The sequence below is a fragment of the Mesocricetus auratus genome, unplaced genomic scaffold, assembly GCF_017639785.1.
Source record: "Mesocricetus auratus isolate SY011 unplaced genomic scaffold, BCM_Maur_2.0 Super-Scaffold_100007, whole genome shotgun sequence".
Taxonomy (NCBI): domain Eukaryota; kingdom Metazoa; phylum Chordata; class Mammalia; order Rodentia; family Cricetidae; genus Mesocricetus; species Mesocricetus auratus.
This window is the reverse complement of record NW_024429191.1, coordinates 85,212,817-85,284,323: the sequence shown is the minus strand read 5'-3', so window position 1 is coordinate 85,284,323 and position 71,507 is coordinate 85,212,817. Positions and strand designations below refer to the sequence as shown.

The 71,507-nt window shown below is 48.4% G+C and overlaps 1 protein-coding gene across 3 annotated transcripts; it reads left to right on the top strand.

Moving 5' to 3' along the window:
* The first annotated feature begins 14,727 nt into the window (after positions 1-14,727).
* Positions 14,728-62,356, top strand: Cacng5 (calcium voltage-gated channel auxiliary subunit gamma 5). Of its 3 annotated transcripts, XM_040749985.1 has the most exons (7): positions 14,746-14,875; positions 18,634-18,673; positions 49,688-49,936; positions 51,300-51,386; positions 52,436-52,576; positions 55,639-55,784; positions 56,088-62,356. In XM_040749985.1, exons 3-7 carry the CDS (start codon positions 49,741-49,743, stop codon positions 56,343-56,345), a joined length of 828 nt encoding a protein of 275 aa, XP_040605919.1. In that variant the 5' UTR covers positions 14,746-14,875; positions 18,634-18,673; positions 49,688-49,740; the 3' UTR covers positions 56,346-62,356. The 3 variants fall into 3 exon arrangements, with proteins under 3 accessions (XP_005070046.1, XP_012968937.1, XP_040605919.1); XM_005069989.4 differs by lacking the exon at positions 18,634-18,673 and having other exon boundaries at positions 14,728-14,875; XM_013113483.3 differs by lacking the exons at positions 18,634-18,673; positions 51,300-51,386 and having other exon boundaries at positions 14,728-14,875.
* The last annotated feature ends 9,151 nt before the right edge of the window (positions 62,357-71,507 follow it).

Sequence of the window (71,507 nt, the reverse complement as noted above, 5' to 3'; positions counted from 1 at the left end):
CAGGGTTCCTGGCACATGTGCCCCTGTACCCAGCCTTCTTATGTGAATTTTGGGGATATAAACTCAGGTCCTCATGCTTGCATGGCAAACACTGTAGCAACTAAGCCATCCCCAGGCCATACATTAAACATCTTACACATCCAGAAACTCATAAACAAAGAGAGAGGAGGCCAAAGAATCTACTAAAATTTCTAATTCAGGCTTCTTGGAGGAAAAGCACCACTGGAAGCTAACTAGGCATAGCCCTTGACTTTTACAATATTCCTGCTCTTTCTTAGCTGGACTCAGTGAATTTTTTAAACTTCTGTTTTCAGTCTTCGATGTCACCCCATCAGAAGTTGAGAACTTGCATATAGTGAGCACCAAACGTTTGATAAATGGGGACTGGGGAGATGGCTCAGTGGTTGAGAGCACTTGAGATATTCATGTCAGTTATATATGATTGAAAATGTGTCCGGAACCTAGAGAACAATGAATTCTGCTTTTTAGCAGATGAGCCATTTCAAGACTCACTTGGATGTACACACGGAGAACATACCCACCCTACAGCCCAGCGCACCACGTTACTGCTTACCATGTACTTTAGCTGTGGGTTGTTGTGTAATTATCCTGCCACTTGCCAACTTAAATATTTGCTGCCCCCCATTTTTTATGGGGTGGGAGTTTGTGACAGCCTAGCAGAGAGTACTGTCCCCAACTCGTCATGAAATGGCACTGATGGCATCCCTGTCCTCAGACTCAGGGAGTCTGCCTGTTGGCTTCTATCTTTTCTCTTTTAATTAAGAATGACCTACTCTGCTATACTACAGAGTGTTGGTTAAAAATCTTAAAAAGGGAGCTGGAGAGATGGCTCAGTGGTTAAGAGTGCTGGCTGCTCTTCCAGAGGACCCAGGCTCCTTCCCAACACCCATATGGTTCTCTGTAATCATTAACTCCAGTTCCATGGGTTCTTCTGGCCTCTGAGGGCTCTGCACACAGTGATACATAGATATACACTCAGGTAAACACACTCATTTGCACAAAATCAAATTTTAATAAACCTTGTTTTGAAATCTTGAGAAATGTGGAAAAATCGAGATAAAATAATCAATTTCATTCATCATCACAGAATCTAAAAAGAACATGGATGACATCTGAGCTTGTCTTTTTTCTTCTTGTATATTATCTTACCCTGTTGGGCACGTGGTGAGCAACCATGTGCCTACCCTGCTTTTCCATGTATGTGGATTTCCATGAATACATAATATTGCACACCTTCCTCAAGTCATTAAGGACTCTACTGCTTTGTTTGTTTGTTGAAACAAAGTCTTGCTGCATAGCCCAGGCTGGCCAGAAAGAAAGTCCCTTTGGAGCCCAGGCTGAGTGTGGTGGTTGGAAAGAGCAATGTCTCCAATAAGCTCACTTGGTGTCCAGTGAGTGGTGCTGTTTGGAGAGGGGAGCTGTGCTGAAGAACAGATGAGGTTTTTAGGCTCACCCCACTTCCAGTTCTCACTCTGCTTAGTGCTTTTGGCTAGAGGTGTAATCACTTACTTGCCTGACCCTGCCACCATGCCTCCTCTCCATCCTGATGGACACGCATCCCATCCCTCCAAACAATAAGCCAAAGTGAAATTTCTCCTCCTGAAGTTGTCTTGGCCATGGCGCTTTATCACAGCACCAGACAGGTAACTAATACACTGGCTTTGAATTCCAGAAGCCTCCTGCCTCAGGCTGCCAGGTCCTGGAATTACGGGCATGTGCCGCCACATCTGGATCTTCACTGATTATCTTCAGCGACTATTGCTTTCCATTGTACAAGCTGACAACTTCTGTTACTAAGTCTACTATCGTTAAATTTTCAGAGGCTTCCATTTATTATTAAGAACAATTCAATGGTGGACAACTTTGTTATGTCATTTACTTAGTTGGATGCCAGAAACATAATTGAATGTTGTTTTTTTCCTTTAAAAACCTATTAGTATTTTGTCTATGGTTTATCATGGTTTGTTGGTTTGAGACAAGGTCTCGTGTAACCCAGGCTGGTCTCAAACTTATAGCTGAGGCTGGACTTGAACTCTGAATCCTTGTGAATTCTGAGTTTACAGGCTCGTGCCCGTAATTACCACTGTGCCTGGCTTGAAACCTTGTTATGGTGACATTTTCTTGCTCCAGGATCAACTAAAAACTAGTGGGGTTTTCTTTTTTTTATTTTAATGCCATACTGTCTCTACATGGCTTGCTGTATAGTCATCACCAAGAGTCAATTCATTCACTTCTTCATTCAACAGACATTTATGTGTACCTTGTAGAATGCACCAGGACCAGGCTACACACTGGGGGTGCAATGGCTGTTAGTCAAGAGGATGTTTGCCTCTTTCCACAGGGTTTGAAGCAGCTTGAAGCAAAACACTTCAAGCAAATAATTAAATAGAAATAGACCCACAGGCCCAAAGAGAATAAAAACATATATTTCCCACAGAATCAATAAAATCCCTGTCACTGAGCTTAAAGTTATCTGTGCATTTCCTAGAACCCAAATAAAGTGGGAGTCGTGATGGGCAGTCGCATGGTTCTCATTCCTGGAACCTTGTGCCTCTGGGAGAGACACCTCTCCTAGCCCTGAATCCCAAAAAGGGTTTTATTGCATCAAAGAGACGCTGTCTACGTCAGCATTTTGCCTTTAGTGGCATTTGAGTGGTTTTTGTTTGGTTTCTTTTTGAGACAGGGTCCGATGTGAAACAAGGTGGCCTCAAACTCTGTAGCTGAGACTGGCCTTCAACTCCTGATCCTCCTGCCTCTGCCTCCCTGATCCTGAGATGACGCCTGCGCCAATGACAATGACAGATTGCAGAGTTTTGTTCTTTCTTTTTTTTAAAGACAATCAATTCAGTGGCCTATCTTCCCCAGTCTGTCTTCAGTGATCTGCATCAACTCCTGAGCATAATATAAAAATGAAATTTCATGAGGGTGACCGATGGGGCTGTTCAGGCCAGTGTCTGGAAAAGTAGCCAATGACATGATCCGCCTCGGTCCAAGAAAAGAATTTAGAATTCCTGGAGGAAAAAGAACAATGAGATGCCATGTTTCATCTGTCAACTTGGCAAAAGTTAAAAGCCTGTTTTAAAGATTAAAACCCAGTTTTGGCAGGAGTTGGGGAAGCCAACCCTCGACTACCCCGTGGGTGGGAACAGAAATTGGTGTAATAACTTTGGAGGGCAATTTGGCACTCTGTAACAACAGTCTTAAAAATTGTGCTTACACACAGCTATTGTACTTTAGGGTTTTATTTTCCAGAGTGGGAGCACACTAAGTCTTAGGTGGGGAGACTTCGTTCTCCCAGGCTGTTAAGGTTGAGGTCAACCAGCTGCAGAGCTGAGGACCCAGCTGGGCTTTGCAGTCACTCACTTAAGAGTCTCAGTTCTTATATATTCATTTATTCATTTGCTCATTCATTTATTCATTTTGTGTGCATGTTGGCATGGGCATGGGCTCATTTATGCAGCTGCACAGACATGTGCATGTGTGTGGAAGCCAGAGGACAACCTCAGAGGTCATTCCTCCTCAGGGTTTTCCACCTGGCTTTTTTGAGATAGGGTCTCTCACTGAGACCTGAGGCTTATCAGTTAGGTTGGTTAGCCAGCCAGCCTGGGCATCTGCCCGTCTCTACCTCCCCAGGGCTGGGATTATAAATGTGTGCCACCATGACTGGATTTTTCACTCAGCTGCCGGAGATCAAGCTGAATCCTCATGTTTGCGTGGCAAGCCCTTTACTGAGCCATCCCGGCACACCCCTTGCAATGCTCTTTTTAAAACCTGTACTTTTGAGATAATTTAAGACTCAAAACAGTGTGGACTCTTCCTGTGTGTTCTTCAGTCACTTTCTGCTTCGATGTTTATCTCCATGGGCAAGTGCATGCGCGGAGCTAGGGAATGGCTGCCCCACTAAAGACCTCGCCCGGAACTCACCGGTGTACGCACACATGGTGTGGGAGATCCGCTGCTGAGAGTCTACCACTTGGGTAGGATCATGTTGGCCACCGCCACCATCAGGGTTTTGAACTTGTTCTATACTGTAAGAAACTCACTTTCCAGTCAGACTCCTGCCTCACCGGGTCCCCTGGCAACCACCATTGTGCCCTGCCTCCCTATCATTTGTCATTTTTATTGTCGTAGAAATGAAAGCATGAGCTGGAGAGATGGCTCAGTGGTTAAGAGCACTGACTACTCTTCCAGAGGTCCAGAATTCAATTCCCAGCAACCACATGGTGGCTCACAACCATCTAGGTGAGATCTGGTGCCCTCTTCTGGCAGGCAGGCAAGCATACATGCAGGCAGAACATGGTACACATAATAAATAAATATTTGAGGGGGAGATTCCTGTACTTCAAAAAGAAAACAAGGAAAGGAAAGGAAAGGAAAGGGAAGGGAAGGGAAGGGAAGGGAAGGGAAGGGAAGGGAAGGGAAGGGAAGGGAAGGGAAGGGAAGGGAAGGGAAGGGAAGGGAAGGGAAGGGAAGGGAAGGAAGCACATAGGCCTGGAGAGATGGCTCAGTTAGTGGAGTGTTTGTTTGATACACAAGCATGAGGACCTGAATTCATGTCCCCAGCGCACGTGGAACAGTTGAATGTGATGTCACATGCCTGCAGTCTCAGCTCCAGGGAGAGAAGACAAGCAGAGCCCTGGTGCTTTCTGATCAGCCAGTCTAGCAGAATATGCGAGCTCCAGGTTCAGTGAGAGGCTTTGTCCCAAAAATAAGGTGGAGAGCAATAGAGGAACCCATTCAGTGTTGACCCTGACTGCCAAAAATATGAGTGCATACATGTCCGCACACACAAAGAGAGAGACAGAGACAGAGAGACAGAGAGAGAGAGAGAGAGAGAGAGAGAGAGAGAGAGAGCCTATGCATATTTTATCTTCCGTGGCTTCTCTCTCTTTCAATGCTTCAGCCAACTATGCCTTCCCCTCGCCCCTCCTGAGCCTCTGGACATTCTTTCAGCTTCTTCATTCATGGACCAATCCTAACAGACAGAAAGGTGACCCGGTGAGCTTTTGGATGGAGCGACAGCACTGTGCACAAATAGGTCCATGAACACTGTCCATGCCAGGCTCCCACTTCCGGTCCCTGCACCTGTGGCTGAGGGGAACATGCTGCTTAGTACAGAACATGACCAGCTCAGCACACCACTCCACTGAGGAGAGCACGGGGAAGTCCCATCTTAGAGGGGCAGGGGCACACAGGGTAACCACTCACTATGTCCAGCTGGTTGAAAACAGCCTCAACATCCATGGCTTCTGCACGTCCTTGCTCATAGAACCCTGAGCAATTCAAGGTTGATAGGCAATAGCCATGTGTTCCCCAAGTCCTCGAGGACCCCAGGAGTAAGCCCATCCTAGGCATTCCATTTGCTTTGCCTAAGGGGGTTAAGTGAGAGTCCACGTGACATGAGGCCACAGCTAAGAGGCCTATGGCCTGATTTTGGTCCACGAACGTTTTGTAGTTTGGGGCCATGTCCAGAGCAAGCAAGTTAACACAGAAGAACTCCTGAAGGTTTCTTCAGTATGAGAACATGGTTTCCTGTGCAGTTTCCTTGTTTTTAAAATTGAGTATGTGCGTGTAATGTGCCAAAGTATGAGACCATGACTGTTTGCAGGAACAAGAACACATCATTGCTAATGCACATGGAGGCCAAAAGTTGACCCTAGATAATGTCTCCAAACATTCCTCACTTTATTTGTAGAGATCAGGTCTCTTACTGAACCTAGAATGTACTGGTTTGGATTATTTAGCTAACCAGTCTGTCCCAGGGGATTCCCCTGTCCCTACCTCTGGTGTGCTCCTACCTCTGGTGTGCTAGGATGGCAGGAATCTGAACCTGCCCAGTGTTTATGTGACTGCCAGGGATCTGAACCCTGGTCCTCACACTTGGGCACAAAGTGTTCTATCCACTAAATCACCTCTCTAGCCCCTGTGTGGTTTCTCCAGACATCCCTACCCAGGGAACATTGCCCAGAAGACTATAGCTATGGCAAGAGCAATTTATAACTAAACAAAACAGAAGCCAAAACAATAAACTAAGGGAGGGAAAACAGTTAAAGGTCAGAGAGGAGACACTGGAAATTTTATTAGACTGAAAAAAAATGCAGTGTAAAGATTTTCATGAACTAGGTGGATCGCACCTTCCTGGATGCCGTGTGTCATTCCTGCGACTGGGGAATTATTGCCCGCTTCCTCAACCACCAAACATGCTGTCTCCAGACTCCCTGTAGAGCATAACTGAGCAGGTCAGGAAGGTTTCTCTCCCCACTAATGAGAAACAATAGGACCACTGTGTAATTAACTGTCCAGATGAGGGCACATGCAGGTAACTAAATGTCCGTCCAAACCAGGACAGATGTGAGGGTGCTACATGCAGGAAGCTGTTCTTTGGTGTCTGTGCTGTTTGTCAGTTTGACACAAATTGGAATCACCTGGAAATGGGAAACTTCAAACGAGGACCTGTCTCCATCAGATTTGCCTGTGGATGTCCGTGGGACCTTTTCTTGGTTAAAGATTGATGCTGGGGTGCTCAGCTCACTGTAAGTGGAGCCACCTCTGAGCACGTGGCCCTGAGTTGTAGTAAGAAAGCAAGCTGGCCGGGCAGTGGTGGCGCACACCTTTAATCCCAGCACTCGGGAGGCAGAGGCAGGCGGATCTCTGTGAGTTCGAGGCCAGCCTGGTCTACAGAGTGAATTCCAGGACAGCTCCAAAGCTACACAGAGAAACCCTGTCTCAAAAAAAAAAAAAGGCAAGAAAGCTGGGCAAAACCACAAAGGGTAAGCCAGTAAACAACTTTCCTCCAGGTCCGGTCCCTGCCTCAGTTCCCTCAGTGCCATTGGTCCCTCAGTGATGGACCTGTAAACCAAGTTAACCCCTTCCTCCTCAGGTTGTTTTTTGGCCATGATACCTATCACAGCAACAGAAACCAAGGTAAGACAGTGTCCTTGGGGTATCGTGCTGATGTGCCATATATGAAATGGAGGGGGGCGGGGCGTGATGAAGTCTGCAATGGAGGCTGCTGGCAGGCCCCTTAGACCTAGGGGTGGAAGGCTGCTGTGACAGAAGGGATTCACCAGGCTCCTCTGCTCATTCGTCTTCTAGCAAGCTCCTTCACTCATTTACTCCCAAGCTTTTTCATTAACTTCAAAGCTAGGAAATGGCTACTTAAGATCCTATTTCCTGTCATTCTGAGAGCCAGGTAATTGGGAGGTGGCATGAGCCCAGCCCGGCTTTCTTTCTTCTGAAATGAATAGAGATGCTCTCATTTTCCGGCCCCTCTTTTCTCTGCATTTCCTTGCCCCTTCCCAGGCTGACCAGGTCTGCTGTGTGCAGCACACCTTGTCTGAACCTGTATCAGATGAGCTGAGCTGCCTCCCCTTGACAAGCTTCCAGAGCTGGTGGCCATGAAGTCACCCTTCTCGGGGGATTTCTCTAAGGCCCTGTTCTGTAAGGCCCTCCACACCTATTACCAGGTCTGTTTAAACTCTTACGGTTTGTAGGTGTGGTGCTGTTGGACTTTCTTTTAGTCTAGCCCCATTTTAGAATGCCAAAATGCTGTTGTTGGCTTCTTTGACTCTTTGGACTCTTTAGTCGTTTGGGGGGACCAGCCACCTAGCTTCCAAATAAATCACAAGGAGGTTTATTCTTAATTATGGATGCCCAGCCTTAGCTTGGATTATTTCTAGCCAGCTTTTCTTAGCTTAGCCCCCATCACCTTTTTCCTCTATGCCTTTTCTCTTTCTCTCACTTCTGTATGTCTTGCTTTCGCTCTTACTCCGCGCCTTGCCGTGTAGCTGGGTGACCGGCCCACGACGTCCACCGCTCCTTCTTCTCTCCTGTTTCTTCTTCTCCCTCCTTTTCTTGTTTCTTCTTCTCTTCCCTGATCTCTCCTCCTATTGATCCTCTCTGCCTGCCAGCCCCGCCTCTCCTTTCTCCTGTCTCGCTATTGGCCGTTCAGCTCTTTATTAGACCGCCAGGTGTTTTAGACCGGCAAAGGAGCTTCACAGAGTTCAACAAGTGCAACACATCTTTGTATCGTTAAAAAAAAGTGTTCTATAGCATAAACAAATGTAACACACCTTAAAATAGTTTTCCACAGCAGTGTGGGTCCATGATGACGTCTTTTTGGGGTTTTTTCATTGCTTGGTGACAGGGTTTTTCTGTGCAGCCTTGACTATCCTGGAACTTGCTCTGTATACCAGGCTGACCTTGAGTGCACAGAGATCCTCCCACCTCTGCCTTCCAAGCGCTGGGACTCAAGGTGCTCACCACAATGCCTAGCTATGAAGTCTTTATCTTTGTGGGGGGGTTGGGGCATTGTATAGGTGTATGTATCTATGTGGGGGGGACAGAGGTTGGTACCAGGTGTCTTTAATTGACACCCACCCCCCACCTTTGATACAAGGTTTTTCACTGACCCTGGAGGTGTGGGTCTCAGCTTGGCTAGCTGGCAGAAAGCCCCAGGGATGCCCCTGCCCTCCCAGTTCTGGGATTCCAGGCACTCCCACCACACACAGAACTTTAGTGGGTGCAGGAGATCTGAACCCTTGTGTTTGCATGCCAAGTACTTTGCTGCCTAAGCCATTGCTCCAGATCAGTATCTTTATCTTATTGGGGGAGGGGGTTGAAGACAGAATTTCACTGTATAACAGCCTTGGCTGTCCTAGAGCTAGTTCTGGCCTCAAACCCAGAGATCTGCCTGCCTCTGCCTCCTGAGTGCTGGATTAAAGGCGTGTGCCACCACCCCCCATCAGTATCTTTTGTCTTATCAGATGAAGTTGGTGTCTCCCTGAGGCCCAAGGTTTGAGTCACCAGAGAAGCTCTACAGGGTTCAGGTGATTACAAGGAATAGTCTGGAACAGTGCTTCTCAACCTGTGGTTCGCCACTCCCTTGGCAGTCAAATATCAGATATCCTGCAAATAGTATGTTTACATTATGATTTATAACAGTGGAAAAATTACAGTTATGAAGTAGCAAGGAAAATAACTTTATGATTGGGGGTCCCCACCACATGAGGAAGTGTTTTAAAGGGTCGCAGCATTGGAAAGGTTGAGAACCACTACTCTGGAGTTTGTGATGCCCTGCAGAGATTTAGGAGTTCCCTGGCTCCTTAGCCTAGAGAGGAGCTGTCCAGGTGCTGACGGCGACTTTGCTCCTTCCCAGCCTCTAGCTGAAGTTTCTTCCTCCTCGACGCCCTCCCTCCTCCCTCCAGCGTATTCTGCTCCACCCACGGCTTGTATTCGAAACTACTCCTTGTAACTCTCTCCTTAATCAAAATCGAAAGCCATCTTCATTTTGCAGATGGGCTCCCTGACCCTGGAACGGTTTTAGAGGCAATCAACTAGTTACCAAGGGGACGGCACAGGAGAGCAGAGGCTGAACAGCTGGCCTTTGAGCGAGCAGGGAGCACAGCGCTGAGAACAGGGAGAACAGCCATGCTGGGAACAAGAGCTGCCGTGGCAGTCACCAGGTGGGAAAGCAGGCGGCGATGTCATCACTCCGCTTCCACAGGATGCTGCTTTGAGAATAAGGGAGAGCGTGTGCCCATGCAAGGAAGGAAGCCACTTGTTCTCCTGCTGGGCCTGGACCCCCAGCAAGGCGCTTACTGGGCTGAGGGAAGGAGGGGGTGGGTGGCTGGGAGGGAGCGTGGCAAACAGCTCAGACTGGCTGATAGAAACGTGGAGGGACGTGGCTGGGTCTGAAAGAGACAAATATACCAGTGGCTTTGTAGAGCACATGTCATGCCCAGCCCCCCAAAGTTAAATGCAAGAGCTGCTTGCAGAGAAGGCAACATAGGCCAAAATGAGGGCTGGGGAGCAACATAGCACAGCCTTACCGTCCAGGTCCCCACCTGCCAGCCTTCTCCCCTTTCCCATCTCCTTCCTCCCCCACTCCTCCTCCTCCTCTTCCTCCTCCTCCTCCTCCTCATCATCATCATCCTTCATGAGTCTCCTATAGTTTAGGATGGCCTCAAATTTACTATGTGCCAGAGGATGACCTCGAACTCCTGAACTGCTCTTCCTACTTCCACTCCCTAAGCGGCTGGATTATTGATATTCACCACTATACCTGATTTGAATGATTCTAGAAATCAAGCCCAGCACTGTGCATGCCAGGCAAGCACTGTGCTAACTGGGCCCAACAGCAGCCCTGGACTTCCGTTTCTTGCAGACTACTGTTCCTTGAGCTCTGTGGCCAACCATCCTGTCACCCTGGCCTTCCCTGCTTGCCCAGCCTGAGCTGTGTGGCTCAGAAAAGCTCCCTGACTCTCTGTAATGATCAGCTCTTGGGACCTGGGGCCTTGTCTCTGAGAGCAGCCTGAAGATTCTGGTTTTTGCTGTCACTTCAGCATGGGTGAAGCCCAGGTAAACAGAGCAGGAACTCTGTCTGCTGTTTTCCTTTGGGCGCTGGAATCTGACTGCCCCTGGGGAAATTTACCTGGTTAAGCATCCAGTCCCCCACAGGCAGCGATGGTGTCTGAGCTGGTAGCCTTGCTTTAAGAACCAGCTAAGCTAACACACAGAGCACATTTAGTGTGTGGTTGTCTTGAGTAATGATGGGGATTAATAGTGTTATCAATCAACCCTCCATGGGGACAGCTAGATATCACGCTCACCTCCTGCCTGAGCTATAGCTCCCACCTCCCCTGGGCCATTTTTCTTCTCCTCAGCTCCACAGACATAGACATACCCGTGTGTCCTCAAGTCACACATACACAGCCTGGCCTGCATCTGCAGAGAAACGCTGATGCCCTGTGTCCTTGACACCAAAAGGAACGCTGCCGCCTGTCCATCACCGATGGGTTCACATCTGTAGGGACCACCACTGTGACCTAGGGTCTGGGTCCCAGCCTGGCTCCTCACTGTCACTGTGTAGCAATCAGCTCACAAGGCAAGGTGGAGACACCAGGGAACCCTCTGTGGAAGTAACAGTCAGCTTTCTCCCGCCCATGGCATGTGTCTGTCAAAAGCCATCCAGGAAGGTCTACTGCTCATTATCACATACAGGAACTCGGGTGACGGAAGACATCATGTCTCCTGTCTCCATGATCCCAAAGGCAGAGAGAAGCGGCTGACAATGCAGACACCTAAAAGTGCCACCGGTCACAATCTCCCCCTCCCTAGGGTCAGGAGGAGGCTGTCAGGAAGACACCTCCCCCCAGACACAACTCTTGTACTCAGAGCTCACTGGGTAGAGCCTACATGCACGTGTGGAGAGTGGCAGGGTGTTCCTAATTAAGACTTAACGTGTGGAAGCTCAGACTAGCTCAACCCAGCTGTGGATTCAGAGAAAGCTTGTGTTTCACGAAACGCCTCGCCCACCAGGGAATGCATGTATTATTGAAAGGATCGGAAAAGGAGAGCCAGGGAAGGAGATCTGCTCCATTATTCATCAGGCCCGGAGTCCCCAAGTCTCCAAGCACAGCTGCTGGCTTTCACACCTACAGCATTTTCCCATTATGTCGACAAGAGCGTTTCCAGCCCGCTGTATTGGCAGCCTCTGAGCAGGCTTCCTCTCCTGTCATTCAAGGCCCGTCCACATCTGCAGCCAGCCCTGCAGAGCTGTAGCTAGGCATGGAGGCCCTGGTTAGAGCTACCTCCCTCCCTTTGCCTTCCCAACTCAGGGGTTCTCCAGCCTGAGGGTGGAGCTTAAAGAACCAGAAGGGCTTCTCCACAGTCCCTGTGCCTGTCTGCAGCAGAGGCTTCTGTCCTAGCCACGCCCACCAGACCCCAGCTCATTTGCATCTCAAAGAAGAGTGAAATTGCCAACTCTCAGACCTTGGTCCACACTGGCCATCCACTCTGCTCCGAATTCCCTCTCAGCCCTTACCACTGAAATGGTCTTCATGCCTACACGCCCAGATCTCAGGACCAGGATGTAACTCTCATGTCGGGTGTCATGCCTCTGGAAAAGCCCTTCTGGGAGTGCAAAATTCTCACCAGCTCTGGCTGCACCGAGGGTGCCTGTGCAAAAAAATGGCCAAGCCTCTCTGCCAAATGATTAAGAATTACAAGGTGGGAAAGCTTATCAGTAAACACACCAAACAGCCTTCCTAAGAAGGGCTGTGCAACCACCCAGGCCATACCCTAACTACACAGAAGTAATAAGTAATAAATCTTAGGTCACACAACTAGTTAGATGGCAGAGCCAGGTTGAGGACCCCATTCCAATGAACCCACATCCTTTCTCTCTCAAACACCTAAATATTGGGGGGCACTGCCTTGGGATAGACTCCACAGGGAGGCCATCAGCATTCCTGGATAAGCCCCTTGTAAAGAGTTTGAGCCCTTAATCCCAGCTTGGAAGCAGAGTCAGGCAGATTTCTGTGACTTTGAGGTGAGCCTGGTCTCACTATGTATCCTGGCTGTCCTGACACTCACTCTGTAGACCAGGCTGGCTTTGAGCTCAGAACTTCTTTATCTTTTCATGGCACAGGTTACCTCTTGGGCAGTTTTAGTCTCTGGAAAATTTATCCAACTTCTAGTCATGCATTCAACACCTCCCTGGAACCTGTTAGGTGCAAGCTTTCTGCCGAAGCTCACAGTATAACCAAGGAGACTGCCAATCAACTCATCGCGACACTGATGAGTCCTGGGCCCAGAGGAGAAGGAGAACTAAATCCTTAGACCACTGGGAGCACCAATAGTATGTGGTGGGGTTTATATATGGCAGTGTCCACCCATGGTGTCGCACCTGCAGTGCGGCCTGCATCCGAGAATGTAGCGAGGTGGTCGGGATAGATGACACAGAGACCGGTCGGTTGCTTTAAGAAAACTTTATCTTCCCAAGTCAGCTTAGGAGAGAGCTCTCAGAAGCAATCTCAGGAGAAGTCTCTCTAAGAAAAAGGAGCTTCCCTTTTTAAGGACTTTTGCCATCCATTTACATACCATTCTTTCCACTTCTCACCCTCCTGGCTGGTGGTTTAATCTCCGGCCCCAGAATCGGGGAGACACCACAGGGGGCAGGAAGAGGCATCTAGCCATAGGAGGTGTGGAAGGCATGGTATTTCAGTGAGCCAGCCCTATCTGAGCCTTATCAAGCTTTAAAGCACTGAATTGTTTTCAGTAAACAATACATAGATGCCTGCTCCCAGGCCAAAGGGGAAGTGGGTTTCTGCTCAAGGTCTGGTGTCCCCACAATTCACCCCTTTTTATTTTTAAATGAGGCACTTCTGTCTTAGGTCAAGTAGGGTCACCCTCCCTGGCCCGTCTTTGGGGGACCTTGAACCCCTGTTAGGTGGGAGTGGGTCTTCCCCACAAGTTGCCCGTCATAAAAGTGCCCCAACTTTAAAATCATTTGTAATAAGGCTTTATGGCTATCGGGATTGCCATGGGCTAAGGCACTTTGAACTCAGCATGAAGCCAAAACGCCTACTGCCATTGTTACCATTCCTAGGACCCCCACTGACATAGCGCCTCTCTGTCACCTGCCCATCCCCCGATCTGGGCCTTAGCATTCTACCACCAGCCTTTCTTTGCTACAAGGGTGATTTATAGTTACAATTTGACGGTCAAAACAGTGATAAAGTTTACAATCATTTTAAGATCTACTTAGGAAAGCATTAGAGAGTGCACTTGCACAGATACATTAGGTACAATCATTGATGTTACACATGTAGCATTATAAAAAATATGAACAAGAGGCTTGTTGCACTATTTACAGGGTACCAATTTGTTCCTGTGGTGATGTAGTCTGTTGATTTAATGTCAGTAGTATCAGCCGAACATGCAACCCGAGTCAAAGTCTTTTTGTCGCACCAGGACAAACCACATTTCTCCAGAAAAACACACTGTGATTCCAGAAACAGGAACTACCGAGTCTGATATTTCAAGTGACCATGTCCTGTTCAAATACTGAAAAAAGGCTTTTGCCATTCATCACAGTCCATACCAATGTCTAAATGTTAAATGGGTCCTTTTTCCCCCAAAGGGAAAAGCTGGCAAAATGAATTCTGTTGTTTTAAGGTGTATCAAAGGCTAGCTGCTAATCTTCCAGTTTTGTTGGCTTTGGGATGAAAACTCACGGGTCCAGGAGGTTGATGTAGCAAGCCTGATGAGAAACTGGAAATCTCGAACTGACTGTTTTATTTCTTTCTCGGGCTGTGGCTCCAATTGCAAATTGTCCAGGGCCAAATAAGCCTGTGAAATTAAGTTTGATGGTGCTAGGCGTAACCATGGAAGCCCTGTATTCCGCTTAACAATTTAGAGAGGGAGAGAGAGCACTTAATGTCAGACAGGAAGCTGCGAGCTGCAGACCTGGTTATGTGACTTGCCTTCAGGCACACACCTTGGGTCCAAGCCTCGTCGTTAGCATCAGTGAAATGGGACTGTTGTGAGAGTCAAGTGGCTGAAGATCTGAAATGCGCTTTGACTAGTTCCCGGTCCTTAGGACTCAATAAACAACTGACTGGTGCTGAAATGTTCTCTTCCCCATCAGTCGCAGCAGCTGGCACCGGAAGGTGGGTCTGACTCAAGGCAGGTGTTCTTGATCGGGAAAGCTTCCCCTGTTCCACGACAGCCTCCTCCGCGCCCACGCCCCGCGCCCAGCTCTTCACCTAAAATCTCCCCGAGGGTGCTTCCCTATCCCAAGGGTTCTCCCCTCGGTGGAAGACAACATCCTTCAGCCCCAAACCCACCCGCAGCGGACAGCATAGGGCGGGCAGGCCCCGCCCAAGCCCCGCCCCTGACCCCGCCCTCTCCAAGTCCCGGGCTCAGCAGCGGCCACTGCCACGGTCGCTGGCGCAGAGCAGCTCAGGGGGACCGGACGGACGGGGCGGGCGCCCGGCAGGCAGCGCAGTACCTTTCACCGCGCGCAGCCCGCTAGGGACCTTCTACGCGAGTCTGGGGTCGTGGCCGCGAGGTAAGAGCCAGGATGAGCGGGAGGGATAGGTTCTCGCCTTGTCGGGTGTCCGGGAAGAGACGATCTCCAGTGGTGCCACCGCCACTGCGTTGGGCTGGCCTGGTTACTGAGTAGCCAGGGTAAGGGTGGGGCGTGCACTCTGTATGTGTGTGTGTGTGTGTGCGTGTGCGTGTGTGTGCGTGTGTGTGTGTGTAAGGTTTGGGGATCATAATGCCCCCTCTTTTCAGTTGCTTCTAAGCAATTCGCCCATTCCAAAACCACACTTTCCCACCAGACTTGAGTCGAACTGGAAAAAATGACCTGGCTGCAGGGAGGGGGGGGCGGAGAGGGAGAGAAAACCCACTGCCACCTGTTGAGCTGGGCTGCGGGTCCCTAAGGGCCAAACTCCCCAGGCTGCCGGTCTGTGATTGGACTCACTTCCCAGAAGGCTAAACCAGCTGCAAGTTACCTGTTCACCTCAGGACTTCTGGTCTGCCTATATTATTGCACTCATCCTGCCTGCTCTAGGTGTCAGAGGGATGCCTGGAGAGCATTGCAGCTGGAAGGGCTTTGCCAAAAGTCCCAGAGCTGATAAGGACCTCCGGTGGAAGAGCTTAAGACATGGGGATCCTCTCTATGCTTTGATGAGACATCAACGCCCAGGAGCACCCCTTATTTCCCACCAGACCCCAAAGTGCCCTTTTTAATAACTTCTCTTTACTGGGATCCTATCTTGTCAATTGATGAAACAGCAACATGTTAACAGTTTTAAAGTGAAATCAAATCCTAGGACTGAAAGGGATTAAAAACTCCGAGTGCCTGGCTGAGAAGCCATTCGGTTGCCGGGGGAGTCCCCACTCAGGGCTGGCTCCCAGGGTGCTTAGCCATGGTCGGCTTTGTGTTTGGGCTTCCCATATTCCCACCCCAGATACCCACTTGCCACACAGAAAGCAAGAATCCCAACCATTCCCAGGCTGGAGGCATTAGGGTTTTGTAACCCAGGAGAGGTCTTGGAGACTGGGTAGCTGCGCTGTTCACATACAGCTGGGAGAGGCTGGCCTTAATTTGTGATAGGAAACATGGACTCGAAGCCCAGTTGCTCACCCCCTGACAGTGTGGCCTTAGGTCAGTCACAGAGCCTCTTGGAGGCTTCGTTTCCTCCTCAAGTAAAGCCAGGCTGTCAGTTGTGAGAGCCAAGCAAGGTCACTAATGACAATATCCATTGACAGAAATGTGCAGGGTTACCTCAGCTGCCTCACACACTGGACTTGAGGATGGTGACCACGCAGTGACACGGCCCCATTAGTCCTCGGAGAGGGAGAGTGTGGTGGGAGAGCTCAGCTTGAGTTTAGATTCCCAGAGAGCCAGGATAAAGGAGCTGTAACTATGGAGCCCTGCCTCTAGGGGGAGCTATCACTGCCTCCCAGACTTCTGGTTCATTTATTGCAGACTCCTGGGTAATTGCCAGCTGCTCCTTTACCATGTGCCTGTCTGTCACCCCATCCTGAGTTTAGTGCCAGCCTTACATGTTGGCAGAACTGAGGACGACTACCTGTGATTTAGAATCACCAGTAAAGCCCTTCCTCACCAAATATCCCTTTCTCCCCAACTATAGCCGCCCGGTGTCTAATAACCCACCGTGAGGGGTCATCCCGTTGGTCCGCTGCCTTGTATCCCATGCCGGCTGCTAACCCTTCCTGCAATGGCTTGGTTAAAATCTTCCAGGACCTCAGATAAAAGAGGGTGAGGACAGAGGGGCAGAGAAGGGAGGAAATGGGGCTGCAGAAGAGAAAGGATGGGGCTTTGCCAACATTAGGGTCCCCAGGAACACACAGTAGCCTGGGAGGAAGCAGGGCTGGGCAGACAGGCAGCAAGTGGTGGGCAGGGAAGGCCTGAACCTCACTTGAGATTCTGTGTGGGGACAGGAAGCCGGGTAGACGGGTAGATGGTGCTGACTGACTGGGGGTGAGCTGTCGGGCCCTGTAGGAGGCAAGGAAGCCCCAAAGCAAAGCCAGCCACTCTCTTCTCACACACAGCCCCCGCCCCAGAGGCAGCTATGCAGCATTCTTGGAATCTGGAGCCTAGACTGCTGCTCTGGCTGTTTAGTTAGGGCAGCAGAATAAAGACACCAGAGGAGCTTTCAACACTTGTGCCTTACACACACACACACACACACACACACACACACACACACACACACACACACACTACCTATTGTGTCACCTCTCTGGAGAGAAGCGGGAACAGAGCAGTTCACCCACACCCAGCCTGGCTCCAGGGTTGATGGAGGCTGGAGGCTCAGAGTGATCCCTCTGGAGTCAGCCTGAGGTGTGTGTGTGGGGTCCTGAGTATGCCAGTGTGGGGCATGCTGGGGAGGTCCCTGCTGAGACAGCCCATGGGCCAATCGCTGGGGAGGGGTGGATGAGTGTCACTTGAATCTGTGGGCACCATGTCCTGCCACCATGGACCAGTCCAAAGATGAGTGTCTGCAACCCATCCTAGGTGCTCCAGAAGGCAGGGAGGCAACCAGCACGGAGATGAAATGGCCGCTGAAATACCTTAATGGCCATGCATTTCCAAGTTGCTTGTCTTGTTTTGTTTTCTAATACAGCCCCAGGTCCCACGTGTCTCAGGTTGGCCTTTAACTCTCCAGGACCCCTGCTTAGGACCTCATGTGTGGTAGGCAAGCACATTTCCAACGAAGCTGAGCTACAACCCCAGCCCAAGGGACAGCCATTGTCATACATAATGACAATGGCAGCAGTGTGTGTCTTTGTTCCTCCGTATGAGCACCTCTTACTGAGCACCAAGGGTGCCTGTGCCAGCCGCCGAGCTAAGTGACACGGGGGCCATGATTTCCTTGGTCGTGGGAGATGGGTATTCTTGTGGGAGTAGGCTAACCTGTGTATTGCAGGATATCCCCAACCTCCACCAGCTAGATACCAGGAACACCCACCCAGCTACATACCTGTCTTCAGACATTTTCCCATATTTCCCCTGGGAGCAAGGCAGCCTGCAGTCGAGAATCATTGGGGATACAGCTAAGAATAAACGGGGGTGGGGGGGGAACCAGTCCTGTTCCCTGAGGAGCAGCATTATGCAAAAGAGCAAAAAGCAGCCAGCTGCATGGTGAAAGTTATGGCAAGACCGGGTGAGGCTGAAGGGTATGGGTGGGGCGGGGCTGCCATTTTCAACAGGGGGACTGGACTCAGGAAAGGTCTGCCTGAGTGGGTGACATTTCAGCAAAGAGGGGAAAGGAGGGGAGAAAGCACGATATGCAGAAATCTGGGGACCCACCTATCAATCAGCAGCGGTGGTGTCGGTGTGGGGGGAGCTAGGAAGGGGGTGGCTGGGGCTGGGTGGTGTGGACAGCTTAGGGACAGCTGGCTGGAGTCTCACAGGTCTTTCTCCGAGGGCTTTTGCACTTTCACTGTTATCACTCACAGCCTGCTGGGTGCCGGTGCCATCTTGACTACCCTTAGCCAACACTGAGGGAGGCGAGTACTATTCTGTTCCTTTACTTGGTCTTTCCATTGTGAAGAGTGACGCCCAGAGGGGTGCGGGAGGGACTTGGAGGGTGCAGCAGGGCTGTGAGCATAGACAGTCCACACTCTTGTCTCCTGCCAAACTGTACTTTGGAGCTGTGCAGTTTGAGTTCATGGTAGCTCTCAGCTCTAGCCCCTTACTACAAATCTCTGGGTGCCTATGTTTTCTCTGAGAATGGTGACCCCCACGTGTTGGTGCTCCTTGGGGATAGTGTTTATTCTTCTTGCCCATAGGCCCCATGCCTGTCACCATGGACCAGTCAGGAAGTAGGAGGTAAGTGGCATCTCCTAGACAAATGTCTTGCTTTTGACTTTGTAGCAGGGCTACCTGCTGACGTTGAGAGCAGTGTTCCAGGAGGTCAAAGAACATAAGCCCAAGACTCAGAGACACACGAGGAAGCGTCTGGGTGACCATCTCCCTCCCCAAGACTCTGTTGCCCCGGACAGAAGTCAGAGTCTCTATTCGCCCCCTCTAGACCCTTATTTATGGATCAAGCAGTGTACACAGGAATCTGGGTCCTTCTTAAAAATAGAGGATGAAATAATAGCTCAGAACTGGGAGAAGGGAAGCAGCTCACGGTGGCTACAAGCGAATGACCCCCCTGGTCATTGCTGCTATGAAACCATTTGTGCTTTCCCTTGCCCACGGATCCCTGAATAAGGAAACAAGCAGAGAGGCGGGAGATGCTGCTGGTGCCTGGAAGACACGTATCTGCCAGTCTGCTTAAGGGACACCCAAGCTAATGAGAGACCTTTATGCCAGGAATTCATCCCCCTGCAGGCTCCAGTGAGGGGTACAGATGCTCACAAGGAATGCCCTTGACTTTGGTGGAAAAGCTTGGGTTATAGAGTGGCCTGTGCCCTCTGGTCTGTGCTGTCCTTTCCAGGGACAGAATGTGTAGGAGCACGGCTCCCTAGTGGTTCCATTAGGGGGAGGGATTATAGAATGGCGTATCCTGGGAGCTAACACGGGCTACAAAGTCTGGTAAGTGTTCTGTCTGCTCAGCCTTTGGTGGTGAACCTTACTGCCATGCTAGTGGCTACACCATCCCTTGGATATGAAAACTAGGCAGTCAATCACGAGCCCCACCCCCACACCTATGCAGTGGACTCACAGGCATGTGGTCTGTAGTTCAGCTGCTCTGTGTGCCTTGAAAGAATCACTTGGCCTCTTTGAGCCTCCATTTCTCTAATTCTGAAGTGAAGTGGTGAGCTCTTATTGTGACTACAGATCCTTGCAACACCTGTACCCGCCCACCCTCCTGGTGCTGTGGGCATGGAGCTCCACCCACCCTCTGCATGATGTCTAGACCCAGTGTGACTGAAGGTTTGTGTGTCCTTGTAAACCACTATGTTGGTGACCCTGGTCCCAGAGCCACCATCTGGCAAGAAGTGGGCACAACCGTAATGATGATGATGCATTTCCTACTCTGGGCTCCCCAAGTTGGTGCTCTGCCAACTTTGTTCACCCATAGAATGAATTTGTGAGGCCATTGCCATGAGCCGTGTGTGTGTGTGTGTGTGTGTGTGTGTGTGTGTTCATGCATGTGTGTAAGATACCATATGTGTGCAGGTGCAGGTATATACACGTGTGTGCAGATGCATGTAGACAGTTAAACACAGGTATGTGTACGTGGAGTTCTTAATTGGTCTAAGTAATAAAAACCTGGAGTCAGATATAGAGGAAAATGCTGAGAGAGCAGAGAGAAGGAGCAAGCCACAGCTACACCTTACGTCCTTATGGTCTCAGCAGACAAGAGAGCAAGTTCCTGTTTCTCCTGTTTATATCCTGTTTATATCCAGCTATCTCACTTCCTGTCTGTCTGTACAGACCTCCAGACCTCTATGGTTAGCTAGTGGCAAGCTCCATTCTCTGACCTTCAGACAGGCTTTATTTGTACAAGCAAGATATCACAACAGGCATGTGGATGCCAGAGGAATATCTCTGGTGCCAAATGGACTAGGCTGGATGGCCAGCAAGGCCCAGAGATCTGCCCATCGCTACCTTATAGGTGTGCACCACCACCCTCAGCTTTTTAATGTGAGTTCCAAGGACTTAACTCTTGTCTTCATTCTTACAAGGCAACAACTTTACAAACAGAACTATCTCCCATGCCCCACATTTTCTAGACAAAGCCACATTTTATAGACAAAGAAACTAAAACACCAAGAGAGCCGTTAACTGATCTCACATCACCCACCTGAAAAATAGTGGGGCCAGGACTTGAACCTGGTTCCTATGCTTCATGAAGCAATGAAATTTGCCAAAGAAAAAATGTAACCAAAACATCTAACCTAAGGGTGGACTCGTATAAAATTGTCTTCTTTTCATTTGAAATGAAACCTCCAGATGGAAACCATGTGATTCAAGAGACTCAGCCAGAGGTCACCTCCTCCAGGAAGCCTTCCCAGATGGTCCCGTCTGGGGCCTTGTGTGCCTTGGGGGCATCCCTGGCAGCCAGCCTCCCCAGTGCTGTGCCTTGAACTAGGAACACCAAGCAGTGTTTCCAGACTGCTTTCCCGATAGCAGCCACTCCTGTGTCATAGAAAACCATGCACACTGTGGCTCTGCCAATCCCAAGACATCTGTGTGCCCAAGTCTAATCGTGGGCATCCAGAGGTCAGTGGCCATGCCTTTGAAACAGGTTCCACCTCTGGAGTCTGATCCTCAGCAGCTCCCAGAGGTAACAGGTGACTTGATCTGCAAGAGGCCTGGTCCTCCTGCTCCCTGGAGCGGCCGGGCCATGAGGCTGCCAGGAGCAGAGTTCTTAGCATGAGCAATGATGCAAAGGGGCTGGGGCGATTAGTGGCTGCCACGGGTCTCACCCCTTAATGAACACTTGGCTTCTGGTCTCTCACCCCCCAGTTCCTGCCCCTTTCCCTGTGTGTGTGTGTGTGTGTGTGTGTGTGTGTGTGTGTGTGTGTGTGTGTATATGCCTACACTGTGTAACTTTTGGCTGGGAGAAGTGGACAGATGTCCACTCTCCCCAAATAGGACACCACAGACAACAGACCAAAAACTGACCCCATCTCAATGTAGCTCAATGAACCAGTGAGTTTACTGGGGTTCCTTATAGGAGGGTGGGTGACTCTGAGGCAGCTGCATCACCTAGAAGCCTGCCCTGGAGTAAGTGATGACTCCAGAATGATACACAACCTGCAGGCAACTCTATACAGTCTCCTCCCTCCCACAATTGCTTGAGGCTACCAATTGAGGATCTGCCTGGTAAATCTTGTAATACTTTTAACTTCCCAAGCTTAGTCATGTTTATGAGTTTCTGGACCTTTTAAGTTTTCTATGCTTCTCCCTGAGTCTCTCCTCTCTCATGGAGGGAGTATTGCAATATATCTGTGCTGTGCACAGCAAGTCTACTATTTTAGTGGTGTGGGGGGGGGGTACATGTGGAGGCCTGAGGTTGAGTTCAGGTGTCTTTCTCAGTCCCTCTGCTCCTTAGTCACTGAGGCAGGGTCTCTGAACCCAGAGCTTGCAAACGGGACTGGTCTAGCACACCAACCCTCTGTCTCCTGAGCACTGGAATTACAGGTGACTGCCATGTTTGCCTAGCTTTTGTATGGATTCTGGGAACTCAAATTCAGGTCCTCAGATGGCAGGCACTTCACCTGATGACTCAATTTGCCAACCTTTGCCATCTTAAATGTCAAATTCAATGACATTTCATAATACAACATGGAAAAGCTAGCCTTGCTCCCAGAACACCATCACCCAAAATGGAGATGCATCCCAGCAACCAGCCCCTATGTAGATCCCATTTCCCTGAGATTCCAGAGACCACCAGTCTCTTTCCTGTCCCCGTGACTTATTTTTCAGGCTATTTTATATAAACATGTGATGTGTGGTCATATTTGGTGTCTTTTATTTCACACTTGTCAAGCTGAAACATTTATTGAGATTCTGTGTGTGTGTGTGTGTGTGTATGGGCACAGAAGTGTGCAGGGCACACACACCCATGCGCAGTGTGGAGGCCTGAGGAGGGTATTGGGTGTCCAGCTCCCTCTATCACTCTATACCTTGCCCCCCTGAGACAGGGTCTTCTGAACCTGGAGCTGACTCCAGAGACCCTTGTCCCCCCACCATTCTTCCCCTCACAACTCTGGAGCTACAGGCGCACATGTCCACACGCAGATCTTCATGTGGGTGCTGGGGTTGTGAACTCGACTTGGATGCTTGATGAGGATGCTTTTATTGCAAGTACTCTTACCCTCTGAGCAAGTTCACCAATCCAAGAGATATCTTCCCTTTCTTTGATGGGCCACACTGCCATCCATCCATCCATCAGCTATGGACATCATCTTCAAGCAGTAACAAGCATTCTTCCAGGTTCCTGCTTGAGCTCTTGCCATGGCTTTCCCTGAGGGTGGACTGTAACATCTGGGGAGTGTCAGGTGTTGCTCCCACAGTCACAGGATAGGATGACTGTGAACTTGATAGGGAAACAACCTAGACCTCTGTCTAATCAGGACAGCTTCACAGCCACATGCTCCTCCCCACCAGGGTCAACCGTCTGATCCCAGATGCCTTCAGGATGGCAGCCAGGCATAAGAGTCCCTACGGCCCTTACTTGTTCTTGCCAACACCTGCCAGGCCCAGTTACTGTGAGTTCCAGGCCAAGGTCAAGGGCCTGAATTCTAAGAAGACTCCTTCCACCTGATGTCCAACCTGGTCCCAACACAGGAGCACGCTGTAGAAGCCCTGCAGTCATAATCAGAATGGAGTTTCTTAGCAGAGAGCCCTAGGGATAGGCTCGCATTGTGCAAATCCTTCCAACCCGCCTGCTTTCTCTGTGCTGAGAACATTGATTGGCTCCTGAAGACATGAGGGGCAGGGCTGTAGGCTGGGGGTATCAGTTCTCCGAGGGTCAGGGCTGGTCCTGACATCCCTCCTCCTGTGTCCCTATCCTCAAGTTCCGCTCCAGGCACGAAGTGGTGGCTGGCTTTTGTGTGGCCTCTGCACCTTCTGCGGCCCTCTCAGAAGTTTTCCTACAGAGGCCCTTTCATCCTTGAGTGTCTCGGGGTTCTCCCTTTATCCTTCTGCTTCTAGAAAATTCCAGAAGCTTGATGGGAGAACTGCCACCCTGTGCCAGGTAGGCACTATGCCAACTCCTATTTATGATGCCACATTGCACGGCTCTGGCACTTCCACAAGGACATATCATCCCACCTCAGTATGCCAGCGAGAGTTCCTACTGGAGGAAACAGAGATCCTAAAAGGCTGATTCCAACTGGAGCGCCCAGCTGGTAAGCCAGGCGGGAACTGGATGGCCAAGGACAGAGCAGCTTATGAAAAGGACAGATGTAGGCTGGGCCCCAAGTGTGGATGGCCTCGTACACCCCTTGCCATGTCCCCAAAGCAGGCTCTGTGATTGTTCTCATGAGGAGAAGTCTGTGAACATTTAGACTAGAGTGTTAGCAGCTTGATAATACTGTCTGTACCACTTGAGTTTCAGATTAGCTACAAATGCATCTGAATCTGCCTGGCAGGAAACTGGGCTGTCAATTACCGTAGAAGTGGTACCGCCTCCTGGAGAGCCTCCTCCCCCACCCTCAGACCCCTGCTTTGGCCACCAGTGCTCGATCAGAGAGAAGCAGGGCAGGGAGTCAGACAGGGGTGCTTGTGCACATTGATTGAGAGCTCACTGTCAACCTAAGTGCCAGCAGGTGGTAGCTAGCTATTAAGGGGGCATTGCTAGGTTCACCCAGCTTCGAGATCAATTAATATCAAAAACCAGCATTATTTTATCTTCTGCCTCTGAGGAGGGCCTGAAGTAGGGAGGCGTAGAACAGACCCATCATTCTCCAATATTGATTTCCTCCGCTCTCTCCGTCTCTCTTCCCTCCAGATAGGAATGGTTCCCTCCTGTCGTTAAGGGCAGGGTGAAGCCTCTCATCATCTGAGGTGCCTGGGGAGCCGTGCTGTGCACAGGCAGGCGGAGGCAGTGACTGAGCTGGCCTGATGGAGCTGGCCCCGGAGAAAGGGGGTGGGGGATGCCAGGAAGCAGGAGTTGCTGGTGTCACCTTCTTCCTGCCCTAGAGAGGGCAGATCCAGCATGGGTGATGGCTAGGAGCCTCTCTGCTCGGGGTGCACATAGCTCTATCTGGGGTGAAACCTACTGGCTGAGTCGCCTCCTAGGGCTACATTCTGGGGTCTGCCTGGGAAAACCCCTGTCTGTTTGGAGGATTATGCGTAAGTTCAAATCCTGTCCTAGCTTCCCAGAGCAGAGCACCTCCCATGGCTTCTATTTTATACTTCATTATATGAATCATATCAGCTATAATGTCATCTCTGGAGGCTTGGTCAAAGGAGCCGGTGAGTTAACACATGCAAGGGTGTTTGGTGAAACAAAAGTAAAAGGCAGTACAGTCATCAACAAGACGCTGCTGTGTGTCTCGCCACGTGACTGAGGACTCTTCGGGGCCCCTGTGGGTATAAACCTCTGATGGTCAGGAAACACAGTTTAGATGGTAGTGAAAGTGGGGAAATGGGAATTTAAACATGAGGCTGAGGGTGCAGCTTAGTCACGTAGACAGTAGAGCACTTGCCTGACGTGCAAAATCCCTGGGTTCGATCCCCAGCACTACGGAAAACAGCATGATGGTGCACACCTCTAATGTCAGTGACTTGAGAGGTGGAGCGAGGAGGATCAATCGAAGATCATCATAGCTAACTACATATCCAGTTTGAGGCAGTCTGGGCTACATGGGACCATGCCTCAAATACATGCATGCATACATGCATGCACATGCACACAAACATGCATACAGGCATGCATGCATGCATACAAACATACAATGCAGGAGTTCTACCCAACCACCTGCATGGGGCTGGGAATGTGGTTAACAGTAGAGTACTTGCTTAACGAGCACAGGACCCAGAGCTACCCCCAGTAATGAACAACAAAGCAGCATCTGCAACTTAAAAACCACTTCTAGAGGAGGTGAGTCCCAGCAGAAGTCTCGGCCAGTGTAGCCTAGAGCTGAGTCAGTTGGTCAGAAACAAACCAGGAGAAGTTAGAAAACAAGACAGCAGCCAGAGGGTGCTGGAGTGGCGGGGTGGGGTGGGGCGGGGTGGTGGTGGCATGTCACTCCCAAGAGCTGGCTGAAACTGGCTTCTGGCTTCCCCTCCAGCAGCCAACCCCTCCTGTTTCCCTGGCGGACTGTCCCCATCCCTGATACCTGGGTCTTGTGCTGAAGTTGACGTGGGGTGGGGGTCCTGAGGACCTTGGTTGTGATCTGCAGAGACCCCGTGTGGCCTGGGCCTCTGCAGTCTGAGGTCAGCTGTCCATAAAGTCCAGACCTGAGCGCTCTGCTTCCAGAGGATGTGGGGCACTGTTAACTGGACAAACAAAAGTAGGACACAGCAAAGCCTGGGGCAGACCGGCTGCAGCTCCAGGAAGAAGGAGGGAGAGAAGCTGTCCCAGGGAGAGGGGAGACACTCACTGTTGGCCTTCAAGTCACGGCCATGAGGTTTACGGTATATTCATATATTCATATGATACTCAGTTTGGGGGTACTTCCAGGATCTCCAGAAATACCCAAGTCCCAGAGTGTCCAAGCTCTTAGATGGTGGTGTATTGACAGGTGTCCGTGCCCTCCTCCTGCATGTTTAAAACCCTTTCTACATCACTGACATCCACTCTTACAGAGCAAACACTGTAAGCTGCTGTGTCCTTTGCTTGTGTAGTGACCTGAAGAGTCTGGACCTCTCACAGCAGACACAGTTTGAAAAGCATTGGCGAGCCCTGGTGGTTTGAATTCATGGCCCTGGAGGGCTTCCTTATATGGAAGTCCTCATTATGTGCAGTGGTGTGAAGGTGTTGGATGCCCTGGAACTGAGTTACAGACAGCTGTGAGCTGCCATGTGGGTGCTGGGAATCGAACTCAGGTCCTCTGGAAGAGCATCCAGTGCTGTTAACCACTGAGCCATTTCTCCAGCCCATCATGAGTAAATTTTTAAATTAAGTTTAAAATGAATAAAAATTAAGCATTTGTTAATTTTTCTTTTCTTTTTTGAGGCAGAGGCTTAGTCTGCAACCCTGGCTGGCCGGGAACTTACTATGTAGACCAAGCTGGCTCACAGAGATTTGCCTCCCTCTGCCTCTGTAGTGCTGGGATTAAAGGTGTTACATTTGTTAATTTTTAAATTACAACACACATATGCACACATGTAGTCACACACATAAACATGTATGTATACACATGTGTATAAATATGCATGTATATACATGCACATGTACATATATACACACATGATTACATGCATGTGCACATACACAAATATGTGTGTATGCACACCCCACTGGCGAAATCATCTGTGCTCTTAGCAGCACATTGGGAAATGCAGAATAGATAAAAGAGCCTTCCCTCCCACACTCCATCCCATAATGCAGGGTAGAGGTGACAGAAGAGTCTGGTGTGTCCCAAGGAAAGAGAAAGGGGTCCAAAGTAGGGACTAAGTTCCACCTGTTCAACCACCTGCTCTTGAGAGATCCTCCAAGGACATAATTGACTCCTAAGAAAGAGTTGTCATCTGTGTGCTCAAACTCAGAGCCCTGAACGTGACATCTAAACAGACACCAAGAAGGACCCCAGTGTGGGTGCAGATACGTGTATGTGTGTATTGGCTCCAAATATGGACCACAGAAACACATGCTCACACAGTAGTAACACATAGTCTCTCCTACACCCCCCCCCGTAATACAAATATACAATAGTGACCAATTTAAAATTCAAAGGCTGAATAAAATAATCTGTGGCAATATTAGAAAACTGATGAGAGAGATTTACAAAAGAAGATATCATGAATGAGATCATGGATGAAGCTTTGTACCCATAGGAAAATTTTCACACACAAAAGACTATCACAAACTTACATTAAAAAGATAAACATGGTATGTACTCACTCATATATGGATTTTAGACATGGAGCAGGGGATTGCCAGCCTACAATCCCACTACCAGAGAGTCTGGGTAACAGGGAGGACCCTAAGAGAGATATGCATGGTACCCCAGAGAAGGGGAACAGGACAGGATCTCCTGAGTGAGTTGGGAGCATAGTGGGGAGGGGAGAGGGAGACAGGAAAAAGAGAGGGGGAGAAGAGGAAGGAAGAAGAGGACATGGGGGAGCAGGAAGGTTGAGTTGGGGGAAGAATAGAGAGCAGGATGAGAGATCCCATAATAAAGGGAGTCATTATAGGTTTGGGGAGAGATGTGGCACAGTGAGATTTCCAGAGATCTACAAGTATGACACCAACTGGCAATCTAAGCAATAGTGGAGAGGCTACCTTAAATGTCTGTCCCCAATAAGGAGAGTGATGACTACCTTATATACCATCCTAGAGCCTTCATCCGGTGGCTGATGGAAGCAAAGGCAGACACCCACAGCTAAACACTGAACTTAATTCCTGGAACCCATTTGCAGAGAGGGAGGAGTGATGAGCAAAGGGGTCAAGACCAGGCTGGTGAAACCCACAGAGACAGCTGACCTGAACAAGGTGGAGCTCATGGACTCCAGACTGATGGCTGAGAGGCCAGCATGAGACTCATCCAGACCCCCTAAACATAGGTGTCAGTGAGGAGGCCTCGGCAATCTCTGGGGCCTCAGGTAGTAGATCAGTATTTGTCCCTGGCGTACAAATGGACTTGAGGACCCCACTTCAGATGCTCTCTCAGCCTGTACACATGGGAGAGAGCCTAGACCCTGCCCGGGATGATACGACAGACTTTAGAGATACCCCATGGAGGGCCTCACCCTCCCTGGGGTGGGGAGGAATGACGGGGGGGGAGGTAGAGGGAACTGAGATTGACATGTGAAGCAAGTTGTTTCTAATTTAGATTTTAAAAAAGGAAAAAATGGATGATTTTCTTAAAAGCAATGTGGGAAGAAACAGAAACCGAATGGGTCGTAGTCATTAAGGAAACTGAGAGGAATTTAATGCAGCTCATTTAAAAATAGGCCCCTGAAAGCTGTGTGCCTGCATGTGTGTGCACACACACACTCACACATGCATGAGCAAGCATGTGTGTGCATCTGTGTGGAGGCCAGAGGTGAACCTTGTGGTGATGTTCCCCAGGTGCGATCCACTTTTGTTTTTGAGACAGGCTCTCTCACTGGCCTGGAATTCACTGGCTGTTTGGTCAGTGAGTCCCAGGAATCCCCCCTGTGTGTAATTATAAACTTGCACTACAACGCCTGGCTTTTTTTGTATGAGTTCTGGGACCTGAGTCACAGCCCTCTTGCTTTAGCTACAGAGCTATTCTCAGAACCACCACCCCCTCCCAACCTCTCACCCATAAGGCAAAGGAGCTGGTAGTCTCTGGCCTGTGCAAACCTCTTCAGGCAGCTAATGCACCACGTAAAGAAGGTGCAGTCTGTGCATAATGAAAATGTCTAATTGCTGTGTGTAGTTGATGAGTAGACAAAGTTCCCCTGTGTCGCTTTGCAATCGACTCTGCCCACTGGTGATCTTTCTGCCCCTGAGCTGCTCATCTGCTCTTTCCTAAAGTGTGGCCTCTTCTTCGATGCCATGTTAAGGGGAACCAGACAATGTGTGGCCTCTGTCCTAATTTAGCATAACGCTTTGTCTTTTAGACAGGCTCTCACTATATGGACCTGGCTGGCTTGGAACTTTCTGTTCAGACCACGCTGACCTTGAACTCACAGCAATCCTCTTAGCTCTGCCTCTGCCGTTTCTCAAGTCCAGGACTAAAGGCCATCACACCCACTTCTTCGGTTTTTCAGTTGCTTATCCATTTACCAATAAGGGATATTTATGCTGGTGGGAATTAGGGCTCTTTTGAACTAATCTGTACTCAGGAGGAGCTTTGTGGGGCTGTGTGCTTCTCCCAGAGTCCTATCCAGAAATGAAACTGGCTAGCTGGATGGCAAAGAAGCTAGCAAACTGCCTTCTGAAATGGTCAGACCATCTAGCAGTTTCTCCTGCAATGTGCAACATCACCAACACTTAATATTGCCAGACTTTTAGCCACATCCATGTATCATGGTATCTCATTGTGGTTCTCCTGTGACTTTCATGGTGATACTGACAACTATGGCTCAGCCTTACTTATTAATATAAGTACAAATGTCACTAAAGTTAATTATGTCATATTTATGCATATATATACGTGTGTGTGTGTGTGTGTGAAATAAGAGCAGAAAGATAGACTCCCAGAGTGTAAGGATGACTTCATGTTAGAAAATAAGTGTTTTCTCAAGAAATGAAGTAATTTATAAAAAGCCAACATATTATAAGCCAATTTCTAAATTAGCTAACTAGCATTAATCAAGAAAGCCTTTGCCCTCCACAAGCCATATTTTAAACAAATGTCATAGTCAATGAGGAAAATACCAGAGACATCTTTTCCTAATCATACAAGAATCATTGCTTGTATGTCTTAGAGACACTGCACAATTCACCAAGATCAGAGAAAGAAATGTGAGGTGTGAGAGCTGGAATCAAAACTACAAAGCGCTTGGGTCCAAGATGCTGCTGTCTACACAGAAAACCCAAGAGGACCAGGTTCAGCAAAGCAGTTCAATACAAGGTCAACACACAAAAGTCAACAACAGTTCCATACTTTGGGTTCTAAAAAGCTCCCACAAGATGCCACAAAAAAGAAATTGGAGGAAGGCCATGAAGTTGCATGAAATATTTTCCATGCAAATATATCGAATATTACATCTAGCCAGTTTTTGAGGATTCCCATGAACAAATGAGAAGAGATAGCAAACTTGGTAAGAGCAAAGCAAGGGCGAGGCTCGAGAGACGGTTCGGCAGTTACAGTTCATAAGGATGGGAGTTCAGATCCCAGCACCCATAACCCATATGGACAGCTCATACTTGCCCTGTAACTCTGGCTCCAAACCATCTGGCCTCTGTGGGTGCCTGCGCATACACACACACACACACACACACACACACACACACACACACTTTTATTTAATGAGGAAAAGAAGCTGCACTTATGAAATGACAACAGGGCTGACTTGCACAGAGACAACACTAGCTGACATGCCAGTGTGAATAGGAGAAACCTCACAAGGCCCCGCCCCAAGATGAAGAACTAGAGGCAGCCAAAGGCTGCTGAGAGAGGAAGAATCAGCCTCCTCCAGGGAGTAGTCCCCTGATAGGTCACCCAGTCCCACGTGGTCAGCTCTACATGCGTACACATGACAGCAACACTAGGTGGACACGGCAGGTTGAAGAAATCATGAATTTGAGAGGGAGTAGGAGAGACATGGGAGGAGTTGTGGGGGAATAAGAGGATGCAAATAGAGTACCTATATATAAGATTCTAAAAACATAAATAAAATCAGGAAAACAAATTAAGTCATTTCACAAAAGGAGGAATGCGGCGCCTCCTGCGCAGCCTGTGTCCGAGAATGTGGCGAGGGTGTCGGGATAGATGACACAGAGACCAGTCGGTTGCGTTAAGAAAACTTTATGCTCCCCAAATCGGCTTAGGAGAACTTCCCAAGAAAAATGCTTCCCTTCAGAAAAACTTCTGCCATACATACACGCACAAATCTCCAACAGACCTCTCTCTTTCCTCCTGGCTGGTGGTTAAATCTCTGACACCAGAATCAGGAACAGCAGGGAGCAGAAAGAAATAACTAGCCATTGGGAAGATCAAAGCCAGGGTGTTTCAGTGAGGGAGCCCTTATCAAGCCCTTATCAGGAATTTATGGCATTGGATTGTTTTCAGTAAACATGTTTTCAGTAAACATTGTCTTGCAGCTGCCTGCTCCCAGGCTGATGGAGGAGTGGGTTTCTGGCCAGGGTCTGTGATCCCCACAGAGGAACAGTAATGTGACTATAAATTAGCAGGTGCCTTGTGTAATTGGTAACCATGTATGGTGGTTTGAGAGCAAATGGCCCCCAAAAAGAGTGGTACTACTAGGAGGCGTGGCCTTGTTGGATTAGGCGTGGTGTTGTTGGGTTGGAGGAAGCGTGCACTTGTGGAGGTGGGCTTTCAGGTCTCAAATATACTGAAGCCACACCCAGTGAGACAGACCACTTCCTGTTGCCTGCAAGTCAAGATTGTAGGACACTCAGCTGTTTCTCCAGCACCTCGTCTGCTTACAGGCCACCATGTCACCCAGTAATGATAATGGACTGAACCTCTGAACTGTAAGCTGCCACCCCAATCAAATTCTTTTCCTTTATAAGAGTTGCCATGGTCGTGGTGTCTCTTTACAGCATAGAAACCCTAGCCAGACACCACGGAAACACGAATGAGAAAACAGGGTATCCACACCATCCCTGAGAAGAGTGACGTCTTCAATCCCAAATGCTGAAGTGGATATGAGGCACTATGAACTCATAGACTGTGGGTGCAACAATTACTTTGAGACACAATTGGATACCTCCATAGTCACTGTCACACACGCACACACACACACACACACACACACACCACATACACACACAAAGATTATATTGTCCCTTTTTTCTCTTTACTGAAGGAGGCTGAAAAAGCATAGATATCTTGCCAAAGCTCCCATAAGCTATGACTTTCCAGATTTCTCTTTCCACCGCCTAATAAACAAGGACTCTCTGAGTGGTGCTGAGGTAGGAACAGGCCCCCAAATCTGCCCATCATAAACATGAGCCCTGTCTGTCCAATCAGGGCGTCAGGCTGCACCACCATGGTACGCCAGCAGGGGGCAAGTCAGCCGTCAGCCCTCTTCCCCTCTTCCCTGGTAAGGCATTGTCTCCTAGCAATAGAAAGCTACTTTGTTTCATGGGGTGTAAAAAAGTGAACATGTATTAAACAAAACCATAGAAATAGTGAATCTGAAAAATAAATTTGCAGTAATAATATCAAAATGATCCCTACTCACTGTTCTAAACCCATCATTCACACTAAAAGGTAGTTTTAAGCCTTAGCAAACAAATACATAATATGACCTTGTTTTTGTTTTGATTTTGTCTTCATTTATTTGTTCCTTTGAGACAGGGTCTCACTATGTAAGGCCTGGCTGACCTGGAACTCACTATATAGACCAGGCTGGCCTCAAACTCACAGAGTTTGCCTCCCCAATGCTGGGATTAAAGGCACGCCCAGCCTGTTTATTGTTATTTAACATGGTCTCACCAGCATTAACCATGGCTACCTAATAGCCTGCTAAGTGGCCAAGACATATGTCATGTAACTTGCCTTAGAGGAAGGCATGTCTCTGGCTTGAGCACTTGGCTGTAATAAAGCAAAGGGAGTCAACACCTCCATGTGCTTTGTACTTGGGTTTGCATCTGTTGCTCTGGCAGCAATTCCCAGGAGTAGCAAGCAAGCACTATTTGAACCAGGAGAAAGGAAAACCCTTAATGCTTGACCCAACTGCTTTCCAAACGAGGGCTACTGTTCTGTGTTCCTGTCTGTGTCAAAGTTATCGTTTGGGAGGGAGGTGGCTTTTTCAGTTAAGCCTTTATTTGTTTTCTTTTCTGTGTGTATATGTGTGTGTGTGTGTGTGTGTGTGTGAGAGAGAGAGAGAGAGAGAGAGAGAGTGAGTGAGTACCTGGGGTTGATGTTACAAGTCTTCCATTGTCCTCAGTAGTGCTTCCATCTTATTCTCCTTAGGCAGCTTGCTCTGGGATCAGGGGATCAGGGGATCGGGGGATCAGGGGATGGGGGATCAGGGGATCAGGGGATCAGGGGATCGGGGGATCAGGGGATCGGGGGATCAGGGGATCGGGGATCAGGCTGCCATTACAGGCAGATGCCATGCCTGGGATCTGGGGATCCAAACAGTGGAGCCCACTCTAGCATAGCAAGTGCTTAGCCACTGAGCAGCCTGTTTAGCTTCTAAACCTTTTGTTTGGAGGTCATTGTGGACCATATACAATTATAGTAAACATGCAGCAATTCCATGTGCTTTGTATCATATCCACCCCACCCTCCATGAGTAACATCTTGCAGAAGTTCAGCTCATCACTGCCAAGATTTTGGCATCCATACAGTCAGGATGCAGACCTCTTTTCTGACCACTTCCTGCTTCTCTGCATCCCACCTCCCCTTCTGGCCCCAGCAACCGCTGAGCTCTTGAATAGTTCTTCTTATCATTTCAGTGCTATTAAACAAATGGATCCGTGAGCTAAATTCTTGTATAAACCAAAAGAAATAAGTTTATTGCTAGAGAGATGGATAACACATCCTTGGTTAGCCTGGCTCTAAACCAGCATTAATGGAATGTGAGCATCATAATTTAAAATTCTTCTTATGGCCATACCATATTGGTAACCTTTCCTCAATGCTGTGATTATGCTCCAACAATAGGTGGGAGGGAGGGAAGGAGGGAGGGAGGGAGGGAGGGAGGGAGAGAGGGAGGGAGGGAGAGAGGGAGGGAGGGAAGGAGGCATTTTGAATTTACAGTTTGAAAGTGCATGCTGGAGTACGCACAGCAGAATCTGCCATCAGGAAGCGGCCAGAGATGAATGCAGATGCCCTGCACATTTTCTTTTTTTTCATTTCTTCCAGGATCCCAACCCACAGAACGGTGCTGTCCACATTTAGGGGGGTCTTGTCACCTCACTTAACACAATATAGAAACCCTAATAGCAGACACACCCAAAGGTTTGTCTCCTAAGTGTCTCTAGGTCCTGTCTAGTTGACAATATCTAACCATGACTAAAAAAATGCAAAGGCACGGATGAAATTAATTTTAATAATAAGTGTGTGCGGCATGTGTGTGGCCATTCATGTGCCACAGCATGCATGCGGAGATTAGAGACAGCCTAGGGTCTTAGTCCTCGTCATCCTCCTTGTGTCTGTTGCTGTGTAGGCCGGGTTAGCTGGCCAGCAGACTGTCTCCACTCTTCATCTCGCAGGAGGAGTGCTGGGATTAGAGCTGCAGACAACTGTGCCCAGCTTTACATGAGTGCTGGGGATCCCAACCCAGGTCCTCACACGGGCATGGCAAGTGCTTTACACACTGAGTCATCTCCCCGGGACCACGGAAAGTTCTGTCCTGCCCCATCCTAGGGGGCATGGGCTCCGGGTGAGACTAGGACACAGTGACTCCTTTCCTCTCACCTCCCCTTGGAAAGGGCACCTCTCCTTCTGGCAATTTCTGTGCTGCTCCGCGCTGTGAAGTCTTGAGCTGCCCTGTCCTGTTCAGTGACCCCGCTGAGTCTGCTGTTGCACCCACCCTTCTTGTACGCAGCACCTCGAGCATTGGGCTTAGGCACCTCAACCGTCGGCATCCACATCCTCTCTGAATGCAGGAGTGAAGGTTGCCGTTTGCCGAAGGTTGCCGTTTGCCGTGAGCATCTTCCTGATTCCGACTCTGTGTAGAAAGTCATTCCTGAATTATCTATGAGACAGAGAGCCTGAGCAAGTTGCCTGAGGGGCTTGGCTAGGACAGAAGTAGGAGCCAGACGGCCATCCTGGGGCTGCTGCAGCAAGGCTGAGCTTCACGCTTGGCTGCCTAGATGCCGCCTCTTCCGCACGGATGCTCGCAGATGCCCAGTGGCTCGGAGGCCTGTGGGGTGGTGTTGTCCGCCGAGGAAGAGGAAGAGGGCAGTCCCCTGGCTTCCCCCACCTTGTCATCAGGCGTCACCCAGGGACCCAAGGAGCTGTGAGCTCGACCCCTATCTTGCCTCTGCATTCCCTCTGCAGGCTTTTAATTCTGTCACCCAGTCGGGGGAGATGAAGATTTCATTTAAAAGACTCTAAGCAGCTGGACGCATCTCTGAAGAGGTGTAAGGCACCTGCCAAGGGCACAGGTGGGGAGGTGGGTCACGGGCAAGGCCTCCCGAGGGCCATGGGGCCACCTCCCAGAGCCATGCGAGTCAATGGGCTTGCTTTGCCCAGCTTGGTCTTGGGCTTCTGTCACGGAGACACGCTCCAGACCAGGCCATTAGAGGCCCCAGGTTCACACAGACATCTTTTTATCTTAGGTTACAGGGATGGGAAGGGGGACTCGGCATCTCCCGCAAGCTTTTCTGTCCCTGTTCGTCTGTCAAGGCTCTCACTCTGAGGAGCTGGTACACCGTTTTCCTTTTTGCACCAGCCCTCAAGAGGCTAGAAACTGAGGTTTGAGAGTTGTTCCCGGACCCCTAGCTTTTCAGTTTGATGCTTGAGGCCCGTGGAGCAAAGGCGGGCCGTGCGGGAGAAGGGTGAGAAGACAGGCTGGTGGAGAGAAGGGGAGGCCCAGGCGTGTGTCCTACATACTGCAGAACACTGATTTATAGTAAAATAGGCTGGAGGCGAGGAAGCCGTGCTGGAGGTATTTATAGCAATACGGCCATGCTCTGTAGCGGGCGAGGCCACACCTGATTGCCTACAATGTCCTTCAGAGGCGCACCCAGCCTTTCTCTCAAGAGGACAGCTCCTCAGCAGGGCGCCAGGCTGGCTTTCCCTCCTCAGGATCCTCCTCTACCTCCCCAGAAGGAAGAAATGGCACAGATGTGAGGGAGAGAGAGAGTTCCTCACAGAACATAAATATTGACTCTGATCATCAAGGGAGGCCCAGGGGTGATCAAGAATAGCTTCGTATCCCACAGAGATGGTCGGTGGCCTCCCCTCCCCCAGTTCCTTCCCTCTGTCATCTCCCCCTTCCTTTTCCCTCCTCTCCCTCTTTATTCCCCTGTGGTCCTCCTCTTTTTCCTCTCCTCCTCCCCTCCTTCTCCCTCTCTTCTCTTTTCTTCCTCTCCCATCTCCTCTTCCTTCTTCTGTCCCTCCTCCCCCTCCCCAAGGGCCATTTCCCTCTGTCTCCTCCCCCTTCATCGCCCCCTGCCTCCTCCTCCTCTCTCCTTCATCTTCATCCTCTTCCTCTCTCTCTCCTCCGTCCCCTCATTTACAATCACTATTTTATAAGGAATCTGTCCGACCTGTCTGTCCACCTGAGTGACACCCTTGCTAAGGGAGAAACTGGAGTCATCAGCGCTTTTATCCCAGGCAAGAAGCTGACAATGTTGAGGAAAATCAGGTCAGGGTTTCTGCCTGTCCGCTAGCAGTCTCTGCTCCTCAGAAGAGTGTTCCCAAGTAGATTGTGGCAACTGACCGCTGTAGCCCCTCAGGAGCCAGGGGGCGGGGCGTTGGTGGGGGCGGGGCGTTGGTGGGGGCGGGGCGTTGGTGGGGGCGGGGCGTTGGTGGGGGCGGGGCGTTGGTGGGGGGGATGAACAGAGGTTGGCAGAGCAGAGTGCTGGTGGACCCACAGGGCTGGTTTCAGACCCCGGGTCACCCACATTTTAGCTGGGCAAGTGACTTCCTGCCGTTTCCCAACCTCTGCACCTAAAAGGGGGTTGGGGATAACCGCAGTGGAGATGAAGTGTGTACCCAGACACAACACAGGCAAAGACAAAAAGGGAACAGCGAAAAGGGCAAGAGGGACCACATGCGAGGCACCCTCACCCCAGCCCACACATACACAGTAAGATGCAGAGCTGAATTCTCCCTCAAACGCCCTGAGCTGAGAAGGTGGCAACAGGGCTTCTTTGAAAGGCTGGAAGGTTGGGGGGGGGCGGGGGTAGCACTCGCTGAGAATCTCAGAGCCAGCAAAACCGCCTGTGGGAAACGAGGGTGGGAGAGAGATCAAAATAACCCAGCTAGACAAAAACAGAGAGTTTCTCATCAGAACCACCTGACCCTCTCCGCCAAAATGCTCAAAGCGAATGGAACTACAGAAGAATATTAAGTCCCATAAGATAATTTGTAAATATACCAGAAGTAATTATGTAGATAATTACAAAAGAACAGTATCATACCTATTTCCTCTCTTGACAGTAATAAAGGTACTAAATGACATGAATATAATTATATTGCAGGGTGTGAGTGTGTACATTTGCATGCATGCAGATGCTCGTGTCTTTGGGGGAGGGGGTGTGCGCGCAAGCATGTGTGAGTGCCCATACAAAGGTCAGAGGTCAACCCCAGGTGTCCTTTCTCAGGCATTTGTCCCTCATGCTTTTGAGACAGGGTCTCTCATTGGCCTGAAATTCACCAAGTAAGCTCAGGTGTCTGGCCTGTGGTCCCCAGGGTCTGTCTGTCTCGACCTCCTCAGCACTGAGATCAAAAACCCATGGCGTCTGTCTCGCCTGGCTCTTTCCACATGGGTTCTGGAGACAAAATCAAGTGCCTATGCGTAGGGAAGCCAACTGAGCCATCTCCTCACCCAGAATTACCATAGTTGTGACGACAATAGTGCAAAGATGGGGACAAAGACAAGAAATGTCATCAAGGGGCGACCCCGGTCCACAGGAGCGAAGAGAAGCAGGAAGAACAGACTGAAAGGGCAGTCGGTGTAACCGTTCTAAATCAAGGGGGTGAGGCAAGGGGATTTCTAGTTCAAGGCCAGCCTGGGCTATGAAGTGACACTCTGCTATAGACTCTGAAAATAAAGATGTAGAGGCTGGAGAGATGGTTCAGTGCTTGAGGGGCCTGACTGGCTGTTCTTCCAGAGGACCTGTTTGATCCTTAGCTTCCATATGGCAGTCACAAACATCTATAACTATAGTCCCAGGAGGTCCGACACCCTCTTCTGGCCTCCACGGGGCACTGTACACAGACATACATTCAGACAAACACTAATAATAGACATAAAATAAATACCTTAATACAAATAATGACATAAAATAAGATCTCTGCACCTCTTCCGTGTCTGGCTGGAATCCCCACACAAGTTTGTTGGGGATGCTAGCCCCTTTAGCCCCAAACACTCTGTGAAGCAGCACCATCATCCCTTTATATGACACTGCAAAGGGTTATTGACGGATTCAGAGAGCTAACATGTGCAAATTGCTTGGAGCGGAGCTTGGCACCTGCCGGTGGGAGGCAGAGATGCCCACAGCAGACAGCACTGCAAAGCCCACCATTGGGGTTCCCAGGAAGGGTGAACTGCGTGGCCTGGCCGACTCAGCAGGCAGCCTGGACCTGATGGGTGGCTCTTGTCAGCAGAATTCGATCAAGTCTGCACATTTTCCTGTCTACATCTATTAAGTGGCAGGGAACAGAAAAATGTTTTCCATTTCTCACTGGTTTTCTCACACCCCGCAGGCATGGAGGTGGGAGGAGAGGGTGTTACATGCTCCTCAGTGTTGCTGGAGGTGTGAAAAGGCGAGATCCTGGGAGCTGACTTCTAATTGCCACAATTAAGGCGGAATTGTGGAGCTTGCAGCCATGTTTAATTTAAAGAAGGGAGATGATGTGTGATGCCACCTCCCCTGTAGGGTGCTGGGCTTTTCTGAAACACCTCTAAGATAAAACCCACTTCTCCTGTCTCAGAAGTTGAGGTGGTGCCTCTTCTCCTGGGATTAGTGTTTTGTGAGGCTGGCCAGAGACCCTGAAGTTCCCTGTGGCTAAGCTGAAACTTAGTAGGTTAAAAGGAAGGTTTGTGCTGACACTTCAGGGCCGGTGGTGCTGGGTGTTATCCATCGAAATGGAAAACTCCAGGGACAGATGTGTCCATCTAAAAACTCACTTCTCTGTCCCTTTCTCCCTCCCCCCTCTCCTTCTCTTCCCTTTTTATTTGCTCTCTCACAAGTCTCTGTGTCACATTGCACATTATTTTTCTGTTATCAGTTTCCACTCTTATTATTTCCTTCCTCCTGCTTTAGGGAGAAATTTTTCATTTTAATTGATTTTTCCATCTTCTTGAGATGTGTAGTTAGAGAAGTGATTTTTAGCCTTGCCTTAGTTTCTTTGTGATGCACACTATTGTTTTGTTTTGTTTAATGTGCGTTTTCACATAGAGGCCAGAGGTAAATGTTTTCCACTACGGTTTATGCTAGTTTTGTTGTTGCTGCTGCTGTCTTGTGTTTAAGATGGGGTCTCTCACTGAATGTGAAGCTCACTGGTTGGTAGGCTGGCTGGTCAGAGAGTGCCAGGGATCTGCCTGTCTCCATCCCCATCCTCAAGCTAAGGTTACAGGCACACACCACCATACCTGGCTTTTATGTGTACAAGCATAAAAGCCAGGTCCTCATGCTTGTGTGGCAGTCACCTTACTGATGGAGACATCTCCCCAGCCCTGACATTTGCTCTCCAGGCAGTGAATTGTCCTAGGTTCCTTGTTATTCCACACCTTCTGACAAGGGATATTTTGATCATCATTTAGCTCAACCAAGGAAGAGAAAAATCTTTAAGCAGGTCATAGGAGAAAAGACACATTGATTTCAACTAATTCTCTATTTGTGACCCACAGGGCAGTATTATTTCCTGTTTACATATGCACGTGTACACGCATACACACGTGTGTGCACGCACACACACACACATCCTCTTTTTCTCTTCTATCGTTGTCCTATTTTAATCCTGAATTTATGTGTTTTAGTACCAGGTCACTCTCCTGAAGAGATTGTTCAGTTAATAGGTGCTTGCCTAACCAGTGTGAGGGCCTGAGTTCAGTTCCCAGCACCGAGTGTTTAGGAGGTAGATAGGCGGATGCCTGGGGCTCACTGGCCAGTCAGACTAACCGACTCAGGCAGCTCCAAGAAAGAGACACTGCCTCAAAACACAAAGTGAATAGCTTCAGATGAACGACACCAAGGATGCCCTCTGGCCTCTACATCTTTACATGCACACACACTCATATGTAAACAGACATTTTTTGTCCCGACTGCCTGCTCCCAAGTAACAAACACAGAGGCTTAATATTACTTATAAAGGATTGGCCAATAGCTCAGGCTTATTACTAGCTAGTTCTTACATATTCCTTATTTATGATCTGCCATGTAGCAGTACCTTTATTTTTTTATTTTTTGGTTTTTCGAGACAGAGTTTCTCTGTATTGTTTTGGAGGCTGTCCTGAAACTCGCTCTGTAGACCAGGCTGGCCTTGAACTCACAGAGATCTGCCTGCCTCTGCCTCCTGAGTGCTGGGATTAAAGGCATGTGCCACCAATGCCCGGCTTAGCAGTACCTTTATTAACATGGCACATTCATCTCCTGCGTTCTCTGCATCTAGATGGCGACTCCTGACTCTGCCCTTCTCCTTCTCATCATCCTTAGTTTTGTCACCCTGCCTACACTTCCTTCCTGGCTACTGGCCAGTGTTTTATTAAACTAATTTGAGTGACAAATCCTTACAGTGTACAGAAAGATTATTCCATGGCACACATGTTTACACATACATGAACGTTCATACACACACACACACACACACACACACACACACACACACACAAAGAATCCATTTAGCATTTCTTTTATGGAAATTTATTTATAACACACTTCCTGGTTTGTTTGTCTAAGGACATTCCCATTTTGCCTTCAATGCTGAGACATAGCTCTATTGGGTATAAAAGTCCAAGTTGATGAACACTTGTTTTAAAAACATTAAAAGTGTTCTTGTGTTAGATTCTGGCTTTCATCATTGCAGTATCTGGCATTTGTCTCAGCACTACCTCTGGATAGGTCTGGTAACTTTCCATTGAGAACTAAGCACTCAATGTGGTCCCCTCACTTTTGGCATTTGTTACTAGAAGACCACTTGCATCCTATCCTGAGTGACTGGTTTGAAAATGGCTTGCAATCTTTGCAGAAGCAGATCTGTTACTCCCCAAGTCTCACAATGGAAAGTCTGGGATATTTGTTAGGTGTGTCCTCCTTGGTGAGCTGAGGTGAGCTCTCCTTTTGATTGGCAATATCAATGTAACTGAGAGATCTGCACAGCCCTGGGCTCAGCCTCTCAGGCACCCTCATACTCCTCATGGATTGGCACATCCTTAAGTGGGCAAATTGCACACAGAAATGCCAGGCTCATCTCTGCATCTCCTCTGTCTTCATCTCTTCACCTGTGCAATCTTGGTTTTCTTAATTACTGTCCAGCATCTTCAAACTTTTCATGCTCAATCCAACTCTTCTACTCATTTTCAGCAGGAGGATTTACCTAGTCTGTGCCAGTTATTCATAGCCAGCAATGGCTATTTTTAACAAGCTACTTAATCACAGCCAAAAATAGCTTTTAAAATTCCCATTAATGTTTTTGCCTCCTTCATCAGAATCAAACTGTTTTCATTATTGTGGCTGTGTCACGAAGATAATTGCCTGGTATTTGCTACTCCTCTTCGTCCTTAAAATAAATTCCCTGGCTATTTGCAAACATTTCCCCTCGGGGGGTAACCCCAGAGTCATAGCATTTTTCTAAAGGACTCATGGTAGGGGCTGGAGAGACACGACTCATGGTTAAGAGCACCTGCCATTCTTGAAGCCCAATGATAACTCACAGCCATGTGTGACACCATGGGACACAGCACCCTCTACTGGCCTCTGCAAATACAGCATGTATGTAGTGCACATACATGATCATACACATAAAATAAAAGTCAGCTAGGGCTGTTACACAGAGAAACCCTGTCCCGGAAAAAAAATACGTCTTAAAATAATATAAATAAAAACAGTTCATTGCATTGAATGCATAGATTAGTTTAGGGGAGATTTTTTATGACATTGTTTTCTATATAAAATATGAAATATCCTTTTTGTCAATATTGCTTTATTTTTGTCAGTAAAGTTATTTTATGAATGTGTATGTTTGTAAACGTGGGTCAGCGTGGATAGAGAGGTGTGAGTGCCGGTATTCGCAGGACAGAGAGCCTTGGGGCTCAGTCCTCTCCTCCACCTTGTTTGCTACAGGGTCTCATTACTGCTGGGCACACCAGGCTAGCTGACCAGCAAGCTTCTGGGAATTCTCTTACCTTTGCCCCCTCTCTCAAACAGGCATGCTGAGACTGCTGATGTATGGGCACATCTGGCTTTATGAGGGGTCTGGGGATCCAAGCTCAAGTCCTTATGCTTACACAAGTGCTCTATTCATTGTGTGGGTCATATTTTGTCAACTTAACACAAACCTGGACGTATTTCAGAAGGGGAAATCTCAGGGAAATGCCTCCATAGGATTGTCCTGTGGGGTGTTTTCTTGACTGATGATTGATGTGGGAGGGTTTAGTCCACCATGGGTGATACCTCTCCTGGGCAGGTGGTCCTGGGCGGTATAAGCAAGCAGGCTGAGCTAGCCATGGGGAGCAAGCCAGCAAGCAGCTCCCTCCATGGCCTCTGCTTCAGTTCCTGCCTCCAGGCTCCTGCCTTGAGTTCTGACAGTTGTGGACTGTGACCTGGGAGTTGTAAGCTAAAATAAATCCTTTGCTTTCCAAGTTGCTAGTGGTTATTGTGTTTATCACAGCAACAGAGAAGCAAATTAGTATATACACTGAGCCATCTCTCCAGCCCTGTGTTTCCTTTCACGTAATTTACTGTTTGGTTCCAATAGTTTACCACTTTGTTGCTGCACGGAAAATATTTCCTCCATGCATTATCTTTTCTATTTGGCTACTATTCCTGTATAGCTATTTTCAAATCCAACAATGTATGTAACCCCTTGGATTTTCTTGTTTTGGCTTGGTTTTGAGACAGGGTTTCACACTGTAGTGCAGGCTGGTCTGGAATTCACTGTGTAGCCCAGGGTAGCCTCAAATCCATGGTAATCCTCTTTTCTCATCTTTCCAAGTGCTGGAACTTCAGACATGAGCCACCATGACTGGCTAGATTGTTTTTAGCACTAATTTTTTCCAGTTGCTTTATCTGGGTATCCGTTTCTATATATCACAGAGTCAAATACAAACTGATTACAAATACTTAAGTTGATCGACCCTTTCTCTTTAGAAAAGGTCATTCTGGCTCACAGTTCTGGAGGTTTCAGTTCGAGAATACTCACCCTCATTATTCTGGGCCTGTGGTGAAGCAACACACCATTTTGGAGTATACAGTTCTTCTCAAAGAAAAAGGAAGAGAAAGCGAGGTCCCATATTCCCTTCAGGACTGTCGTTGTAATGATAAACGGCACACTTGTTGAGGGCATAGGTAACTGTTTATTGTAGAAATTACTTACAAGAGAAAACGGGCAACTCAGATGAGTCTAGTAGCTACCCCTCCCCCTCCAACCAAACCAAGCTCAGCAGCTCTGCTGCAGTCTTTTATAAGAACCTCCATACACGCCTCTAGCCACACCCAAAAGTGGGCCTGGCTAGTGGTGTAGTTCACCGCCCTGTCTCTAGTCATGCCCAAAGTGGGTGTGGTTAGTGGCGCGGTTCTGCCCTTTCGTTACCACATCCATATGCTCCTCTAGAGCACCACGTGGCTAATGGCAGAGTCCTAAATCTCCTCCTACACAGGACCATACCTCCAATTGTCTAAAGACTTCTTTCTAGGCCCTGCCTCCAAAAAGTTCTACCACTTCCAACACCTGGACATTTAGATAATGTATTAGCGCTGAAGGACATTTTGCTTTTTACATGGGAGACTTAGACATTTCCCAGAGCATCTAGCTAGAGTAGTATAGAATTTTTATTCTGACACATCCTGTCAATGCAGCAGACAGTGGTAGCCAGGGATCAAGTTCTCGGTGGAGCCAGGGGAAGACTCTACACACTGGGAACATGAGGAACTCTTTGTGGATATACAGCAGGGCCCCTGCTGTGCCTCGGGTAGTGGGGCCTTTGAAAGCTTTCAGAGTAGGTTGGATGGATGGTACTTTTAGGATTGTGAAGATGGTTTGTTTCCTTCTAAAATGCCACTTCTAGTAATTTATCCTGAAAAGCTACTTGCAAATTTAGAAATAGTGACATTTCGAGATAAGTAAGTTTATTCATTGTTTCTGTAATAAGGGCATATTTGAAAACAACTACTCTGCAGTAGGGAAATGGCTATATCACTTTGAACATATGCAAATCAGAGAATATACATTCTGAAGCTATTAAAATAATGCAAAACATCGATGCTATTAAGTAAAACAGTATCAAGCTACACTGTGTGCACATATGTCCATTTTGAAGGCATAGAAAACTTTAAGCTGCACAGAAAAATGCTGCAAAGGAAATAATGCAGTGATGCGCAGCAGTTAAACCTTTCTCATTATTGCGACAAAGCGCCTGACGGGAAGGAGGGCTTAGACTCACAGTCTGGGGTCCAGTGTACTGCCGTGGGGAAGATGTAGCAGTGAGACTGACTCTTAGGAAGCAGAGGGAGATGGATGCTGACCCTCCACATACTTTCTCCATTTCCTCTCTTTGTTCTGCCCGGGAGCCATCCCTTAGCACAGTACTGCCTACATTACTCTTCACTTGATCCTTTCTGGAAACACCTTGGCCCCGATACACCTACAGATGTGTTCCCTGGATGATTGCAAATCCCACCAGGTTTACAGTGGAGATTAACATCACAAGGTGTCTTGGTGGACCTTCGTAGTCATCTGACTCCTATCAAATATCTGCCTATGGGCAATGAGCATTGGCCCTTGTTGGTTACCCACAATGCCTCTTGGTCTCTATGAAAACTCATCCATCAACTACCTCTTGCCAAATCAAGGGTGGGAGGAGTTTTAATAAACATTGACCTCCATTCCAGGAGGTTTGGGGGCACAGTGTGATGGGGTCTGCCAGGTCTCTGTATCCTCAGCTTGACAGGCTGGATTCCTGGCAGACAGGCTGGCTGTGGCTTAATCATAGAACAGAGTGTGTTAAAATGTGGAAAGCAGACTCCTTGGGGCCTTCCTTATTGAAGGACAATGCATCCTCTGCCCAGCAATTCTCAAACCTTAACAAGAGCATCTGCAATATAACAGAGAGAGTGATAGAGCCAGAGGGGAGAACAAGCTATCTGGCAGCTCCCCAGCCAGCAGCTGTATGACCATTTGGTGGAAGCTGGTAGCTAAAATCAAGACAGAGCAAGTTTGGAGAGAGAAGCATGGAATGACACTGAGGTCTCCAGGCTTCAGGAGACAGTGCCTTCTGAGCCCCTGTGTGCTTGGTACTTAGAGCCATATGTTTTGGGTATTTACCGTCTGTGTCTTCTGAGATGCCACTTGCCCTACCATGAAATCATCCAGTGTTGTTATACAGTGTAACTCCTCACAGGACAAAGAACTTAACATCTCTTCAGTTGGCTGGTGTGAGGGGAGACCGGAGGCTGAAACCGGTTAGGTAGCCCACGCTGGCTATCGGTGAGAAGCCCAGCCCAGCGTCGGTACCTACTCTGTAAGTGGGTCCCGGTCAGGTAGTTATTTCCTGTAGAGAAGCATTTTCGTCTGTCAGAGCTGGGATACTATCGGCATCTGGTGACAGTGGATATGATAGGGACGCTCTTAAGCACCCTACAGTGTACACAGTTGATGACCCTCACAGCAAATAATTTCCCAGCCCCAAAAGTCAGTAGGTTGAGAAATCCCACTCTAAAGCATGGTGATCTCGGGTTGGCCATCATACATGTGTGTTAATTTTCCCCGAGACAGCTCCTGAGAAAATCCAATATCTTCTCATGGCCCAAAAGTCCCATAGCATTACTCCTGTGTACTTCCTTAATCAGAGCAGTCGCAAACGTGTCTAAATTCAAGGGAGAGAGACGCAGACCCTACTTCTCAAGGCAAAAAATATCAAATAACATGATCATTTTAAAAAATCTATTTTATTGTTATTGTGTGTGTATGAGTATTTTGCTTGCCTGTATATATGTACACCTCATGCATGCCTGCTACCTGCTGAGGCCAGAAGATGTTGGATCCCCTGAAGCTGGAGTTACAGATTGTTGTGAGCCACCATGTGGGTCCTGAGAGCCGAACCCACTTTTAACTGAGCATCCCTCCAGCCCTTGTAGTCATTTTTAACTCTTCAAGAAGATAATGAGGACACCCTGGTAGGAAGCAGGCAGGGGATCAGGACTCACTGGCTGTCCTCTGGTCACCTTTTCCTGCTGACTGCTGACCACACCAGTGTTGAGTCAATGGACCACCTCAGAGGAGCGGCTGTCACTGGTTCCAAAGCCTTGTCAACAGTTCCTACTCCCCAAGCCCTTCATCAAAGCTCTACCACTTATTGACCCAGGGTGTAGTGGCATCTTGCCAGCAGCTCCTCTACCTTAAAAGGGTCACTCTGAACCTGAAACCACACCCAAAGGGCGTGGCCACTACAGGTTCACTGGCAAGGGTGTCTTTATTTGACTGTCTTTCTACTGTTCTCTAGTGAACCTCACCCACCTTCCCTACAATCCTTTGTACCTCACCCACCCCTGAGCCCCTGAGCACTGCATCTCCAAGTCCTTTCGGGACCGGCTTGGGCAGGGAAATGTACCATTGGTGATTTAATCTCCACAAGACATTTCTCTGTAATTGCTGGTCATGGATGATAATTAGCAGCCGTTAATTCCTGATCATTAGCAAGCTGATACTTAGAGGTAATGACACCGGTAATCATCCTTAACCATACAAAACCACCATGCTTCTGGTCCCCAGTTTCCAAAGGATGACACTGCATGGTGACAGCTTTGGTCCAGGAGGGAGCTGGCACCTTTCATTTTTTTTTTTTTTTAATTTCTGAGAGCAGTGGTCGGAGAAGTGATATCTCTGATCTTTAACGTTCTTTGGCTGTAGAAATAATGTGTGTTCTTTCAGAAGCCTTCTGGAGCACAGAAAAGCATAAAGAACATAAAACACACATAACCTTATTACCTGGAGCATCTTCTGTTGATATTGGTTTCTTTCTTCCCAGTCTGTAGATTTTTCACATAGCCAAGCGTCTGCTAAATTCGTGGTTTTGCAGTCTGCTCTGTTTATTGAACGTCCTAAAGTAAACATCTCTCATGTGGGAGCAACTTGAACAATTGTCCTTCTCTCCCTTCAGAGGCAGGGAAAACCATGGCTGTAGAGAGATGAGAGTCAGGAGACAGAGAAGCAGGAATCAGAGCAACGGGGCGAGGGAGGCGGCTTGATGAGTGAGTGACATGTTAAAGGAACACGCCTGAGAAACTGACTCTGGTCCCCAGAGCTCCTGTAAAAGATCTGTCCATATATTGGTATCTAGTGTTTTTGTTCCTTGGAATAACAGACTGGTTTGTCTCGGGCACTTCTGCCTTCTGGAACCTGGTTGCCTGATGTGGGGTCTAGGGTAATATTAGTCTCATTGCTTACAACATGGCTTTCGGAATCAGAAATGCTGAGTCATAGTGGTCCATCATGGAAATGAAACCAGAAGCTACAGCCCCAGGTCACCCCAAAGGAAGCCCCAAAACATTTGTTACCCTAGTCCTATGTAATCCTGGATCATTTGGAAAACTATCAAGACCTGTGTCTTACGCATCTCTAGACTCTTGGATGTGCTCTTTGCATGTTTCTCTGCCGCCTGAACACTCCTTGAACCCATTCACTTCTCCAGCAGGAAACCAGTCTAGGCAGAGAATTTGGAGTTGGACCTGGGTTCAATCCAGTCTGACACCTATGATATCCTGTAGGCCCCTTGACACCTCTAAGCCTCAGTTTCCCCATCCATGAAATGAGGCTAATACTACCTACTCAGGGGTTCCTGTAAGGGATTTGTGAGGGCTTTGTGCAGTAATTAACAGTCAGTACCTTCTAAATGAATATGATGTCACAATAAAAGCATAGCTATGTTTGCAGTGAGCTGCTAAATGAATATGATGTCACAATAAAAGCATAGCCATGTTTGCAGTGAGCTGCTAAATGAATATGTCACAATAAAAGCATAGCTATGTTTGCAGTGAGCTGCTAAATGAATATGATGTCACAATAAAAGCATAGCTATGTTTGCAGTGAGCTGCTAAATGAATATGTCACAATAAAAACATAGCTATGTTGGCAATGAGCTGCTAAATTCCTTTGCTTTTCACCTCTGCCCCCCATGCAGTTGTCCCATTCTCCAGAAAGGAAGGGGACCTTCGGGTTTGCCCAAGCACACTCCAGACTTTAGGGTCTGTTCTTGTAGAGTTCTCAGGCAAGGTCACCTTCGGCCTCTTTTATGCTTTGCTTTAGTGATTCGGATCCAAACTCCTCTCCACTTTCATCTCTCCAAATCTCTAAGACCCAAATCTTTCTCATCTCTGCCAAGCTTAACATTAAAATTGGCTGCTCAGCTTCCGCCGGGCAACAACTGTCGTATTTCAGGCGTCCCGATCTGTCTGCTCTGTGAAAAGCGGGGTTTTAGTCCATTGTTACTGAATAATAATACCCTACACCGGGTCCAGCTTTGGCTTTTGCAAGCTTCAGTCCTATCCACCACAGCAGTTAATCCCCCAGCAATTCTGGGGATGGGGCAAACAGGGTTTGTTGTTTTGTTTTGTTTTGTTTTGTTTTATCCTTTAGAGGAGCAGCATGGCTCCCAATGTGGGTTTCCCAGGCCTCTTTTGTGACCAGATAAGTCTGGGGAAATTTGAAGTAAGTGAAAGTAAACCATGCTGTCTGTCTATACCCCATGCAATGCAATTCTTCAAAACCAAGATACGGTGCCTGCTGACCCCTTCCCCCGCCATCTAGACTATTCCACAGAACTATTGCTCTGACAAAGATCAATTTTTCTCAACTCCAGCTTTGTGTTAGAATTACCTGGGAGCACTTTTTTGATGTTGTCACTCAGGTCCTGATGAACACCATAGCAGACTCTGTGAGGCATCCCAGAGTAAAGGATTCTTAGACACTCCTGGGTGAGTGTCGGTTGCAGCATAGTGTAGAAGCCCCAAGTCCGGCCATGAGTTCTATGGGGCTAGCATCCATCTGCTCTACTCCCCACTACTCCCCTAGCCCCTGGAAGCAAGGGTAGAATGCTCATCGTTGTATCTCTCAGCTTTTCTCTGGATGGTTCAGAGCTGGCCCCTGACAAGGAAGAGCTCTAGGCAAAGAACAGTCATTCCACATCCACTCAGGTAGATATGGGGAGATATGGGTAAATTGACCTTTGCTCTAGCTGCTTTACCTGTGCTGGCCCTGTCTCCCATTGGATCAGAGGAATGCTTCCCACAAGCTACCTTCTCTGTCCCTTTGGGTCTCCCCAAAGCTGTTCCACTTCTGGAGCCTGCTGTCAGAGAGCAGTTGACCCCTAGTGTCCTTGACAACTCAGAGGAACACCCAGAGAACTTGATCCCCACTTTTTCCTGTCTGGTGTCTCAGCCATGACCCACAATGGGTTACATCGGACTGCTTTGGGGGCATCATTGTTCTGGATAGGTAGCTCTTCAAGAGCAAGGGTAGAATGCTCATCATTGTATCTCTCATATCTGAAAGGACACATGGATGGATGGATGGATGGATGGATGGATGGATGGATGGATGGATGGTAACATGTAGTAAGAGGAACACAGAAGACAAAGGAATAGATACAGTAGCCTTAAGAGAAAGCTGTGAATCCCTGAGGGGCAGAAGGAGTGAGTCTCCCTTATGTGGAGATGGTCTGGAAACTGGGAAGTAGCCTAGTTGCTCTTATTCATTCCCTGACCCAGAGCAGACCGATTTGAGTTACTGCTCACTGCCTCCTGCTCATGTTCCCTCCCTGTCCCCATAGACCATTGTCCCCTTGAGACTGCACTGCTGACTGCCCAGTGATCATCCACGAAGATGAGCGCCTGTGGGAGGAAGGCCCTGACCCTGCTGAGCAGTGTCTTTGCTGTCTGTGGCCTGGGCCTGCTGGGCATCGCAGTCAGCACGGACTACTGGCTGTACCTGGAGGAAGGCATCATCCTTCCCCAGAACCAGAGCACAGAGGTCAAGATGTCCCTGCACTCAGGCCTCTGGCGGGTCTGCTTCCTTGCTGGTAAGGACAGTCCTGCCCTGGAGGATGCCTGCCCTAAGGGGTTTTCTCCCTGCTTAGAGACACTCAGAAGATGCTGTAGACAGTTCAGCATAGACAATCTCCACCGACTCTGGGCCATGCTGCAAGCAGCCACCAAATCACAGACCCAAACTCAGACCCTGGTTCATAATGTCCAGAGAGCAATCTCTCAGGTCCCAGGGCTTGCTTCCCTTCTAAAAGATCTGGGCAAGCCTGGTTTTCCTACACTGTGTTTCAGCACTGAATGACACCTCATGTCTAATCACTCTTGCAGGCCTTATCTGCAGGGTCATGTTATTGATCACACATAATTCTCACAATGACACTGCAAGGAAGGCTTATCATTGCCACTTTATAAAAGAGGAAGTGAAGACTCTATCAGGCTAAGCTCATCTAGACTCCTACTTCACTGACATCCACAAGGTTAAGGAACAGGAAATGCCCAACAGCTTCCTGTTCCTCTGTGAAATGGCCGCACAAAGAAAACCTAAGTGTGGGTCTTTCCGGGGAGGTGCAAATTTTGTCCTTGCTATTGTGGCTTGGGGGTTCTCTAGAACCAAGTGAGTTGCTACACCAAGAGCCCTGTCCTTGAGGGTTTGATCACAACTGAGTTCCACCTTACAGAAGAGTAGCATCCTCCTGTTCCACAAAATGTGTATAAGCTATGCAGGTCAGGATAGCCACAGTATGGTCTCTGCGCTTCTCTTGTGGGATCCTGGAACCTGTATGTGTGTTGAGAAAAGATACAGCTTGGCTCCCCCAGTTTTTTCTCCCATCTTGATGCTAGGGTTTTTTTTTGATGGATAGGGCAGAGGTTTGATAGGGTTTAGCACAAAGGGCACAACCGGCTCCAGCCTGGCTGCCCTGTGTCACTGTAGAGTTTGCTTTAGGAGCAGCTTCCAACTCTGACCTCATCTCCCACTGCCCCAGATACTGTGTCATCCATCTCTGCTTAACCAGATGCAGAGTTTGAGGCCACCAGGGTCTGACTGACAAGGCTGTGGTGGGAGGTTATTGCACAAAAATCTACACTCATGCATCCGAGACAGCCAAGCACCATGCCCAGTCAAAAGCAACAGAGGCACCAGACGCTTGCCCAGCATAGATTGCACAGTGTTGACCTTTCCCTGTGCTTCAGTCCTCACTCCGGGAAGAAAGTGGCATCAAGACACATCCCCCACCCGCTGCCATGACCCAGTCAAGGGATGAGAGCTTCCCTAGAGTGTTTACCCAGCCCAGGTACAGAAACACAGGCCCAAGGATCCTAGAAGCATTGAGAATGTGCTAACCTCGAATCCAAGTTGGAGTGGGACCTGGAAATAGTGGTAATTTCTTGTCTCCACAGGTGAGGAGCGAGGACGCTGTTTCACCATAGAGTATGTGATGCCCATGAACAACCAGATAACATCAGAATCCACAGTCAATGTCCTAAGTAGGTGTCTAGAATATTCTAAGCTGGGCCACTGGCAGTATAGAGAGCCAGACAAAGGGAAGAGTCAAACATCCAGAATGTTCTTAGGAGCTAGTGCCCTGGGCCTTAGCTGGCTCTACTAGCATGTGCTCTGCAGGCTCTCCTTTCCAGGGTGAAGACAGATGGCTGGGACCCCCATATCTCTGACTCCAGGAAGTGAAGGAACACTCACACCCAGACTGAAGCAGCCTCTCTGGACTGTACCAAGACTGACTTTATGACCTTGACCCCACCAGACTTGCTCCGTCTCTCAACATGAATTTGCAGTGTCATAAGACAGTTTATCCCCTTGGTCTGTTAGAGTTGGTCCAGGACCCTCTGGATACAAACCTTACATCTGTTATATCAAACGGCCTAATACTCCAAGTGATTATAACCAACACACTTGTCCTGCAGTCTTCAAACACTCTCTAAATAGTGGCCAATATGTACGACAATGTGAATGACTAAACCCATGTCAGCCCCTTCCCTCTTCTGAGTCAGGCTCATGTCGCATGGCCCCGAGTCCCAACCTTCTAATCAATAGGGTTGCCCTTTCCTGCCCCCATCCTGAGTAACCTGTAAGCATAAACTTGGTTGCTCTCCCCAGTTGCTCTCAATAGAACTCCCCAGGTGATTATAAACTGAAAAAGAAAGAGGCCAGTGCCAGTCCCCTGTACCACTCAGAGCATGCCCTGTGTCCTTGGAAATGGTGGATGCCTCTCGAAGATGAGGCAAGATGACATGACCAGGCACCTCACGGCTCTCCTCTAGACAGGCAATGTAGATTACTGGGAGAGGAGCTTTTGCCTGAAGGCGTGACAGACCTCTGAATATATTGATAGTTGGAATCAGACCTTGAAGCCCTGCATTGGGGACAAAAGCCCTGCCAGCACCAGGAGACCCCGAGGCCACCCGTGTGGGAGTAGGGCTTGTAGGTAGACATTGCCGGAACGTACTGCCCGCAACGAGGCGTGTAAGGAAGGTCACGGCTGTAGCCTGACAGGCTGTCCCTTTGCCCCCTGCATTAGAAATGATTCGCTCTGCCACCCCGTTCCCACTCGTCAGCCTCTTCTTCATGTTCATCGGGTTCATCCTGAGCAACGTCGGGCACATCCGTCCCCACCGGACCATACTGGCCTTTGTCTCTGGCATCTTCTTTATCCTCTCAGGTAAGTCCTGTTCTTCTATCTCCATCCGTCCTGGACATTGGGTCTTGAGCTCCTGAGAAATTCTGCTTTGGGAAGTGCCGCTCACATCTGGGAGCACAGAGTGAGCTGAGACAGCCGCCTTAGCAGAACTAGGCTAGGGCTGAAGGACACTTCTGCTGTCCTTGGACCCAACCATAGCCTTCCAAAAAACAAAAACACACGGCTTCAGAGTTAGAGTGACGTGATGGGTTCACCCTGGGCACAGCTGGGACAAGAACCCAGCCTCTGTCCTCACAATACACACCACCACCACGTCCTCCCCTGTTCTCACTGATGGGTATTCATTCCTGTGTCTGAAAGGGCTTGGGTAAGGCTTTGGGGAATGAATACATTGCCCTTTAGAATGATGGTTCCTTTACCCCTAATCCTCAGCTACCCCCAGAGAGTTCTGCTTTCATAATCTAACCACACCCCATATCCTGAGCTCACCAGACTCCTTCAATATAGACCAATCTTCACAGACTATCACCAGGTTGCCCTTCCTTCCTTTCTTCCTTCCTTCCTTCCTTCCTTCCTTCCTTCCTTCCTTCCTTCCGTCAGTCAGTCAGTGATCATTACACTATTCTGGATGGTAGCATCATTTAAAGGTCAGAGTACTGGGAGATATAAACGTGCAGAGTGGAAATAAGGGCTCAGAGTGTAGAGGACCATGACGGGGCCACCAGGAGCTGCCCCTGGGACTGAGAATAGTGGTTGAGCTTCAGAACAAGGGTTGGTCAGAGGAAACTAGAGGAGAAGTTGACCCATACAGTGAATAGGAATTAGGCAAAGAAATGAAGTTAGAGAGAAAGGAGCCTAGAGAGAAGAAAGAGCACCAAGTGTTGGAAACCATCACTGAGTCTCTGGGGGCCTACGAAACGTGTTGAGAAGTGAGGCTACAGAGGTACCCGAATGGTTTGAGATTTTTAAGCTTCATAAGAAGCCGTGAGAGGATTCTGAGCCAATGACTAGCATCGTATTTGGATGTTGGAACATGTGCTGTTAGGAACTGTGAGGAAGGGAAGTGAGCCAGGAGTCAGGTAGCTTGGACAGAGGTGGCTCCAGGAAGTACAGGGGGCGGGCAATAATGGCGCAGACTAAGGTGATACTGTAACAGAAAGTAGTGGGAAGGTTCATGTGACATTCAGAAGGTAAACTCACTAGGACTAGGACTAGGCTATCAAGTGAGGCATCAAGCATGAGTATTACTTTCTTGCTTGGACATTCCTAGATCTCATTCATGATCTAGGTCGCATCCATGATCTAGGGATCACAGAAAGAGAAGTGATTTTGCACAAAGGTTATAAGATTAGTGTGGGAAACACTGAGTTGGGGGTGCCCATTGTGGCATGAAGAAGAGGTATCTAGAAGGTTTCCAAACATCAGGGTCTGGGGCTCATGGAATCATCTGAATGGAATACAAAGATTTGAAAGGGAAATATGTAATAATAAATATGTGGGTGAATAAAATGGGTGCTTTCTCCACAGTGACCTCAGGGAGACCAATGGATTGGCTTTCGGGGCATGCATTTTAAGTGACTTGGATTGGTTGACTGGAAAAAAGAGGTCTAGGAGTTGATGCTCAGGTAGAAGATAGGCAGGTGATTTGAATAGAATAGATAGGCTGACTGGATGGATAGGTAGATGGAAGGATGGATGAGTGGATGGATGGATGATGGATGGATGGATGGATGGATGGATAGGTGGATGGATGGATTGGTGGATAGATGGACAGAAGGGGTAAACAGATAAAAGACAATAAATGAAAAATGATTCTCTGGCATAGGCATCCTTATTGCCAACTGGCTTGCCGGTCTCTTTAGGATCATTCCCCCATTTCCCTGTGGCAGGCAGATTACCTGACACCCAAGAACCATTCTGCCTCCTTCTTTATACTCTCCTACTGTCTTTCTCTCTATCTCTCTCCTACCCACCCATTTTTCACTCTACCCACCAACATCCACCTGCCATGCATTCTCCCCTCTATCCCACTTTCCATTCTTTCATCCAACAACACCTGAAACATCACAGCCCAGCAGTGGTATGGGGTATTCCAGCTAGCCAGAGCAGGACAAACTCAGGGCTATTCATTCTTCCTCCTGTGAACTCCATAGCAGCTAAGCTGATCAGAGACCAGGATGCCTGAGACTCCAACAGTGAATCACAGAGCCATATATCTAGGATGGAACTGATACACAGGCTTCATAATAACAGAGGGACGTTTGGGGGGGCAGCAGTGAGTCACACTCGAGTTAAGTACAGAGGAAGGTTTGACTCATACCTATCTATCTCCCTTTAACATCCATCCTCGGAGAGAGGCCCCAGTTTCATAAAATAATGTGAATGGAACGACACCTGAGCAACTCAATGTAGAGTAATTAATTATGTCTTGACTCAATTACAGTCACTAATTTATGGAACTGCTGCCTGAGGCAGTCATGTGCACAATGGCAGTTGGAGTTTGGGGTCCCAGAGGTCTCCTGATTCAATGCTGGCCAGGATCTGAATAAACTTCCCTTACATCTCCTGGCTGAAGACCTCAGAGGTGATGCCCTGTGTAACCAAGTGGTCTGCATAGGCCCTGGGCCACACTGACAGACTCCAGAGAGATAGGTACCATCCACTGCTAGAGACAGGGATTAGAGTCCCTGCAAGGAGCATTATCTCAGTCCTCACATTAGTGAAAATCCTCTTGGTAGCTCAGGGTTCACACCCCAGGATCCTATCAATGTTTTAGGACAAAATAATACCAGAAGCCCAGAGCAGACCCAGTGAACAGGGGTACTCAGGAGGGTATGCCTGACTGAGTTGGGTGTATCAATCACGAGGCTTGTCTTGACTCAGGAGAGTGGATGGACAGGGAGATGTCCTACTTACACCTGTTCAAACCCTAGAAGACACAGGTGTAGACAGAGTCATGAGGGGCAAGCTCATGCTCACTCTGGAACCCCAAACTGAAGACTTTGTTCCCAGTGGGTACCATATTAGCAAACTCCCCAGACCTCCAGGCTGAACGTGCCCTTCCCTCCCCCTCCCTCATCCAGGCCTCTCTCTTGTCGTGGGCCTGGTGCTGTACATCTCCAGCATCAATGATGAGATGCTCAACAGAACCAAGGATTCAGAGACCTATTTCAACTACAAATACGGATGGTCGTTTGCCTTTGCTGCCATATCCTTCCTTTTAACAGAGGTAACCTACCCCATACTGTCCTGTGCCAGGTTGGCACTGCCCTACCTGGAAGGGAGGATGGAAACGTTCCACATCACCCTGAACTACCCACCCTACCGCTCTTCCCGGGAATGTACCTCTCCTTGGCTTTCCTGGATCTCTTCTATCCTGGAAGTTCCCAGAACCCACCCACTCCCGTCCACATGTGCACTGGCCATCCCACTAGAGAGGCTGTGTTCCAGGAAGACACAGCTGGGGCATTACAAGACGCTCCCTTCTTCCCCCGCCCCCAGTAAGCTCTCCTCGGCTTCTCTTTCGCTGTAGAGTGCTGGAGTAATGTCTGTGTACCTGTTCATGAAGAGGTATACTGCTGAGGACATGTACAGACCTCACCCAGGCTTCTACCGGCCACGCCTGAGCAACTGTTCGGATTACTCTGGCCAGTTTCTACATCCAGATGCCTGGATCCGGGGCCGCAGCCCCTCAGACATCTCCAGCGATGCCTCCCTACAGATGAACAGCAACTACCCAGCTTTGCTCAAGTGCCCAGACTATGACCAGATGTCGTCGTCCCCCTGCTGAGCCCTGGTCTCCTTCCCGCCTGAACTTTGGATAGCTGGACAGCCTTTCCCTCTCCCCCTGAGCCGAGGCCCAAGCCATTCCCCGCTTAGCCATTGCTACTTAACCACATCCTCTCCCTGCTCCCAGAGTAGCGCTTCCCGCAGTGGGCATCAGAGCCTGGAGTCATAGGCATGCTGATTGGCTGAGGGCGTGGATGAAGTCCCTTCTCTAGAGTGCCAATCATAGCCATGGCCCCCCTGGGAAGCCAGAAGCACCCCTTGCCGTGCTGTGTCTGAAGATGCCTATGTTCTAGTCGTATTTTATCCCTGCACTTCCGGGTCAGCCAAGGCCAGGTTGGAGTTGCCGAGTTTCTGATACAGACAAAGCCAGAATTGAACACTTGCCAACCAGCCGGGCTCTCCATCCATGATCTATGCTGTGAGGCCAAAAGGTGACTCTGCTCCAGCGGTCTGGCTGGCTCAGAAACCCCGAGCAAACAGTTCCTTATGAGATGCTCTATCCTTCTATGTCATTGGCCTCTCTCCACAAAACACTCTGTGTGACACTGCCCCCAAGGCCCTGGACTTTCTGCCGTTCATCCTTCCAGAATGCAGCTGCCCTGGTCAGGGACTATAAGGTAAGTGTCCAGTGGTGCCAGTGAAGTCACAAAGGTGTTAATGGCTGAAGATGTCTTAATACACACAGCCCCTTGATAAGGCATTTCACAGGGGCTCTTGATGCCTTAACCCAAAAAAAGTGACTGATGAGGAGAACTCAAGAGTTTGATGGTTCTGCGTTCAGAGCTCCAAGCACTGTGTCCAAACCTGGGGGCACTGTCCCTGACTTCAAGGACCATGTTTCCATCCAAGGCTCTAAGGACTAATCACGCAGACAGGTATCTGTATTACCAAAGGACACGGTAGCTGCAAGCCAGGTTTGACGACACAGTGCATTTTGAGCCCAAACAAGCCAGGTTCCAGATGATCCAGCTGCCTTGCCAAGGATGCCTGTGAACATTTGGGGGCTGCCAATTTAGTCCTAATATGAAGCATCTGCTTCCCAGTTATGTGACATATGTGGGCAAATCACATGCCTCCAGAAAGCCAGACAATGTGACAACCACTTTCCTGATGGGGAAGCTTGGGGGGTTACAAACCACTTCCGAGAAGTCCATAACCCCCCCCCCATGGCTCTCCAGGTGTCGGCTCAGCTCGACCATTGCTCATTCTGAGAATTTGCAGAGGCAAGCCAGTGAGGCACTCTCTTTGCTGTGTATTTTTGCTGTGCCTCCCTTTCTTTAAGACGCCAAGTGTCTCTGGACACACAGAGCCACAGTGGGTAACCCCCAGGCTCTGGCTCGTGGCACAGGAAAACACACAGCTGGTGTCCACAGAAGGGCACTGACTCAGTCAGCGTGGAGGAGGCCATAAGTTCAAGATCAGGTTGTCAGAGGACTGATCGGTGGGGCATTTTCTCCCGGCTTAGAGATGGCCACCTTCTTGCTCTGTGCCCATGTGCCTCTAAGACTTTTTTTTCCGGGGTGGGGGATATCCAAATTACCTCTTAAAAGGACACCAGGGGCTGGGATGTTAACTCAGTTGGTAGAATGCTTGTCTAGCATGCACGAGGCCCTGGATTCAACCCCTAACACTACATACTCCAGGTGTGGCGGCACACATCTGTAGCCCTGACACTTGGGATGTAGAGGCGGAAGGTCACTCTCACCCTCAAAGCTAGTTTGAGACCAGTGTGGGCTACATGAGACTCTGACTCAAAAAAAAAAGAAACATAAAGATATAATCTATGGGTTAGAACTCATTCCAATAAATTTGATGTTCACTATTAATATAATCATTTAAGTGCCCGTGTACAAATTTATTCACGTACTGAGGTACTGGAGCCTGGGGTCGCAGAGTACAAATTTGGGAGAGGGTCCAGCTCAGCCCCTCATGCACAGGTTGCTTTGTAACAGATCACTCCACTGGATCCACAGCACAGGAGGAGGGAAAGACCAGAGAAGCCCATCTCAGTCTCTCCGTTCAGACACTGACTCACTGAGAATCCTTGGGCATCCCCTTCTATTCTGAGTAGCTCAGCTGAAGTTGTTTCCAAGCCCATTCTCCACACCCACACCTCTAATGATTTGGTCCACATTGTTCTCGTATGCCAAATTCCGTATCTGCCTGTGAACTGAGAGCAGCTGCCAGGCCCAGCTTCCCACTCCCATCAGCGCCTCGCAGGGATCATGTGCTTCCGTTGCTGTCTGCAAGAGTCTGTTTGAAACTAAGTGGGATTTTCAAGCTGGACCAATGTTTAGACATGCTTGACTCCAATTTTTGTCAACGTTATTAACACCTAAGATGCACTTTTCTCACTCTAAAACACTTTCTCTGTCACTGTGTCAGGCTTGTTTTTTGTACACATGGGGAAAAAATAGAATTTACTCCTAACTGGAAGCTGATTGTTGACCATGGTATTGTTAGAGGCTGAGATGTCGAGTCGGGGGGGGGGCAGGAGGATCCCACCCTAGAACTGGCCATGTGTTCTTCCCTAACAATCGGTCTGGGTCCCTCTCTTCACCCATGAGGGTATGGATGAAATGTATCGACACATTACCACTATCGTAATTTCTTTTCCATCTGTAAACTGAGCTCAGAAGCTATTCATAGTCTTATCCAAAAGGTTTTTACTCACACATGTAAGTATATAAACCCAGCTCTTGCCAAATCTTGGTTGTGCTTTCTGGAGTTGACTTTATCCTTGGGTCGGCAGCAAGATGATCACATATGGGGGATGCAATTACAGCAGCAGAGATGCAGGAGGTACCCCTTCTTTTGTTGTCCCTTGTGACTAAAACAACCTTCCCAGAACAAGCCCTGCAGACTCACCTCATATCTCCCTGGCCATTTCAGGGTCACATACTCATGCCTGGACCAGGGAAATAGGATGATTGTCTATTAGTATAGAAAGAATTATCTCCCCGGAAACTTAAGATGACAGCAGTCATGTCATGACTATCTGAAGGGGTTGGCCAGGCCTCAGCAAGGTGCTTCTGGAAAGAGTCTCATGGAAAGGTGAATTTGAGCAGTGGCTATTATTTTAAAGACATCTTTGTCTGGCCATTGGGGTCTACTGGCAGGCAGGAGTTACAGTTGTTAGCTGGAACCCCTGTGTAGAGATGGGATTCCTCACAGCCCAACAGCTGGGAGCCAAGAAAGAGCATCCAAGGAGCCTTATTGCATGTTTTGAAGAAACCTTGGAAGTGACCCAAAGTCATTTTAATTGTGATCATCAAACCACTCATATTGAAGTGTAGGAACATAGATCCTGCTACTTAAGAGTTGAGAAGCCGGGCCGGGCATTGGTGGCTCATGCCTTTAATCCCAGCACTCAGAAGTCAGAGGCAGGCGGAGCTCTGTGAGCTTGAGACCAGCCTGGTCTAGTTCTAGGACAGCTTCCAAAGCTACAGAGAAACCCTCTCTTGAAAAGCCAAAAAAGAAAAAAAAAAAAAAAAGAGTTGAGAAGCCACGCTTCCATTGTAGAAAGAGAGTTGGCATCCACTGTGGTGACTGCCTTGGAAACACAAGACATCACTTCACTATTGGCTTTTCCCATGCTTCCCCAGCCCCGAGATCCAGATGGTTTTCTGGGGGTGAGGGCGGTGTCTCTGACAAACTTCTAGATTGAATCAAGGTCATTGCATACTCTAGGCTCCAAGGATGGGGTTCTAGACCCCCTGAAAAATTTTAAGTTCCTTGGAGAACTCTGGTCTCAAGATTAAGAACTTGGGCCTAGATATGATGGAATTTACCATGAGAGATGAGGAAAAAGCCACCTTGTCACTAGTCCTCTTGGGGACTACTGGCTTCTCACAAAATGCAAGAAAGAGAGAATAAAAGAGTGCATGTTAGGCCACCAAGGTCCCAGTATCATCCTTGCTTCCTCCCAACCTTTAGTGGCCTCACTTTCTCAGACTGTGCCTCTGGGCAAGGTGACAAGTTCATGGCCTTAAGCCCAGTACTTCGGCTCCAGAGCCATCCCTCAAACTGGTGTTCATTAGGATGCAACAACAGCTTGCCCTTGAGGACCAGGATGGCAAGTGCTAAGCGTTCCAGAGCCAAGCTGCTCTTCTTCCTGTGGCCAGAGCCAAGAATGGACACCCGGTCCTGAGGAAGGCCAACAGATCTTCAAAGGTGACCTTGTAGTCTCAAAACTTCTATAGAATTTCAGCCAATCTTCATTGCTGGCTCTTGAATAATTCATTTTGCACTCATCCATCATTAATTAACCAGGCTTGAGGGGCCATAAAGGGACCATGTATCACCACGTTCAGAGCGAATACCACTTCAGTCAGAATTTATTTTAAATCCACCCACATTCATATATCTCCTGCCCCATTTCAGATTCGGTGCAACCTGTGTGAGGACACTCTATGATCTATTGTTTTCAAAACTCAAACACGAGGGCTGGAGAGATGGTTCCTTGGTTAAGAGCAATTGCTGCTCTTACAGAGGACCTGGATTTGGTACCAACTACCCACATGGTAGTTCACACTGACCTATAACTCAAGTTCCAGGGGATACAATGCCCTCTACTGGTCGCCATGGGCACTGCACACATATGGTGTACTTTTACATACAGACAAAACACTCGCTCATACATATAAAATATAAATAAATCTTTATTTAAAAATCCCAAACACAGCAAAAATTGTACAGTCTCCTCAGATAAGTTGTCTGTATTTAGAAGATAGTAAAGACGAAGTTAAGTCTGCCCCATGAGAGATTCCAAGTGAGTGTCATCTAAGAAATCCACAGCAAGTCTTGATGCCCTGAATGTCAAGGTCAGCTGTCAGGCTTGGCATTCACCCAATAAAAAATCCACTTTCGTGAACTCAAGTACAAGCTCTTGTGAATGTCAGTTAAGATACCGTGACTTCAGCTTCCACTCCCACAGGAGGCATCATTAGACATCATCATAAGCACATGTTTGCAGCCTTCACTGAAGTGTATCATTCAGAGCAGGTCTTTGTGGCCACAATTAGCCTTTTCCATCCTACGAATGGAAGGATCGTGAGGCCTAAAGAAGTTTCTGAACAGATTTAGGAACTTGGTGGCTGAGGAGTCAGCTCGATCAAGTGCTTGTCAATCAAACACAAGGATGGAAGTCTGATTCCCAGAACCCTTATAGAAGCACATATCTGTAATCCCAATACTGGGAGGCAGAGAGAAGGATCATTGGGGTTGGCTGGCCAGTCAAACATTCTAGCTGGTGAGCCCAGTCTCAGTCAGAAATCCTGTCTCAAGAAAAGTACAGCAGAGTCTGGTTAAATAAGACACTGGACATTGAGACCTCTGATACACACACACACACACACACACACACACACACACAGGGTGGGGTTTAGAGACTTAGTCAGAGTTGGTAATGATTGCTATGCTCTGCAAGTTTATTTCACTCCCAGGAATTTGGCATCTGCAATTCTAAATATTCAGCTTGGCAAATGTTCCCTTCCAATAATCAGAGAGGGAGGGAAAGGCCTCCCTGAGTGGGAAACAATGATGACACATCATTCCCTAAGAGCCTCCAAACCTCTCGTCTGCCGTCTCTACTCACGACGTCAACCCTCAATTTGGGCTCTTCCGGACTGAAGCCCGTCAGGGGCCGAGGCCTTCCCACTCTGGCTCACCAACAACTGGAGGAAGACTTGTGACACCTGGTCAGGCGAGTGTGTCCCACTGCCACTGCCCGTGCAGAATCTGAGCAAAGCATGCCTTCCAGAGCACGGCACACACCCATCAGTTGTAGAAAGAAGTCTACGTACCCGTAGCGCTGACCATACCCATTTGGGTGTGTTCACAGGTACGTAGAACGTACGGGGGGTTGGGGGTAAAAAGAGCTAGGGGAGGAGACTCTTTCTCTTTGGGTTCCGGTTGTAGCCTGGAGAGCCGCGTGCGGACCTCTGGTTCTCGGCTTTCTTGGCTTCTCATGTAAGTGATTTCTCTCTCAATAAAATATCATGGACATCCCTATTTTGTGTATCTTAATATTTCTGCATTAACCGGTGGTCCACACTGGCTCTTGGTGTTTCATTCCTTCGTTCCCAGCCACTGTCCATGAGTATCATACAAATGTATTTAATATACCCTGTTGGGCTACACGCTCTTTCAGATGGGCACTATGGTTTCTTTATGTGTAGATCTTCTTCCATAAGTGATGCTTATGTTATTCACCACACATATGCTCTTCACCCAGTTGGGCTTTCATGATGTCTTGTCTTGCTCCGTGGCCCTGAGTTTCACTGTACTCCACAGTACACATCACTGCCTTATACCCAAGTTCTAGTGAAAAATCTCAGTGACAGATGCCAAGATGATAAAACCCAGAGGCCAGGGTCTCACATGGATCCCCTCCAGGGTTTGATGCCAATGCCATCATCAGCACTCTGCAGGGCCCAGGCTCTGCAGGGCCCAGGGTCACTTTGAACAAAGTACTGGCTAAGTCACAGCCTAAGGCTCTCCTTGCAGACCTGATGACCGATTGCATCTTTAGGCAAGACCAAGGATGCCTGCATGTGCTTTATGTAACCAGACAGCCTCCTTGCCTTCAGCATAAAGGCTTCGGAGAAGGGGCTGTTATTTTGTTTGTTTATTGCTTGCACTTGGGATTGCATTTAGGACCTTGTTCACTCTAGGCAAATCTATACCACTGAGCTATATCCCCATCCAGGCTCTCTGGTTTCTAATCCCACAAACAGGGCTTGAGCATCCCCCTACCCAGCTACCCTACCCAAACACGGAAGAATCCCTTCACCGCAGAAACACTGATACTTTGACCTGGATATTCTCTGTATGTATGCCAGACTATTCAGCACCATCTCAACCCACCATGTGCTGGTGGCAGATACATCCTCCATTGTGGCAGCCCCGACGACCCCATGTTGCCAGTTTGGAAGCACCTGGCCTTGCCTAACACAATGTCTGTGTCAGTCCCACAGGTTGCATTTGTACCATGACAGGAGCATTTTTCTCTCTGTCTTTACAGTGGAAGGCACACAGGGAACCTAAGTGATTTGCCTTATCAAGAAGCAGTTAGGAACAGAGCTCCTATCTCACCATAAAAGACCTATGATCCTATCTGGACATCTGAGCTGGTGAACTTGTCAACCTTGTCACTTGGGTGCAGGAAAGACTGTAGAGGAGACGTGGTAAGGGACAGCATGATGTGGAATGTCCTTTAGTTGGCCCCCAGAGCCCAAGAACTGAAGGTTAGATTGGTGTGACACCAAAGCCTTAAGTCCACAAGATATCTATTATTTTAAAAGCACTAGCCAGGAGGTGGTGGTGTACACCTTTAATTCCAGCAATGGGAGGCAGGCAGATCTCTGTGAGTTCCAGGACAGCCGACTCTACAAAGCAAGTCCCAGGACAGTTACACAAAGAAACCCTGTGGGGGGGGGAGGCGATACTGTTCACTATGACACCTTCAAACCTGTTCAAAAGTAGGAGAGAGAGACTGCAGAGAGAGCTTAGTCGAGTACCTGCCACACAAGCATGGCGAACGGAGTTCAAATCCCCAGCACTCATGAAAAAAAGCCAGGCACAGTGGTTACCTCTGCAAACCTAGTCCAGGGGAAGTGATCAGAGACAGGAGCATCCTCAGTGTTCTCTGGCCGGCCAGCCTAGCCAATCAAGGAGCAGAAGACACCCAGTGTCAACCTCTGACCTCCACATACACACTCACACATGTGCACGCAAACTTGCGTGCACACCTACGCACAAGCAAACACACATATACAAAAGCTAGCCGGCAGCAAAGGCAGCACAGTGATGTCCCTTGTGCCCTCACTCAGCCTCGACAAGGACCAACCACGCCCAGCTCTGGATTGTTTAGCAGCAAATCTTTAAAACCGGGCCATTTACCCAGCAACTAGTTCACTGTACATCTGTAAGAAACGAGGTTCTTTCAATCTCCCAATGCCCATGACACATGGAAAACAGTGAAAATATTTCGGGGGGAGGGCTGCAGGTGGTACCAAAGCTTTGCCCATGTGAGCCGTGAGACTTCTAATTTACCAAATATCCTGAGTTAACGTTTGACTTTCTCAGTTATTTAAGATATGCCATTACCAGAACCCATTTCCTCTTGCCATTGGGTTCATCCTCTTTCTCTTCTGTCTGTCTACCCACAAGAGTATCCCACAGCTTGGAGTTTTGTGACTAGATCCCCACACTGCTGGTGGTTTTGATTATCTGTTCCTTCTATCTCCTGTGAATTGCTAGGTGGACCTAGACACTTACTTGGCCATGGAATCTAGTACTAGTGTTTTTTTCATGTGGCCTATGACATATACCTAGGACATTGTAGCCATTGACAAGTGTAGCCCAGTTTCATTCTGCAGTGGCTTCTCTGTCTTGGTCCCCATCCTGTTTGGAACCCACATGTGTGGTCCCCAGTAGAGAGGCATTTGAGATGTTTCCAGCAACGTCTAGTTGTGACATTTTGCCGGGCCTCCCTCAGAAGCCATTCTTCGACCTTGTCTTCAATTCATGAATATGCATTATATACTTTCTGGGCCTGTGCTCCTGGGACATTAAACAGCCACTTCCCGAGTTCTCAAAAAAATCTGCTCTGGTGAAATGACTGAAGAATAGTCAGTCTTTTGCCAGGATAGAAGAAGCCTAGCGTGAGGCTAGCAGGCCATTCAGAGGGAGATTGGTGGTGCGTCAAGTTCCCCCATCACAGGGTGGCAGTGTCACGAGTTAACCCCCCCCCAGTCCCACTCTCACAGGGAGAAGATCCTTTCTTGGAGCCACCAAAGCAGTGAGTCACCAGCTTCCCAGCCCCAAACCCTACAGAGAAAATGCAAATGGATTCTGGTGACTGGGAACTAAAGCCACTTCTGTGTGGGAGAGGATGTTATAATACCAGGCTGTCGCCAAATTAACATTGTTAAACAAATGCGCAAAAATAGCAGCCGTAATTATCCCCGTACAGTAGCTCAATCTGCAGCTTTCTGTGCTTTTGTTCACCCCCTAAATACAGGGCTGTCGCCATTCCTTTTCCTTTGGGCCTTCCTTCTTTCCAAGGAAAACTCCCAGAACCCCCATCTCCTAGGGAAACATGACAGGGATAATACAACGTCTCCAACACCTACTAAATGCACATAGAACTTGGGTTAACCCAAGCTCACACTGAGTGCAATAGAAGCTGACTCAGTCTCTCAGCTCAGAGATACAGAGGCCCAGGTTTGGCTGACCTTTGCCCTGTGTCTTTGATGTCCCACACAGTCCTCTGGCCAACACCCATTAACCTTCTCCATAGAGAAAGCTCTGTGATCAGCGTACAGTCTGGCATCTCTTCTCTGGAATGCTCAGGAACAGGAGTGTTGGGGCCTCAGATTTAATTTTAGATTTTGGAATATTCACGGGTACATAGCAGGATACCTTGGAGATGAGATCCAAATCTAAGCACAAAATCCATTTGTGTGTTATATATAAAATCTTACAACAATAGCTGGAAGACAGTTCCATCAGAATTTGGGGTTCTCATATTTGTCTACTAACTTCAACTCCACACATTCAGCCCAGACATCACGAGTGCGCCCTTCTGTTCCTTGGGCCATGCCTGGAGGGCAGTCATGCCCTATTCCTCTGAAAGACACCACCTTCCAGGCCACCAACCCAAGGCCCACATGGCAGAAGGAGAGAACCAACTCCCACAAGTTGTCTTCAACACATGTACACACCTCTCACCCGCCACACACAATTAGTGAGCTAAAACGTTTCTTTAAAGACTGCACACAATCCAGCTTCCCCTGCAGCTTGGCTTCCTGGGCTATGGGTAAGTACGAACACTTTCTCTTAATGCTGAGACCTACACAGAACCCAAGGGTCTTATTGACATCTGCACTGATCCTTTTACATGACAAGGGAAGATCAAAAAACACACTAGGTCACACGCAAAGGCCTTGGTCCTGTGTGGAACATCCTCGGAAGCCTGCTAGCGTCATCCAGATGGCACCTGTGTCATTTTATGACCCTTTGTGGTAACTTAAAAAATAAAATCTGTGTTGTACGTGGAGTTCTTAATTGGTCTAAGTAGTACAAACCAGGAGTCAGAAATAGAGGAAAATGCTGAGAGAGCAGAGAGAAGGAGTAAGCCATAGCCACACCTTACATCCGTATCATCTCAGCAGACAAGAGTTCCTGTTTCTCCCTGCTTATAGCCTGTTTCCGCCCAGCTACCTCACTTCCTGTTTATCTGTGCAGACCTCCAGACCTCTATGGTTAGTTAGTGGCAAGCTCCATTCTCTGACCCTCAGACAGGCTTTATTTGCACAAGCAAGATATCACCACAGTGTTTGACTAGGCACTGCCTCGTAAGGTCAGGTACTTCAGATTTGGGGATTTTCACATTACTGGTCCTCAACCTGTACCTGCCTGGGATGGCACCATGACTGTTCCAGGGACACCTCTCTGCCTCCTGCTCATCCTGGCCCGTGGTCCTGGGCCTGCATGGGGCAGACATCTGGAGGAGGATGGAGCAGGTGGGGTGGGGTTTGCAGAGGGGCATCAAGCAGAGCCTGGCTTCCTGGCAAGGGGAGAGGAGGTCCAGACCAGGGAAGGATCAAGAGGAGGTCACTTCAGCAACAGGTCCAATCGTCACACCCTAGCCAGGCTGCTCAGGGCAGCACATACAGCCCTGTGCTCACAGGGGCTGCCTGCTCCTCCCTCTGCCTCAGCTGGTCAATCATCTTTCTGAGTCGCCATCTTCCCATGATGCCTCTGTGTAAGACACTAAAAATGGAACACATTACTCAGAGGATGTGTATCAAAAGTGGCCATTAGCCCATTGGGCATGAAGCCACTACAGAGCGCCTTCCCAAGCCCCTGCTGTCTGCTGCCGGCTTCCACACAGTGGAAGAAAAAGCAGAGTCCAATGGGTTGTCCTCTGACTTCCACACGCATACCTACATATATGTCCACCTACACATACACATGCATAGCAAGTACATTGCTACCCACCGTGTACAGACACTTCAGAAATTGATTTTTGGAATCTGGAGCCAAAACTCTGCTCTTACTCCTTATCAAATTATGCATGTGCATATTCAACACAGAATGTGCACCATCCAAAAATCTTTTCTTTTTCCAAAATTCAAACGCTTCCCCAGTTCTATAAGGAAAAAAGTTACAACTCTGCCCTCTCATGGCCAATTTGTGGTGGTTGTTTCATCTTTCATCTTTCCTTGAACTGGAGTGGTGCCAGCAATTCCCTTCACAGTCCTGTCACCATGATGCAGGTTTCCTTTGGGATAAGGCAAGTATGCTCTTGGAAATGCAGAAGATGGGGTCATTTCAATAGCCTGGTCCCATCCCCAGACACCCACCTACTGTTTGGCAGTTATGGCTGCTTAAAGGGGCCAAGAGACCTCTGTCTAGATTAATGCTGGTGCTTCTTACCTTATCCTGAGGCAATCTGAAACTTCCAGAAAACTCCCAACACAGACCTTGTTTCTGTACTAGAAGGCTCCAAAACCTGATGGCAGATTGAACCTTTGGTGCCTTGGGGATTATTTTCAGCACTCCTAACCCCAAACACATACCCAGCAACTTTAGTTATTAGTCAATTAAGCTTATAGATGCCAGTCCCCATTCCATTTTGAAGTTGCACGTCTCCTGTGGAATGGAAGTTCCCATTCCCCTGTGGATGGACAATAATAACTATGAGTGACATTCCCCCAGCCCTACCACAGGAGCTACTCTTGAGCTTGTCTTCATCTTTGATACAAACAAGGTCTTGGTTTCTGTACTCACATTGTTTTTTCAGAACCCTGCATTCCCTCTGCTCCCAGAATGTGAAGATCCTTGTGGTAGTTTGGATAACAATAGCCCCAATGGGCTCATATATTTGAATGCTTAGTGTGGTAATTTGAAAGAAAATGGCTCCCAAAGGGAGTGGTACTATTCGGAAGTGTGGCCTTGTTGGAGTAGGTGTGGTCTTGTTGAAAGAAGTTTGTCACCCTAGGGGCGGCCTGTGAGGTCTTCTTCTTCTCAAGTTTCACTCAGTTGACTTCCTGTTGCCTGCAAGATGTAGGACACGTGGCTATTTCTCCAGCACCACGTCCGCCTTCCTGCCATCATGCTCCCTGCCATGATGATAATGGACTGAACTTCTGAACTATAAGGGAGCCACCACAATTGAATGTTTCCTTTGTAAGAGCTGCTGTGGTCATGGTGTCTCTTCTCAGCAATAACAACTCTAAGACACTTAGTTATTAGAGAGTAGTAGTACTGGCCTCATAGCCTTAGGTGTGGCCTTGTTGGAGGAAGTGTGTTTCTGGGGATGGGATTTGGGATTTCAAATGCTCAAGCCAGGCCCAGTGTCACTCTCTGCCTGCTGCCTGAGGATCTGTATGAAGAACTCTCAGCCTCTCTCCAGCACCATGTCTGCCTGTGTGCCAACACGTTCTGTTATGACAGTAACGGACTAAACTAAGCCAGGCCAGGTTAAATGTTTTCCTTTATAAGAGTTTCTGCTGTCGGCGGATCTCTGTGAGTTCGAGGCCAGGCTGGACCGATAGCCTCCAAAACAATACAGAGAAACCCTGTCTCGTAAAACAAAACAAAACAAAAAAAGAGTTCCTGCTGTCATGATGTCTCTTCACTGCATTGGAACAGTGACTAAGACAGTCCTTTAAAAGTCTGTCCTGGTTAAATGTTTAAGAACAGCCACCTCTTTGCTAAGTTTTGGAAGAACCATAACAAGCTTTAGATGACCATTCCCAGGAAATAGTTTAATCATGGAAGTTTGGTAGATGTTTCTGCTGATAAAGGGGATTAGCACCAAACCTGAAAATCTGAGTTCAATTTTCAAAACCTACACAATTGTCTTCTGACCTCCATATGTGTCCCATGATACTTGTGTGCCCACACACATGTACCTACAAAATAAACAAATGCAAACTTTTGATTAACATCCTGGGGGACTGGGTATAGCTCAGTTCATAGATCAATTGCCTAGCATGCATGAGGTCCTGGGTTCAGTCCCCAGTACCACATAAACTGGATGTAGTGGTGTGTATCTGTAATCCCAGCACTCGGGAGTCAGAGGAAGATCAGAAGTTTCAAGGTCATCCCTAGCTATACGGCAACTTGGTGGCCAGCTTGACCTATATGAGACCCCATTTCCAAAATCGGTTAAAATAAAATATCTCACTGACAAGCCGAGCATGATGGCACAAGCCTGTAATTCTCTCACTTAGGAAGACTGAAGCAGGAGAATTGCAAGTCCCAAATAAATGAACAAACAAAATAGCTGCAAAACACACACACACACATACACACACACACACATATACACACACACGCATACACACATACACACACACGCATACACACACACACGCATACACACATACACACACACGCATACACACATACACACACACGCATACACACACACATACACACACACACACACGCATACACACACACACACACACACACACACACACACACTGCCAAGCTTCTCAGAGCAGAGCAGGTACACCCTGCTGAGAAGATAGATGTACTGTCATAATTAAACTGCAAACCTGCACAGAGGCTCTTTCTTATTTGGCCAGAGAACATAACATGGCGTATTGTTCCAAAAATCCCATCATCTTTAGTTAAGGAAAAGAAAAATATGGGGGCTCTAATACACCCCCAAGACCTTCATTATCAACCGATTCTATAAATGAGGGAGGGCCGCTGAAGGGGCAGAAGACAGGTCTCCAGCTTCCAGGTCAACCTGGGGGTTCTGAGACAGTGGTTAGGAGGAGGCTGGGAGTCAGGGTGTGCTGCAGACTTTCTCATTTTTATCCCTCAACCCCAGATCTGGAAGTGGGCCACTCACTTCCGAAGCTTATTCTTCCTTCTTCGAGGGTCTATTTCTAAACAGCTCCATGGATTTGGTCTCCTCGACTTCAAAATAGGTTTTCTGGCTTAGCAGAGGCCCATCTGCAATTGACTTGGGGGGTCATTTAGGGAAACAAGTACCCCTGGCCAGGGCTCAGCTGGTTGGCATGGAAACGCAAGGAGTACAGATGCTCTTCTGGCGGCTTCTGGCATATTCTGGGCAGAGTGTATCCAGCCCGCTGTTTTGCGCAGTCATCTCTCTGTTCTGGATTCTCCGAGTGTGGCTGAAGCTCAAATGGCTTCATCTTGCAGCTATTGTCTCCTGATGGGTTCTCAGTTAACAAACGATGGGAAAGCCAGGCAGCAGGTAGATACAAACGAGCAAGGGAAGACGAAAGACGGCTCAGAGGCTCGGAGCGGGCACTGTACACTGCTCTTGGAGAAGACCCAAAGTGGGTTCCCGGCACCCACATCGTTCCAGGACTCTCTCCTCACCTCTGAGGAACCTGTACACATGCAGTGCACATACAGACCAGCAGGAACACACACCGTCACACAAATAAAATGTAGCAAATGGGCAAGGGAACATACAGGGACATTGATAGGAGGTGGGTTATACTTCGGGAGGACTTCCCTGAGGAAGAGGCATTCACAACCAACCTTGAGAAATGAGTGATTGTCCCAGCAAATGCCTTGGGCAGTTTTCAAATTCTGTGGGGACAGGTATATGCAAAGGCTGTAGGGTGGGACAAGGGATCAGAAAATACCTATTGTACACATTAATAAACATTGTTTCAGTGGTGGAAAAGCGAGTTTCGGAGACTAATTTTCCATCAAAGTGTTCAAGTCAAAACTTCTCCCATATTCACACAGACCAAATGTCTTTCCTGCCTCTGCCTGGGTGTTCGAAGTCAATAATCTATTTCTGGACACTCAGCAGAGCTCTCAACAGGGGAAATAAAGTTAATTTGCTGTCTTAGTGAGGGTTTCAATTGCTGTGAAGAGACACCATGGCCACAGCAACTGTTTTTTTTTTAAGATTTATTTATTTATTATGTTTAGTGTTCTACCTGCATTTTTGCTTGCCAGAATGGGGCACCAGATCTCATTATAGATGGTTGTAAGCCACCATGTGGTTGCTGGGAATTGAACTTAGCACCTCTGGAAAAGCAGTCAGTGCCATCTCTCCAGACCCCCACAGCAAATTTTATAAAGGAAAACATTTAATTTGGGTGACTTACAATGTCAGAGGTTTAGTCCATTATCATCATGGCAGGAAACA

Excerpts from the sequence above, each read along its gene's own strand:
- Cacng5 (XM_005069989.4), top strand. The coding sequence starts at position 49,741 with ATGAGCGCCTGTGGGAGGAAGGCCCTGACCCTGCTGAGCAGTGTCTTT. Across the intron at positions 49,937-51,299 it reads GCGGGTCTGCTTCCTTGCTG|GTGAGGAGCGAGGACGCTGT; the intron begins GTAAGGACAGTC and ends TTGTCTCCACAG. Across the intron at positions 55,785-56,087 it reads TATCCTTCCTTTTAACAGAG|AGTGCTGGAGTAATGTCTGT; the intron begins GTAACCTACCCC and ends CTTTCGCTGTAG.